Source organism: Carcharhinus amblyrhynchos, chromosome 10 (assembly GCF_965287045.1).
Source record: "Carcharhinus amblyrhynchos chromosome 10, sCarAmb.v2.hapA, whole genome shotgun sequence".
Taxonomy (NCBI): Eukaryota; Metazoa; Chordata; class Chondrichthyes; order Carcharhiniformes; family Carcharhinidae; genus Carcharhinus; species Carcharhinus amblyrhynchos.
The window spans coordinates 14,502,892-14,574,980 of NC_137333.1; positions in this window are offsets into that span (position 1 = coordinate 14,502,892).

Genomic DNA, 72,089 nt, shown 5'->3' on the forward strand with positions numbered 1-72,089 from the left:
CTTGCAGACCAAGCCTTCCATTGCATTACAGGTGGAACCCAATGTAACTGTGCTGCATTTGTCCTTGATTTGTTTTGATTTGATTTATTATTATCACATGTATTAGAATACAATAAAAAGTATTGTTTCTTGCGCGCTGTACAGACAAAGCATACTGCTCATAGAGAAGGAAACAAGAGAGTGCAAAACGTAATGTTACAGCCATAGTTAGGTTGTAGAGAAAGATCAACTTAATGCAAGGTAAGTCCATTCAAAAGCCTGACAAGCAGCAGGGAAGACTTGAGTCAGTTGGTATGTGACCTCAGAATTTGTATTTTTTTCCCAACGGAAGAAGGTGGAAGAGAGAATATCCGGGACGCGTGGGGTCCTTAATTATGTTGGCTGCTTTGCCGAAGCAATAAGAAATGTAGACAGAGTCAATGGATGGAAAGCTGGTTTGCGTGATGGATTGGGCTACATTCATGACCTTTTGTAGTTTCTTGCGGTCTTGAGCAGAGCAGGAGCCATACCAAGCTATGATACAACCAGAACGAATGCTCTCTATGGTGTATCTGTAAAAGTTGGTGAGAGTCGTTGTGGACATGCCACCAACAGAAATCCACTATCTTGGTGAAGTCAGGCACCTGTCATTCATGCTTCCCTCTATTTTGACAGAACATAATATAATAATCTCTTCCAACTTTCAGGGTTTTTGTCAGTCCCTGAATGCAGCGATGGGACATGTTCGATAATGTCACTGGGGCATGTTTGGTAGTGTTACTTGCTCCTGCCTGAAAGGATTGGTCATATGGAAGGTTAATGCCTCAGCAGCCAACCACAGGCAGTGCTGCCCCTGCCTTAGTGACAGGCCCCAGGTCATGTTGAAGGAAACGGTCCAGCCTGTGGCCACCTCACTGTTGTACCTGAGTTACTTCTGGCACTGCTGTTGTCTGTAGTGGAGTCATGAGAAGTGCTCTCTCAAAACTATTGGTGAGTAGGTCTTTCAGTGATGATGCCTCCTCTTCCTTCTACTTTGTAGATTTTCCCAACCCTGCAGCATCAACTCCATTCTTTAGTGAGTTACAAGCCCGGGGGCACTATGAGAGCAGCCCCTTTATCCACTGTAGTCTTGACCCGTACAACCGATAAATCCCTGAGGGTGGGGATGCTGGTGTTGGATGAGGGTGGACAAGATGAGGGGTCACACAGCACCAGGTTATTGTCCAACAAGTTTATTTGAAATCACAAGCTTCAGAGCGCAGTTCTTCATCAGGTGAAGTCCCTGAATGAATGCACTAACTTGCTAATGGACCTCCAAAAATAAGTTTAAGTTTAAAGTTTAAGTTTATTTATTCATGTTACAAGTAGGTTCACATTAACACTATAATGATGTTATTGTGAAACTACTCTAGCTACAACACTTCACTGATGATTGCCAAAGCAAAATTAAACTAAAAACACCTTACCTGCAAGACAGAGGGCTGGTTCTTTAAGTATCACTGGTGTGGAGTAACCTGTGCTGATCATGTGTTCAGCTGGAATAGGTTTCTAACTTTGGGAGCATAACAGTAGTACCAGCATTGCAAGGCCCAACTTTACTGTTAATATTTTATAATTGAGGTTTGAGATGTCTAAAAGTTAATAATACAGTAGTTCTTTAAAATGCACATCCCAGGCCCTATCTCACTTGTCCAGGAACAATGGTCGTTTTATGGGAGATTGGTCTGAATGTTTTGCTGGTGGGTTATTATGAAGAGAGGAAGGTATTGAATGATTGAAGATTGTAAGGCAGGAGGTTTTGTACGATGGGGATTGAATTGCTTCATGACAGGGATGGACATTAATATAAACAGGCTTAGATTAGGGATGCGATGGATGGGGGAAGTATTCTTTAGTTGAGAGAATTTATCCACCAGAAAATTTCTCAGCTATAGTGTTTTGGTGATTTACTATCTGATGCCCAATTGATTGGTGACATACGACCTCGCTCGGGCGAGGCTCATAAAATCCCGCCCGACGCCAACGGAGAATTCCAGTCTGCATGCCGGTAAAATTCCGGAGGGGACTCACATTTCAGACAGAGAAGGTGCGCAAATGTGCTGCATGTTTGAAGTTTCTTTCACGGCTGCAGTGCAGTACAAGTAGGTCTGAGTGGGGAGGATGCTCATTTAACAGCTAAATACCAGTTACTGGTGTACAATGGGGCAATCTGCCTATTTCCTTGCACTATAGAAGACATGGAACAAGACAGGGGTGTGGGGGAGCGGGGGTTTGCGGGTGTTGATGGGGGTGGGTAAATTGGGACCTGAGGGAAGCTGCTGATGTGGGTATGCCGGCGTTGGACTGGCGTAAACACAGTAAAAAGTCTGACAACACCAGGTTTTACTCCAACCGATTTACTTGATAATAGACTCACAAGCTTGCGAGGTTTCCCTCTTCGTCAGGTGAATGGAGAGTTCTGGCCTCAGACAGAGCATATAAAGCAGAGCAGAGCTTTATATGCTCTGTCTGAGGCCAGAACTCTCCATTCACCTGACGAAGAGGGAAACCTCGAAAGCTTGTGAGTCTATTATCAAATAAATCGGTTGGACTAAAACCTGGTGTTGTCAGACTTTTTACTGTGGAAGCTGCTGAGGCAGAGGCAAAGCTTCCTACAGTTGAAATGATCCCTTTGTTCAAATCCAGCCTACAGTAACGTGAGGGAACATAAATCACACCCTTGACAGGGGTGATTGTGTCACTTTGGACCAGTCCTAAGTAACCGTGACAGCTTCAATTCATACTTATTGTGCAAATTCAGCAACTTCCAAATGTCAGCAGTAAGGCTTTCAGCGAGATGCCGTTTTCACAAAGTCAATAGAAGGAGTGGTGAAAATCATCCAGCAATCTACGGTAATTTGTGATTCATGGAGTAGCTCTTTCTGGCCATAAGTTGCTGCATGATGTGCACATTAATAACAGCGAGCACTATCAAACCCACCAGCATTTTGGCAGCAAATTCTGGCCCATTAATGTCTTGTCTGGTCACCATCTTTGTAATTATGCATCAGAGATCCAACTGGGTAACCTCTCTTCCAGTGTATCATTTAAGTCTTCATCAATCATTTCTTCCCAGTAAAGCATTTACAAACTACAGGTGACACTTCATAAGGCATTAAGAGATAGGTTGTTAATGATTATATTTGTCTTATTTTTCAAATCCCCTTTTTTTTTTAGATAATAAGATACTGCCACCAGCTAATTTATTAATCTCTTCTCTGCTTTATTTTTTGGTTAACTACTTGCTCAGTTGTGTTATTTATTCAGTTGTATTATTTGTCAATTGTGGCCTAATCACTGGATTGATTTTCTTTCATTAATCTTGTTTCATTTGTCTAATTGTCCTATCTTCCTTTCGGAAGATGTTTGCTGATCATGCTAACTAAGATCTTCATTCAACATTTCTAATTTCCTCCCCTGCCAACCTCATCCAACATGATTCAGAGCATCATTCCATGGAGTCTATCACAATAACCTTCGGTAATATTTATTACAGCAATCAAATCTCGTGGTGATCATATTAGTGTACTAGTGAAACTTCTGAGATCTCTTCACTGTTTAAAAGTACTGGGCCATGATCTTGTGGAATTCACTATCCCGAAGTGCAGTGGATGCTGGGACAGTGAGTAAATTTAAGGAGGACATAGACAGATTTTTAATTGGTAACGGGTTGAAGGATTATGGGGAGAAGGCAGGAAAATGGGGCTTAGGATCATATCGGACATGATCGAATGACAGAGCAGGCTTGATGGGCTGAATGGCCTACTTCTGCTCCTAAATCTTATGAACTGATAAGCTTATGAACTTATGATTTGATATAGAATGGCATATAACAGATTGGGTTATTGGTTAGACTTAACTTTTCACCTTTAAATGTTTATGTTTGTTGTATGACAAGTTGCTGAAAGTATGAGCTGATGACAATACTGTAGGGGAAACACAAACTATGCAAGCAACTGTCGATGTAGGATTATTACGTGCAATTCTGATAGCTACACTACCAGGAGGATGTGGAAGCTTTGGAGAGAGTGCCAACGAAGGTTCACCAGGATGTTGCCTGGTCTTGTAGGCTTTGGCTATGATGAGAGGTTGAATAAACTAGAATTGTTTTCACTGGAAAGATGGAGTCTGAGGGGAGACCTGATAGAGATCTACAAAATTATGAAAGGCATAGACAGTGCGAATAGTCAGAGGTTTGATCTCAGAGTGGAAATGTTAATTAGAAGCGGGCAAGTTGAGGGGGGATATGCAAGCGAAGTTTTGCACGCAGAGTGGTGGGTGCCTGGAACGTGCTGCCAAAGGAGGTGGTGGAAGCAGGCATATTTAAGAGGCATCTGGATGGGTACATGAATAGGGAGGGAATAGAGAGATATGGATCGAGTAAGGGCAGAAAGTTTTTTTTAGTTTAGTTAGGACACCATGATTGGCACAGGTTTAGAGGGTCAAAGGGCCTGTCCCTGTGCTTTACTTGGTTCTTTGTATACCTAAACCAACTAGACTAAGTAATTGTGAAGGAAAAATAAGGGAATGTAAATTCAAAAGGGTGAGTTCAATACCAAATCAGGTATACCCATGAGAAATTGAGAGACAAAAATTAGATTAAGAGACAGAATGGAAAAAACAGGAGGATGAGGTTAAAAGAAAACCAAAAGAATGTTAAATTTGACATTTCTAAATCTCCAAAAAACTCTTGGAATGAGATCCATAATTGTAATATGTTAATTTTCGGTGCTGGAGAGATGCCTTTACCAATCAGAGTCTACCCACCAACCAATCAGCACTCTTCTCATGCAGTATAAATCGTTATTCCCTTTACTGTTAGTTTATCAAGCGTAGCTGCCCTGATGATGGCCAGAAAAAGAGTTTCATTAATATGTCTCTTTTTCTCCCTAAGTTCCATATTACTAAATCACTATTTATTTCATCCCTAAATTGACACTTCTGAAATAAGCAAGCTTGCACTTTCTGTGGCAGGTTTAACTTAAACCTACCATGCAAATACGGCACTCCGTCCAAAAGAAATGTTGTTTTGGTGCATTGGCCACATTAAATTCTCCCTCAGTGAACACGAACAGGCACAAGCGTGTGGCAACAAGGGAATTTTCATAGTAGCTTCATTGCCATATGAATGTAAGCCTAGTTGTGACACTAATAAATAAACTGTAAACACAAAACTTAAACCTTAAAACTCCATGCCATTCAGTTCATTAGAACATAGAACATAGAACACTACAGCACAAACAGGCCCTTCGGCCCACGAGTTGCGCCGATCACATCAACACCTACCAACCTACAGACCTACCTATAACCCTCAATCTCATTAAACCCCATATACTCATCCAGAAGTCTTTTAAAAGACCCCAGCGAGTTCGCCTCCACCACCACTGACGGCAGCCGATTCCATTCACTCACCACCCTCTGAGTGAAAAACTTACCCCTAACATCACTTCTGAACTTCCCTCCTTGCACCTTAAATCTGTGTCCTCTCGTAGCAACCATTTCAACCCGGGGAAATAGCCTCTGAGAGTCCACCCTATCTATTCCTCTCAACATTTTGTAAACTTCTATCAGGTCGCCTCTCAACCTTCGTCTCTCCAGGGAAAAGAGTCCCAGCTCCCTCAACCTAACTTCATAAGGCATGCCTCCCAGTCCAGGCAACATCCTTGTAAATCTCCTCTGTACCCTCTCAATAGCTTCTACATCTTTCCTATAGTGAGGCGACCAGAACTGCGCACAATACTCTAAATGAGGCCTGACAAGGGTCTTATAAAGTTGCAGCATTACCTCCCGACTCCTAAACTCAATCCCTCGATTAATGAAGGCCAGTACACCATACGCCTTCTTGACCACCTCCTCCACCTGCGAGGCCGATTTAAGAGTCCTGTGGACCCGGACCCCTAGATCCTTCTGCTCTTCAACACTACTCAGACTTCTTTGCTGCAGTAGAGCTGACAGCAAGGTGCTGTTTGTGTGAAACTATTTGTGGAGCCCTACATCATGATAGCCACTTCTGAACATTTGAGTTTAACCTCTATCCACTCCTTGCCTGAAGTTGTTGCACCAGTTGCACATAACATGGAGCATCATTAGCCTCAAGTTATCTTGACAGCAAATTTTGGCTTCTTCCTCGATGATATTATTGGACAGTTGTGGTGTTCTGCATTACTGATGCTAAAGTGATCACTCTTCATTCAAGTTGATGCTTGTCAAAGGTCAAGGCCTTTATTTGATGCACCACTTTTTTGCAATATTATGGAGGATTGGAATCAAGGGACTGTGTGTTCTCTGAATGTTGTGAATATTCTAGCACAGGATTACTAATAATTCCAATCGATATACAGAAATTTATGTATTTTTATTCATTCGTGGGACATGGGCAACACTGGCTGGCCTGCATTTATTGCCCATCCCCAGTTGAGAGTCAACCACATTGCTGTGGCACTGGAGTCAAATATAGACTAGACCAGGTAAGGACAGCAGATTTCCTTTCCTAAAGGAGATTAGTGAACAAGATGGGTTTTTCCAACATAAAGACCTGGACAACATTCAAGCTTGTGCTGATAAGTGGTAAATAACATTCACACTACAAAGCTGACGGGCAATGACATCTCCAGCAGGTGTCCAGATCACCAACAACCTGTCCTGGTTCCCCTATGCCGACACTATAGTTAAGAAAGCCGACCAATGCCTCAACTTTCTCAGAAGACTAAGGAAATTTGACATGTCAGCTACCACTCTCGCCTACTTTTACAGATGCACCATAGAAAACATAGTTCCTGGTTGTATCACAGCTTGGAATAGCTCCTGCTTTTCCCAAGACCACAAGGAAATACAAAAGATCATGAATGCAGCCCAATCCATTACACAAACCAGCCTCCCATCCATTGACTCTGTCTACACTTCCCACTGCTTCGGCAAGGCAGCCAACGTAATTAAGGACCCCACACCCCTTTACATTCTCTCTTTCATCTTCTTCCATTGGGAAAAAGATAAAAAAGTTTGAGATCACGTACCAATTACCTCAAGAATAGCTTCTTCCCTGTTACCATCAGGTTTTTGAATGGACCCACCCTGCATTAAGTTGATTTTAATCTACACCCTAGCTATAATGTAACATGCTGCACTCTCTCATTTCCTTCTCTATGAATGGTATGCTTTGTCTATATAATGCACAAGAAACAATACTTTTCACTGTATGTTAATACATGTGACAATAATAAATCAAATCAAATTTAATCATCTCCCCTCAAAATCAATGGCACTACCGTTACTGAATCTCCTATCATTAACATTGTGCGGGTTACAATTAACCAGAAGCTGAACTGGACTCTCCATATAAATACTATGACTACAAGAGCAGGTCAGAAACTGGTAATTTTATAACAAGCAACTCACCTTAACTCCCAAAACCTGTCCATCGTCTACAATGCACTAATCAGGGGTCTGAGGAAATGCTCTCCACTTGCCTGGATGAGTGTAACTCCAACAACATTTAAGAATCTCAACTTATCCAAGATGGTACCCCATTCAACTTAAACATTCACTCCTTCCACCACCACCACACAGTGGCAGCAATGTGTACCATCTACAAAATACACAGCATCAACTCACCAAGGCTCCCACAACAGTGCCTTCCAAACATGCAACCTCTGTAACCTGGAAGGACAACACCTGCAGATGCATGGGAACATCACCACCACCTGCAGGTTCCCTCTACACCATCCACAAACAATATTGCCAAGCATCCCCTGTCGATCAGTCAAAATCTTGGAAATCCCTTTCCAACTGCACTGTGCATGTAACTACAATGCATGCACTGCAATGTTTCAAGAAGGCAACTCATGGCCAACTTGTCAAGGGGCGGCACAGTGAAACGATGGTTAGCACTGCTGCCTCACAGCGCCAGGGACCCTGATTCAATTCCTGCCTCGGGTCACTGTCTGTGCGGAGTCTGCATATTCTACTCTTGTCTGCGTGGGTTTCCTTTGGGTGGTCCGGTTTCCTCACACAGTCCAAAGGTGTGCATGTTAGGTGGATTGGCCATGATAAATTGCCCCCTGGTTACAGGGGGATTAACAGAGTAAAGACATGGGGTTACAGGGATCGGGCCTGGGTGGGATTGTGAAACCAAAAGAGAAAATGCTGGAAAATCTCAGCAGGCCTGGCAGCATCTGTCAAGAGAGAAAAGAGCTGATGTTTCAACTCCAGATGTCTTTTTGTCAAAGCTGAAAGGCACAGAAGGTGGGAGATATTTATACTGTGGGGTGAGGGAGTGAAAGATGAGTCATAGCCACAAAAACAAGGGTTAAGCATTTTCTCTTTTGGTTTCAGGTTCCAGCATCTGTAGTAATTTTCTTTTATACTGGGTGGGATTGTTATTGGTGTAGGCTTGATGGGCTGAATGGCCTCCTTCTGCACTACGATTCTATGAATTATAACTAATAAATGCCAATGATGCACACATGCTGTAAAAGAAGAAGTACAAAAAAAATTGAATATTGGCAATTTCATTCCTGACTTAGATCTAATTTGAGGTCATTTATCCAAAAGAAGTATTGGAGTGGCTGTGCACAACATTGTAACACAATGTTGTCGTAATGAAACCCTAAAGCACAGACTTAATGGGGACTTAATTGGACCATTTAAAATGTAATTTTAAAGAAATAGGCTTCTCAAGGTCTATGGTGTCTCCATACATGTCCTTACTCAATGAGACTATCAGCATTAATTAAAAAGGATTCCAACCTCTTTACATGTGGTTTGGCTGCGACCACAGCACTACGGGTTTCAAGTGAATGTTTAGTTCACTGGAAACTTCCACCACACTCACCTAAAGGCAATTCCTGATGGTCCAGGAAAGGAAGTTTCTGATGATTTAAGGCTATTCTCTATACTCACAACTGATGACACTTGTTCAGGGCATAAGGTGATTCATGATCCCTTCATTTAGAGAAGTCATGACTGAGCATAGATTAGCCACGTTGCAAACACCCATCAAAATGGCTCACAATTGTTCCCCTTAGTTGAAGGGTCAATCACAAGGGGATACAAGTTCAAGGCGAGGAGCAAGAGGTTTAGGGGGATGTAAGGAAAAAGGTTTTTACCCAAAGGGCGGTGACATTATCTGCCTGGGAGGGTGGTAGAGATAAGTTGCCTCACAATCTCTAAAAAGTACCTGGGTGAGCACTTAGCATGATCTAAAATTCAAGGTTATGGGCCAAGTGCAGGTAGATGGGATTAGTTGGGAGTTCAGGGGTTTCTCGCGTGTTGGTGCAGACTCGATGGGCCGTAGGGTCTCTTATGCACTGTATGGCTCAATGATTTCCTGGCAATGGGAGGTGGTCTGCTGTTGGCCAGTAGTGGGACCTTCTTATCCTACCACCACTAATGGGATCTCCCATTGAGTCCACTCCTCACTGTCGGGAAACACATGGTGAGGATACACCATCAGCAGAACCAGAAAACCCTGCCGGCATGTACAGCCGGATGCTATCGCCTGTTAACTCTGTTCCCCTCCACCGATGCTGCCAGACCTGTTGAATTCACCCAACGTTCTCTGTTGATATTTCAGGTTTCTAGTGTACTCAGTATTTTGCATTTATTTAAAATTGCTATTTGGTTGCTATGCGCCTGAGGAAACTAATTAGAGACTGTATCCTGAATGCTGAGGTCAGTCGCAATCTGATTCACAAAAGGGCCTGGGGTTTGCAGAAGCAGTTGGTAAACCATTAGCACCAGAAGAAAAAGCAAAACTGCTAGAAATACTTGGAGAGAGAGAAAAAAAAACTCAGTTAAAGTTTCAGGTCTGACACCCTTTGTCCGAATTTAGATGTGTCATAAGTTTTGAGCAGGCTGGTTAGAAGAACAAAAAGGGGAGATTTGCGACAGAGTAAAGGGCAGGAAAGATTAATTACAAAAAGCTTTCATGGTGTGAAATGGACAATGGGGCAAGTAAAGAAATAAAGTCTGTGTCTCGAAGAGGTGTGAATGATCAGATCCTGAATAGCAACCACGCAAAGTAAAGAAAGTAAGAGAGGAACATATAAAGGGAAAAAGTAAGTCCAACCAGCAAAGAAGGACAACATAAAATAGGAACACTAGATTCAGGAAGTTGTTTTAGTTATCAACTGGTCTGTAGTGCTTTTCTGATGAAGACTGAGGGCGGGACTTTCCAACCGCACTCACCCCTAGACCAGAAAATCCCACCTGAGATCGACGAACCTTTGAACAGTCTGTGTCCTGTCCACTGCGATTCCCATGTGGGCAGGACGGGAAACTTCTGTCCTGAGTCTACTTAGGTGTATTGCGCACTGCACAATCACTTGGAGACCAAGAGAAGCAGCCCACCCCAACCTCTATATCAGCAGATAGAGGAAGCACAGCTTGTCCTTGGATTCTCCATCATGGAGAATCCTGTGATTTTTTTTGCTTCCACAGGCTCCAAGACGGACTGCAAGAGTTAGAAAATTATTTTCCAATGTCTTGAACATGATGATGCTGGACTTTCTTTCTTTGCCACCATGTGCAGCACACAATCTGCCAGAATTTGCAGTGCCTAAGCTATGCATCATTTCCCTGTTCACACTACACTCGTATGCTTTGCTCATGCTCCCAGCGCTCTTCCCTCTGGCTCACTGTGTATTTTTCTGGCTGGTAAATGCCTCTGAATTTGTGCTTATGATAGACTGAGTGAGTGATCGTATGTGTTTTGAATTTCATGTAGGAAAGGTTTACCTGAGGCTTGTTCCTTATCAAACTCTCAATGAGGAAAAGGGGAAGAGTGATTACGGTGAATTCTTGATGAATAGAGTTCGTACATGACTTTCTGTGGGAGTTACAGTTTACAATGTCAAGGCATGGTTTATTGATAATTGATGCAAAGTATTACAGGGTGAGCAAAGATGCCTATGTTCATCATGAAACTTTCCCTCATACTTCAGAATACTGGTCTGAACCATTTGTAATCCTCGAAACACAGATTTGCGCACATTTGGATGGCAAGTAAGGATGAGCTGAGGTTTAGCTGCAGTGTAATTAATTAGGATCACAAATGAAGAGTAGCCAAAACGCCAGAGGATCTGTCAGTCCTCAGTGGAGACATAAACAGCCTTTAGGGGTGAAAGAAGGAATGGAAAGATTTTTGATGCAGACAAAACTTATGCAAACATATCAGTCAGAATTTTACTGCCTCACCTGCCGAATGAATCGGAGCGGGCGACAGGCAGACAATGGGAAGGTCCGTTGACCTTGGGCGGGGGTTTACAGTTTTGGAACGAGCGAGGCCGTAAAGTCCTGCTCATAGGGTCAGAATGTCTGGCCTATATGTGACTCCAGAGTCACAGCAATGTGGTTGACTCTCAGCTGCTCTTGAGCAAGTTAGGATGGGCTATGAATACTGGCCAGTCAGCGACGCCCATGTCTCATGAATGAATAAAGAATCTTGGGGGTTAACATTGACCAGTCATATAAATACTGTGGCTACAAGATCAGATCAGAGGCTGGAAATCCTGAGGTGAGTAACTGACCTCCTGACTTTCCAAAGCCTGTCCACCATTTACAATGCACGTGTATGATGGAATATTCTCACCATAGCCGGGTGAGATTAGTGCCAACAACACTCAAAGTTCTTGACACTATCCAGGAACAGCCCATTGGATTGGCACTCTGCCCATCAACTTAAACATCCACTCCCTCCACCACTCATGCACAATAGTACAACAGTGTGTACCATCTACGAGATGCGCTGCAGCAACTCACAATGGCTTCAACTCCCTCCAGATCTACAACCACTACCACCCAAAAGGACAACAGTTACAGAAACCTGGAAATTCCATCACTTGCAAGTTCCCCTTCAAGTCAACATCCTGACTTGGAACTATATTGCCATTTCTTCACTGTTGTTGGGTCAAAATCCTGGGACCCCCTTACAATAGCAGCACTGTACCCGTACCACATTGGATGCAGTTTTTCAAGAAGGTGATACATCACCACCTTCCAAGAGGCTACTAGGGATGAGCAATAAATGCTGGCCTAGCCAATGGTACCCACACCCCACAAAGAATTAAAAATAAACCAAAAACCCCTGTAACATTGACTGATTATTGATGGAAAAAGGTAATGACTGAGCCTTGCTTAATATGTGGGCATTTATGATTAGCTGGATTATTCTCTACACACTTACAGTTAATATTCTTAATTTAAAGTTTATTTATTGGTACCACAAGTAAGCTTACAGTAATACTGCAATGAAGTTACAGTGAATATCCCCTAGCTGCCACATTCCGCCGCCTGTCTGGGTACACAGGGAGAATTTAGCATTGTCAATGCACCTAACCAGCATTTCTTTCAGACTATGGCAGGAAACTGAAGCATCCAGAGGAAACCCATGCAGGAGAATTTGCAGGCTCCCCACAGACATTGATCAAAGTCGGGAATTGAGCCCAGGCTCCTGGTGCTGTGAGGCAGCATGCTAACCATTGTGCCACCGTGCCACCCTTATGGTGGTGTGGGATCTCAAAAGCAAAATATTGCAAGAGATCATTGAATAGGTTTTCAGTAGAGTGATGCCCAGACTTTGAAGCTTATGACACTGCACACACCTCATCAGATTGGTAACAGGGCGATAGTAAAGTGGCTCAATGGTCTATCCTGCCAGCTAGGGCCACAGAAGCAGCTTGATGGTCTCAGGTTCATAAGCCAATTTACACAGTTGACAGAATCCATTGAGGATTGGCAGCGGATGTGGGGGTGGGGAGGGGTTTAGCATGTCGTAAAGGGGTAATAAATTGGAAGACAGGCTTAGAAAACCTTGAGCAGGTTGTAAATCAGGAAGGGGTTAGGAAATGAGGAGGGAGCAAGAGGATAGGAAATTGGGATTGGGGATCATGTGTAGTGGCTGGCAACAATCCATACATTTTACAAGGAATCTGATGGAGTAATCCTGCTCTTAAAGACTCTTGAATGATGTCAGCAAGATCATGAAAACTTAGTTTACAGCCTGCGTTTGGTTTGACTGAAATCTCTGACCACTGAATGCACCACATATTCTGTGGTTAGTCATAAGAACATAAGATCATAAGAAATAGGAGCAGGAGTAGGCCATCTAACCCTTCGAGCCTGCCCCGCCATTCAATAAGATCATGGCTGATCTGTCGTGGCTCAGTTCCACATTCCCGCCCTCTCCCCAGAACCCTGAATCCCCTCGCTTATCAAAAACCCATCAACCCGCGTCTTAAAAATATTTAGCGAGGCAGCCTCCACCGCTTCAACGGGCAGAGAATTCCAGAGATTCACCACCCTTTGAGTGAAGAAGTTCCTCCTCAACTCCGTTCTAAACCGTCCCCCTTTTATCTTGAGGCTGTGCCCCCTAGTCCTAGTGTCCTTTCTGAGCGGGAACAGTCTCTCCACCTCTATCCTATCCATCCCATTCATCATCTTATACGTCTCAATGAGATCTCCCCTCATTCTTCTAAACTCTAACTAGTACAAGCCTAGTTTATTCAGCCTCTCCTCACAGCTCAACCCCCTCAACTCCGGTATCAGCCTAGTAAACCTCCTCTGCATTCCCTCCAAGGCCAAAATATCCTTGCGTAAGTGCGGCGACCAAAACCGCACACAGTACTCCAGCTGCGGCCTCACCAATGCCCTATACAGCCGCAGCAAGACCTCCCTACTTTTATATTCAACCCCCCTCGCTATGAAGGCCAGCATCCCATTCGCCTTCCTGACCACCTGCTGCACCTGCAGGCTGGGTTTTTCGATTCATGCACAAGGACCCCAAGGTCACTCTGCACCGTCGCCTGCTGCAGTTTTTCGCCACATAAGTAATAGTCCTTTCTACTATTATTCCTACCAAAGTGGACCACCTCGCACTTGCCAACATTGAATTCCATTTGCCAGTTCCTGGCCCATTCACCCAGCCTATCTCGATCCTTCTGCAGACTCTCCACACCCTCCTCGCAATTTGCCGTTCCACCAATCTTGGTGTCATCAGCAAATTTCGACACCATACACTTGGTTCCCTCCTCCAGATCATCTATATAAATGGTAAATAGCTGAGGCCCCAGCACCGACCCCTGGGGCACTCCACTAGTCACCAACCGCCAATCCGAATAGCACCCATTAACCCCCACTCTCTGCCTCCTATTTGACAACCAATCCTCTATCCACACTAACACCCTACCCCCAACTCCATGCCCCCTTACCTTCTGCAATAACCTCTTGTGAGGTACCTTGTCAAACGCCTTCTGAAAATCAAGAAAGACCACATCCACCAGCTCTCCTCTATTCACCGCCCGATACACATCCTCATAGAATTCCAATAAATTTGTCAGACACGACTTCCCCTTAACGAAACCGTGCTGCATCTGCTCTATCAAGCAATTCCCCTCAAGATGCCTCGCTATTTTCTCTTTGATGACGGATTCTAACATTTTACCTACAACAGACGTTAAACTAACTGGCCTATAATTCCCCGCCTTTTGCCTGCCACCCTTCTTAAACAACGGCGTAACATTAGCCGTTTTCCAATCTTCCGGCACTTCCCTGGAATCCAGCGACGTCTGGAAAATAACCACCAAGGCATCCACTATCACCTCCCAGAAACACATTTTGGGTAAACAACCCAAACAGGCATGCAGACCCTTTCTTGCACATGGAGAGAGTCCTCACACCTTTTTCAATGTGTCAATACAAGAACTTTTATCCATATGGCAGGTAGCACATAATGGGGTGAATACTGTGATGTTAGTGTACCCCTAAGAATTTTTTTTTTAAATCAAGCTTTCCACAGCTATCACAGCTGGCACCGGCTATCTCAAGAAGTCCTTTTATTGTTGCTTCAATGGCTTAAATGGGGTTTTGTTTGCTTTAACTCTGGGGCCTTGGGTACTTTCCGGAATTTTTTATGACCTTGCATTGTGAGAGAGAAGATTGATTGCCAACTCAAAGCCAAGTGGTTCCTCACCAGAAAAATCTAAAATTTCATTTTCAGCTTTAGTTTAGAAAGGGGTGGAAATGAAGCTAAAAAGCAATATTTCTCTCTTCTCTCCCTGGTATAGAGTCTGCTGGCTAGGTGGAAGCAGGCCTCCTGGCCTTCCTGGAGTGAAAAATATACCACTGGTGATTAGTTTACCGAGAGTCTCTTTCTCCCTGGTGTTTTGGGAAGCTGTTCTAACTTCAAGTTCTGGACTGCGAGAGGAAACCATAGCACTGGAGGAAACCCACACGGAGACGGGGAGAACGTGCAGACTCCACACAGATGGTGACCCGAGGCCGGAATTGAATACAGGTACCTGGCGCTGTGAGGCAGCAGTGATAGCCACTGTGCCACGTGCTGCCCAAATGCAATGCAACAGGATCCTTCTTTAAACAATGCATTCAACTCCCTTATTTGTAGCCTCAAATTACCTCAAGTTTGTTAAGGCACTTTCTACAGCACCTCCTGATCTCTGTCACCTAGAAGGACAAACTAGGGCAGTAGATGTATTGCGCACTTTGGGAACTGTTTTGTACTTGTAACCTGGAGAGTCACCAACAAACTTCTGTGTCTAGGTGATTCTTTTCTCATCTCTGGCCACTTAGGTTACCCTTGGATCTGGTATTATGGTTTATTGTGCTGGGCTGATTTTTTTTATCTTTGAATTCACATTAGAATAGTAATCAGAGGCTGTTACCAACACACTGATCTTTGGACTTTGGCATCACTATGCTAAAACCTGTTGAAACACATCATTCCAGAACAATGTGAAAATGTGCTCATTTTCATGGAAGGAAGGTGACAAATGTCTCTTTCAGAGTCAAAAATAAATCATTCAGTGGATAAAATTTATCACATGATGAATCTATTAGTGCTTCAATAAATCATTCTATCAAATTTATAACCTATGAAATGTGTTAAAGTGTTTGTAGAAGCAGATCCTTAAAGAAGATGGGAAAATACTTAAGAAAACTACATTTGCCATTTGGTATGTAAATGACATATTTATTATTTCTTAACAAGAGAATCCAGAAAGAAACAATAAAAGCAGCATGAGAACGAATTGGAGTTTAGTTAATGTAACAGTTATCGTCTGCATCTCATAAAATCACTGAATTACAACAGCCATTCAGACATTCCCTGAAAATTGTTGCTCCAAAAACGGATGTAATTTTGAATGAGTTTCCTTAATTTAATTAACAGAAGAATCCTGGACAACGATATCTACTCCAAACACTTGTGTGTCTCCCATTGACTCAATTACTCCTTTATATTTGGCTGAGGCTTTGCCTTGAACACAAATATGTTGACTTATAGTTCATCTTCATTATACGGCAACATCTCACGTCTATCTTAATCTCCACATACACTGTTTGTACCTGTAAAGACTTGGTTATCTGTAAAGACTCACATTCCAAACATTCTTCACACTCTAATCTGTAATTATTTTGCAATTATGTCTGTCTATAAATGCTGTGTTTGTGAACTAACCTCCATTCACCTAATGAAGGAGTAGTGCGCCAAAAGGTCATGATTCCAAATAAACCTGTTGGACTTTATTATGAAATCTCGCAACACCATGTTGTGAAGAAGGTAGAGGACAGAAAAGTTGCTAGTTTAACTTTTCTCAATAAAGTATTAAGGTTCTTGATGCTGACACTCAAATCTATTTATTCATAAGACAAATACATGTTTTGCGGGGTGGTGTGAAGTCGAGGAACTCCTGAAAATGCAGAATGAGCTACAAATCTTTTAAAAAGTTGCCGGAAAAGAATCTTGTGTGCTCCCAAGTTTACACTGTGCATGTCAGGTGGAACAGTGAGGTGGTTTATTAACATGCTGCACCATGTTCTGGGATGATTCAGATTAGCAGCCTCAGCACTCCATACCGATTGTTGTTCATTTTAATTGGGTTGTGAGGGAGGAGCGGGGCAGTGGCATTGGCAGCACCATCTATGGCTTTTTGAGTAACATATCCATATTCACCTTACTGAGGCTGACTTATTATTACCACTAAGCCAATACTGCAACTATAATTATGCAGCATGTCAAACATATGGTGAAATAAGCTGATGTGGGAGTTCAACTGCAGCATGTTTGGAATATAGATAATGTGCAAATTTATATCATGGGATTGAGGTTAGCTCATGCATCCTCAAGTAGATGTGAAATCTTTGCTGGAGTTCAGAATCCGTTCTTGTGATCTTACATCTCATGGAATAATGAAATGACGCAGTTCTAAGCGTATCCGTAGCTTGTGATTTGACCCCATCAATTTGATACCATCCACCAGTTCCCTGTTGCTGTTTCCAGAAACGTGCTTACACCATTGTGCCAGAGCTAAATGAGTTATGAAAACATATTAAATGAGCTTTGCACCATTAATATTGCTTATATTGTTGAATTATTTGTCCATGAACAATAAAGGAAAGGCTTACAATCCTGGCTTGGGCAGCCAGCTGGGTTCACCATCAAAATTCCTTGTCAAAATGAACTCTACATTTAGGCCAGTCAGTATTTGGTCTAAAAAGGGTGTACTCACTCAAGCAACTTGATTTGGTAAGTAACAGAGTCCAAAATTTGTTGACTTGAGGGGAACTGTATAAAACCAAGAGTTTAATGGCCCAACTATACAGATTTACTCTCGACAATACCCTGACTCCAGCTGAAGTCTACCAGCTCCAGGATGTGTGCCCTCACTGCCAATTGGCCGAGGTTTGCACAGTCCATTGGTTCTTCCCTGGTCACGTGGCCCATGAAGGATCCCCCATTAAAGGGGTCATGCTACCACAAACACATCCCCCTCCCCCCTCCCAAATTTCTTGGACTACCTATGATGAAACAAAAAAAAATCGGTTTGCATAGAGGCAGACAAACAAGAATATTACAGGAGGGATATCAGAGAAAGACAGCCCATAATGTCAGCTGGTCTGGAGACTTCCTGAGCCCTGTGGAATGCTGCAACACTCTCAGGGGTTCTTCAACAGCTGACACATGATGCACTGATGGAGCAGACATGTTAACTACCTCTACAGCTAGGCCCCTGTCAGCCCCTTCCTCTGCCTAAGCCACCAAATCCAGAGGCTGCCTTGACTCCACTATGGTCATTGGAATCTTGGGTTCGGAGGCTGGTACATACAAACTTGAGGCACACCTGCTTGCCTCGTGGAGCTGGCTCTACTCTTTTGCATAAGTGATGATGACGTTTCTTTACTAAACAGCCCTGTGCCTCCACCACATATGAGAATGGCTCTGCCTTCTTCCCGGCAGCCAGGCGGGTCCACCACCAAAATTCCTTGCCAAAATGAAGTTGTCAAGCTTATATGACCTGTCCCCTTTCTGAGAGTCATGGCAGTCTTTCTGAAAGGATGGCCTAATCTCCACCCTCCCTGACACATTTGGGAATACTAATTGCAAACAGGAATGCAGGCACCAATCCATTAATTATGCAGGCGTGACTCCAGTCGTGGTGTGAGGTGTAATTTTGTTGGACTGAGAAAAAAAAAACTGGCCAATTGCAATGGCAATGGCCTGTGGACCTACTTCTTCATGGAAGCCTTGAATGGTTGCATGGCTCATTCCACTGCCAATCCATTTAAAGCAGGATGGTAGGGTATTGTTCTACCATGACAAATGTCATTAGATTTGATGAAATTCATCAGCTGAGAATACAGTTCCATTGTCCGAAACCAACACTTCAGAAAGACCATGGATCTGCCTCAGTTTGGTAGGTGTAGCTGTGGTGGATCTCATGAGCTGAACGTCCAGCCCCTTGGAATGGGAATCTACTAGGATTAGGAACACATGCTCCAGAAAAGGCCCAGCATATCTACTTGGAGTTGCAACCATGGACATCTTGCTATCATGAATAAACAGCTACCCTGAAGAAACAGCATGCCACATGCATAATCATGAAGGTATTAGCTCTCTCAGAATTTGAAAGCTATCAATCATTCACTGAAAACATTTAGAACTGTGACTCAACATTATTTAAGTCAAAAATGTGTCACCAAATAACAGGGTAATGACAGTCATTGGATAAGGTAAGGAAATTGTGGGTTCCTTCTACTGACCAGGATCCAGTGTTGAAGTGCGGCCGAGTTAGATGTGATATAACAGTATGCCTACATGGCGTTTGTTGACATTCCAGCTGTGTGGGGCTTTGGTGAAATGTTTCTTTAATTGTTCTCATTGCTTGGGCACTGCTTGAAACCATGGCTGGTGTTGAGGTTGCAGGGGGGTGGGGTTGGCTGGTGTTGTGGGGGCGGGGGGGGTGTTAGTGATGGCTGCACGGTAAGACAATAGCCCCAGTTTGCTGGTACACTGAGAAGCTAGGCATTATCAGCCTGAAACATACCTTAACGCTATTGTGGTAGACTCTTACTGACCCTGGTTCAAGACCACGTCAGTAAGAAGCCTGACAACACCAGGTTTAAGTCCAACCTGGCAGCATGATTCGTGGCACGGTTCGCAGAATTGATGCCTGTGCAATTTTCAGCATCTCATTTCATTTTGCAGATTGATTGATAAAATGAAGGAAAATTAAATTTTGCGTATCGATTCATGTCTAATGGCTGTAATAAAATCTGGCAGATCAAATAAAGTTAATGTGATTCACTGCCCAGAAATTGCTAAATTGGTCTTCTTAGTTCATCAGCAGGATGCACTCAGTAAACTGTTAAATCTCTTTGGACTGATAAATGCAGCTACACTGTCTGAAATAAAACTTTTCACTTGGAGGTGAGGTGGGGGGTGGGGGGGTGACTTGCAGGAAAAATTATCAAGTCATTATTATTAAAGATTGTGTTTTGGTGTTGATTTCAAACTTCCTGGGATTTCATATCTCCCTTTTCAGGTTATTTTGATTTAAGGTGACAGCATTGATCATAGGCCACTTGGTTATAATGCATAATTAAGAAGTTAGTCTTGAAATAGGACTAGTTTGTAGGAAGGAACATTTCAGCATGAAAGGAGTAGGATGTTTAACTGAATGAGCTTGTGTACAGTGAATGGCATTTTTTAAAAAATTGATATCATTATAAGATGGAATACTGAATACCTCATCACTACCATGATTATGTCCCACCATCCATTTAGAATCATAGATGTCCAATAGTAGAAAAGGAAGCCATTTAGACCTTCGAACCTGCACCGACAACAATCCCACCCAGACCCTATCCTTTCATCCCATGTATTCATCCTGCTAATCCCCTTGACATAAAGCGGCAATTTAGCATGGCCAATCCACCTAACCTACACATCTTTGGACTGTGGGAGAGAACCGGAGCAAAGACACAGGGAGAACATGCAAACTCACACAGACAGTCACCTGAGGCCGGAATTGAACCCGGCCCTAGTGCTGTGAGACAACAGTGCTAACCACCGTGCCACCGTATCATGGTATATAAGCTATACTTTCCAATTGTGTCGGCATTCCTTTTGTGTGAAAGCTCTGTGCGGTCTGTAGGGGACCAGATCAAAAACTCCAAGGTATAGTATGAAGTTAGCCCGGACGCCAACTCTTTTTGATTTTGGCATTATTTAGAATTTAGAAGAATGAGAGAAGGATCTTATAGAAACATGTAAAATTATGAAGGGAGTAGATAGGACGAAAGCAGGAGTTTGTTTCCACAGGCAGGTGAGATCTCAATTGCTTTCGGACCTTTCTTGAGAGTTCCTCTCTATCTGAGACATTTTCCACGTTTTCTGTACATAGACATTTGTCTCTTCTTGAGAATGCTGCTTTAAGCACATCGCCACTTTAAATGCATTATCACTTTAAACGCGTTACCACTTTAAGAATGTCTGTTCTTTTTTGAATTTTTAAAACTTCCACTTTTACTGAAGGAAGGCTCTTTTAGTGATCTCTGGATCTTCTGGCCACTTAAAAAAAATCTTATCTTTTTGATGAGCTGGCTTTTTGTCAATTCGGGCCAGAGAATTTCTTCTTCAAAATTCAAAGTTTCACTGCTTGAAGACCATCAGTTCAACGATTGCTGCCATGGACCCCAACAGGCTCTGACCAAACCCTGCACATCCAGAGCTTGTCAGTTGCAGCTCCTTGATTCAACAGCACTTTGGAAATCTCACAGTGGCTCACATGGAATTCCTTTTAGTTTAAAGTACCTCTTTCTGTATGCTCATTTTTTAAAAAAAAACTTTGCAGCAATTCCTTTCTTTAAAAAACTTAATTTCTTGATTTTAAGTTTAAAGCCACAGCAGGATTATTTTCTCTTGAACTTTTTGTTGAAGATTTATCCGATATCTCAGTTTCACCTTTGCACATACCTGACAAAACCTTGTGATGTGTTCAGTGCTTTTCTAAGTGACAACTTCTCCACTTCGGTCAGTCGCCAACCAGGGTCTCCCATGAGACAATGAAATGATTGGCTTCTTCAGTACTCCAAAGCATTTCCTATGAACTCTTGGGAGTCTACCACCATGGACAAATTCCGAGATAGTACTTCAATATGCAGGTGGCACGAATGCATGCTTACTCAGAAACTGAGCTCCAGGTAATCGTTGAGTCCTCCTCCAAATCATACGAGAAAATGAACCTTTCATCTAGAAAGTCAAGGTCCTCATCCAACTATCTCCTGCAGTAAAACACCTCACCCTGTCGATGAACATTAACATTTAGATCCTGAAGAACGTGGACCTTTTCCTTATTTTGGGGATGCGATCAACTTCTGCAGCGAATGCAACATTTTATTTTGATCATCATGGAGGTCACAATTCGCTGGCATTAAACTAATCCTTATTTTCTCTAGCAGTACATTGAACGAATCAAATAATCTTGGTTCAGCTTTATTCCTACACAATTAAGGCCAATGCGTCAGTAAAGAATCCCTAAGAGCGTTCTTCAAAAATAATGGACTTGATGGAAAGATTAGCTAAGGCTCAAGGCTCAATTACTGCTTTGCAACTTTAAAGAAACATTCAGGTGGTAACAGGAACAAATTGAACAAATATCCATCTCAGCCTTCTTCGTGCGAGGGACAAAAATGCATCTGACAGATCTAATTTACCAGTGTTTGGACAGAATCTGAATTTAGAGCATGGAGAAAGAAGATGCAAGGCAGTAAATAGATTACACCATTAACACAATAGGCACTCTCCTCTTAAGTCATAACATATCAATTCCTGGCTTGGATCACTGTCTGCGAGAAGCCTGCATGTTCTTCACATATCTAAGTGGGTTTCCGCCAGGTGATCTGGTTTCCTCCTACAATCTGAAAGACGTGCTGGTTAGATGCATTGGTCATGCTAAATTCTCCCTCATTATATCCAAACAGGCGCAGGAATGGAGCAACTAGGGGATTTTCACAGTAACTTCATTGCAGTATTGATGTAAGCCTACTTTTGACACTAATAAATAAACTTTGAACTTTTTATTGAAATACTCAGACTTTATATATAACCGGAAGATTGGGACAGAGAAATGCTAGGGATGCCTGGCAGTCAGTCAGGATCTACGGAGACAGTGTGGGTCAGCATTTCACTGAAACTGTTGATGTTCTTGTTCTACAAGGACACAAATTTAACTTAACTCACAAGCTAGTTGAGTTAAGGTCCCTTCACCAAAATCCATTTATTCACAAGTCTGACAGCTGCATATCAAGTGGTTTCAGTTAGCAATCTATACTAGGAGTCCCAGAGGAATGACACTTCTGGTTAAATCCAAAGCAAGAGGCTCCTTGATTTGCCCATCAATTTGGATCTTAATCAGGGAGTTCATATTCTAACTGGCCAACTACGATTGCCTCATTAAAGTCGGTACATGTGGACACTCATAGGACCAGCTCAAATGCTGATTTTACACCCAGTCATTATTACTTATTGACTTCATTGGGGAATAAAACTGAGTGGGATTAAAACCACCCAATCCTGTTGGTTTCCTGACTGGTGGGATGTGTTACAATTTTCCTGTTTTTGGAGTGTTAAATCAGTGTGTCATCTGATCCTGTAGATTTACTCACCATTGACACTGAGGACATCAACAAATTAGGTGCAAGAGGTATGCTGCCACAAAGCAAAATGTTTCCTCAGAATTCTTTCTTTGGAGGAATCAGAAAAATGTAAATATCAGCTTTATAAAAGCGGCAAAGGTATATTTTCCAACTAAATGAATTGACACCTACCTAAATGTTGTTGTTTGTCCATCGTCGTCAATGAGGACCTTGACACCATTAGTCATTTTGAGGCTGGATGCGATGTGTCTGAAGATGACTGATTAGGCCAATTCCTGCACGGAATGTCCTGGCACATTTTAGACAGACTTGTGTAGGCACTATATTGTTGCGCTGGTGGCTCTGGACTTGCGTAGCTCATGGTTAAGTTGTGCTTCAGCTATGCACCTTACTTTGTAAGCTTGACAGTCCTTGTGGATGAGGCAGCGCCAGGTAGGGCGGTTTTGTGCCAGCGTTTCCCAGGTGGTCATGTCTATGTCAAGAGGCTTCATGGAGGCCTGGAGTATGTCTTTGTAATGTTTCTTCTGCCCTCCAGGCAAGCATCTTTCAGCAGAGAGTTCCCCCAAAAGGAGCTACTTGGGTATGCGCTCATCGGCATACGATGACATTACCTGCCCACCAGGTCTGCGCTCTCATCTGTGTGGACTGATGGTAGACTTGCTCTAGAGAGAACTTCAGTGTCTGATACTTCATCTTGCCATCTGATGCGCAATATTCTGCGAAGACAATTCATGTGGAAATAATTGAGCTGTCTTGCATGTCTTCGATACACAGTTCATGTTTCACAGGCATATAGGAAGGTAGTGAGTACCATGGCGCAGTAGACCTTCAGTTTTGTTGTTGGGCTGATTACTCGACATTCCAATACAGTGGAGCGCAGTCTACCGAAAGCAGAACTTGCCTTTGCTATTCTGCAGTTAACTTCTGTATCAATAGTCACTGCTTGGGAGAGGGTGCTGCCAAGATAAGTGAACTGCCTGTAGTTTCTGCCCTTTGATTGTGATTATGGGTTCTGTGTATGGTGCATGAGAGGCAGACTGATGCATGACTTTGGTCTTTTTAATGTTGATGGTGAGTCCAAAGTTGTCACAAGCCGTGGAAAATTTGTCCGTACTGACCTGCATCTCTGGCTCTGACCCAGTATACAGGGCGCAGTCATCGGCAAAGAGGAGGTCTCTCAGAACAGGCTCCTTCACTTTGGTAATAGCTTGAAGTCTCCTCAGGGGACCGACCTAAATATCAAAGAGAGGAATGCGGTATGAGCTCACTAAAACTTTTTAATGGAACTTGCTGCTCAGACAATCTGCCTCATTGCAAAATCATGCAAATTTTACATGTGGGGTTACAACTCTTGTTGAACCTATTCCTGGAGATTTGATCACATGGTGTAAAAACCACATGATTTTGATGACATGCCTTTTGATCACATGATATTTGATCCACAGCACTTGCCTGCTGTTTGCAAGAGCTATTGCAATTAATTTATGAAGGTGAGACTCATGGTTATTTTGTGTCACAGCTCTCTGGGAATCTCAAAGAAGTGCTTGTAACTGACTGCACGGGATGATTCGGATATTGGGAGGGTTACGCTTTAAATGATCATCCAGACTTGAAACATTGGCTCCATTCTCTTTCCACAGATGCTGTTAGACCTGCTGAGATTTTCCATGATTTTTTGTCTATTTTCAAGCTCAGGAGGGAGTAGGGGTTTAGATTCATAACTTAGTGGGGCAGGAAAACTTCTAGTTGCTTCTTAAATTGTGAGGAGCCATAATGCAAGATATCCTAACAGCTGGAAATCAATGTTGTGAATGCACTTTATACTGTATCAGTATGCACGATAATCCCTCGGAGGAATGCCTTCCATTGTCCTGATTGTTACTCATCATACATTCTATCAATGGGAACAATTTCTTCCCTTTTACACTATCCATATCGCTCATGATTTTGAAGATGTATAACAAGTCTGCTCTAAACCTTGTCTTCTCCATGAAGAACAGACCCAACTTCACCAATATATCTACATAACTGAAGTCTATCATCCTTGGAAACTTTTCCCTGTGCCCTTTCTAAGCCACGCACATCCTTGCTACTGAGGTCAAACTGATGTTTTATGAAGGTTCTTAAGTTATTTGCTTTTGTACTCTGTGCTCCTATTTATACAACTCAGGATTCATTATAATTAATTAACTATTTTCTCAACCTGCCCTGCCACCTTCAATGATTAAAGCAAAGATATGCCCAGGGCCCTTTCCTTCTGAATTTCCAAGAGAATTGTACCCCTTATTATAACACACCTCTCCTCATTCTTATGACCAAAATGTATCACTTCTCACTGCTCTCCAATAAATGTAATCTGCCACATATTTTTCCATTCCACCAGTCTGTCTATGCCCTTTTGAAGTCTATCGCTATCCTTCGCACAGTTCACAACAAAGTCCTGCACCATCCTTGAATTTTGAAAGTGTCTACATTACCATTATAAATCAACAAAAGTATTGCTCCCTCTACCTACCATCCACCAGTTAGAAGTAAGTAAAGTTAACTGTAATTCATGTTTTAATAGGTGTGAATTTAATAATTAAACTGTTGCATAATGAAATGCGAGCTGCGCCAAAGAATAATGATTCAAAATACCACGTTTTGAAATAAAATGCCCCCTGGCAACCAACATTTTTCAGTGAAAAGCATACTTTTACTGGCAGTTGGGTTCCCAAATGATTAATACAAACAAAGAGCAAAGAACAAGAACATTACAGCACAAGAACAAGACTTTCAGCTCTCCAAACCTGTGCCAATCATATTTACCTATCTAACCAATTGCCTTTATCCCTCTATTCCCCATTTGTTCATATGCTTGTCAAGATAAGTTTTAAATGTGTTTAATGTAGCTGCCTCAACCACCTCACTTGGCAGTGCATTCCAGGCCCCCAACACCTTCTGTGTAAAAAAAAAACTTCCCCCCCCCCCCCACTCATCTCCACTGAACATTTCCTCCCTTATCTTGAACTTTTACCCCCTTGCAATTGTAATTTCTGCCCTGGGAAAAAACTTCCAACTGTTCACCCTATCTGTACCTCTCATAATTTTATGAACTTCTATCAGGTTCCCCCTCAGCCTCTGTCTTTCCAGGGAGAACAATCCCAGTTTGTCAATCTTTCCTCATAGCTAATACCCTCCATACCTGGCAACATTCTGGTAAAACTTTTCTGCACTCTCTCCAAAGTCTCCAATTCCTTTTGGTAGAGCAGTGATGAGAATTGGACACAGGGCCAAACCAACAGTTTATACAACTGTAACATAATTTACCAACTTTTACACTTGATGCCCCATCCAATGAAGGCAAGCCTGCTATATGCTCTCTTCACCACCTTTTCCACCTGTGTGCTACATTTAAGGATCTACAGACCTGTACTGGACTTGTAAAGGAACACAATGATAGGTTTAGAAATTATATGGTTAACACATTTTCTTAGAACTCCTCCTCCTTAAAAATTGGCACTACACCACTGCTTCTATTGACTAAAGGCAATTTGGAATTAAAATATTCCGGGAGAGATTTTCCAGCCCCACCGCAACATCTTTTCCAGCGGCAGAGGTGGCTCGCCATTGGTTGGTGGCGGGATCTTCCAGTCCTGCTAATGTCCATGCCATTTTGCATGTCCCACAGCTGTCACCTTCAGTGGGACTGGAAGATCCCACCACTGGGAAGGGCTGGAAAATTTCACCTTGCACATTTGAAGTAAAAATATCTAAAGGGTATTTCAGGCTTTACTTTCACCCACAGCTCATGGACAAAGTAAATCCTACTTAAACTAAAAATCAGGCATCCAAATAATCTCCTTTTATTGTTTGCCAGATACAGTGAGGAACTGGATAGATTGTATTGGATCATAGAATCAAAGAACCATAGAGCACAGAAGGACCCCTTCGGCCCCTCAAGTCCTCACCAACACATTAGAACTTCCACCTAATCCCATTTGCCAGCATTTGGCCCATAGGCCTGAATTTTATGATGTTTCAAGTGTTCATCCAGGTAGTTTTTAAAGGATGTGAGGCAACTAGCCTCTACTACCCTCTCAGGCAATCCATTCCAGACTGTCACCTCTGGATATCTTCACTTCCCTTCTAAACCTCCTGTCCCACATCTTGAACCTATGTCCCCTTGTGGCTGATCCCTCAACTAAGGGGAACAACTGTTCCTTATCCATTCTGTCCACGTCTTTCATAATCTTGTACACCTTGATCAGGTCACCCATCAGTCTTGTGTTACTGTAAGTCACCTGTACTAGAACTCAAAACTCAGTAAGACAAACACTTCCAGAGTACAAAGAACAACACAGCACGGGAAACAGGCCCTTCGGCCCAACGAGCCCGCGCCGCCGTCCCATTGTCTCAGTGACCTATTCATGATCAGGGAGGTCCAATATAGGGACAATTTGTTACCCAATCAATCAGCCTAAAAGTGCATCTTTGGGATGTGGGAGGAAACCGGAGCACCCGGAGGAAACCCACGCAACCACGGGGAGAACGCGCAAACTCCCACAGACACAGGCCCAAATCCATGTGTCCGCACAGCAACAGAGATAGTCTCTGAGCTGTCTTGTTGCCCTCGAGACGGTCCAGTTTAAGCACACTAACGACATGAAGCAATAGGCAACTCCCGAAGCAACATCCAAGAGCAGCCCACTACAACCTGCCGCATGCATGCCCCTTGCTGGTCAACAAGGTGCTCAGGGTGCTCTGGTTTCCTCCTGCTCTGTCTGAGGCCAGAACTCTCCATTCGCCTGATGAAGGGGCAAACCCTGAAAACTTGCGAGTTTACTATCAAATAAATCGATTGGACTTAAACCTGGTGTTGTCAGACTTCTTACTGTCTTCCTCCTGCAGTCCAAAGATGTGCGGGTTAGGTTGATTGTTCATGGTAAATTGCCCCTTAGCGTTAGGGAGATTAGTAGGGTAAATACATGGGGTTACAGGGATAGGGCCTGGGTGGGATTGTTGTTGGTGCAGGCTCAATGGGCTGAATGGCCTCCTTCTGCACTGTAGCGATTTTACACTTGCATTTCCTCGATCTTATGTGTCAGTTTTCAGAAAATCCTGGGCTATTTCATGTTCCTGTTTCAGAAAATATCAGAATTGTGAGGAGTTGCCGTACTCTGAGCGTGTACAGTGTGCACCAATTCACAGGATATGGCAGCAACATAAAAAGAGGCAAGCGCTTGGATCCACCTCTAACAGAATTCATTTGCTTACATTGCTGTGTTATTTGAAGAAAATCCAAAGCTTGTTTTAAGTCCGGTTTACACTTCACCCATTCTTGTTTGCAACATTGATGAAGGGATATGTCAAGGTGCAAAGTGGTCTGGCCAATCTGGCTTTTGACTAATGACAGGGGGTTAAGACTTTTACTGATTATTGCCCACATTATTGTGGTTAGCACTGCTGCCTTACAGCGCCTGGGTTCGATTCCAGCCTCGGGTCAATTTCTGTGCAGAGTTGGCACACTCTCCCCGTGTCGGCGTGGGCCTCGTCCGCGTACTCTGCTCTCCTCCCACAGTCCAAAAGATGTGTGGGCTAGGTTGATTGGCCATGCTAAATTGCCCCCTAGCGTCAAGGGGATTAGCTAGAGTAAATGCATAGGGTTACAGGGAAAGGGCCGGGGTGGGTTTGTGGTCAGTGCAGACTCGATGGGCCGAATGGCCTCCTTCTGTACTGTAGGGATTCTACGATTTTGCCTCCAGACTCTTTATGGAAGAACATTTCATGGCGAACAACACTTCAAATTTTCAGATGATAAGGTTTCTCCTTACTTTTCCTTTCCATCTTTTACTCATGATCCAAAACTCAAACAGAACCAGAGAACCGTGGAAAAGTTGTGGTGCAGGAAGAGGCCATTCGGCCCATTTGGTACTTATTGAAACTGGGAAAGACTTGTTTCTTTTAATCTTGCAATCCCCCTGTCAGGAAAAATACATTTTTGATGGGGACCCAAACTGATGGAATCGCCTACATCCACCTTCTTGGAACCTGCGCAGTGTCAGAAAAAGTAAGGAGTATTGGCTCACTGAATTCTTTGGAGGCAATTAATTGTTCTTGCCTCCGCGAGCAATTGCTCACAGGAAACCAGTAGGATGTCGTCTCAAGCACAAACTCTACTTTCCTTTCATCTTCCAGTACGCTCACAGCAGTGCCCAGGGAATTAATCTTCCATTTGTGGAGGCCACAGGACAATACTTGAGTACTGTCCATCTTTACTACACAGATTAAGACTAACGGGCTGAGAGCATAGGCTGGATTTTTCAAGCCCATAATCATCAGGATTGGAGGCAGGAGGGGTCTAAAGATTATGAAGCTGGCCAGCATGTGGGCTTTCCAGGTTGGTTCCAGATGCAGCCATTTTGGCCAACACAAGTCTGGAACCCCAGTAGGCTATCCCATCCCATGAGGGAGTGACTCTTATCCACGGCTTTAAAATCCAAAAACAATCTTAGTTCCTATTTCCTGCACCCAATGTGAAACTTCTGCCGCATGAATCACCCCTGCTGCTTTGAAGTTGTGTTACATGACGGTATATAAATGTTAAATCCCAACAACAGACTCGCGTCCTGCCCAGTATAAGTCTAAGTTGCAAAACATCAGACAATCTCTACTCTCAATTGTGTTTATCATCAAAAGCATGGGCCATGATCCTCCCTAGTTTTTTAGTGAAGCGGGCTGAGAGAATTGCATGTCGGCCGATTTGCAGAGTTCCTGTGAATGTTCGTGCCACACTTGCGTCTCCCAGGTCCGGATTTCGCGTGATGTTTGTGCAACGCCAGAAATTGGCTGGGAAGCGAGGCTAGCATTTAAACAATATTTTACATAGCATCTCCCACCCTGCCATACTGATTCACTCCAGTTGTGTTTAGAGTAACTCTCCACTTTTGGGGAGCGAGCAGCCTAACCCCACTGGAGTGAAGGGGGAAAGATAAGGGCTACCCAAAGGGTTGGGCATCAGGGGGTGTGGTGGCCTGTGGGCATGGGCACACTGGCAGTGCCAGCTTGTGTCCCCTGGCACTGCCCAAAGGTACAAAGTACTCATGCCTAGGCGGCACCTTGGCACTACCCTCCAGGCATGGGGTAGTGACAATGGGCAGGACATATTGGAGGGACCTGCTGGGGGCGGGGCCTCAGCGATGAACAGTGAGGGTGGGGGAGGGGCAGCACACTTGCAATCAATGGGGGCTGGTGGGAGGGGGGGGCAGCAAACTGGGCAGGCTGGGGAGATGGTCAGCCGGGAGGGGTCTGTCGGGAGGGGGGTCTGCCAGGGTGGGGGAAGGGTGGTGGTTGGCAGGATTGTCACTGCTTGGGGGAGGGCTGGAGATCAGGGCATGCAGGATGGTGGGATCCTGGGCTGGTCAGCGATTGAGCTGGAGACAATACACATCTCTTTAACCTATGCTTAATGCTATCCCCACTCACATTGTCTGCACCTTTAAGACTTGATTAGCTGTAAAGACTCACATTCTAATCAGTATTCTGTAAATTGTGTGTGCCTTTATAGGCCCTGTTTGTGATCAGAACTCCCCACTCACCTGATGAAGGAGCAGCGCTCCGAAAGCTAGTGGTGTTTACTACCAAATAAACCTGTTGGACTTTAACCTGGTGTGTTGTGAGACTTCTTATTGTGCTTACCCCAGTTCAACACCGGCATCTCCACATCAGTGATTGAGCTGGCCAGCAAACAAGCGACTGACACTTTGGGGCCACTGCGCAAGTGTAAGAGGCCAGCTGTTTTCAGCCTTTCCAGAGTGAATAGACCCTGAAGTGTAATGATATTCACGCTGTTGCCCTCTGCATTCACAAACTGTGGGAGAGTCTCCCACTGAAAAGAACAATGTGAATTATACCAGTTTTCCTGCAAATTCAGCACTTAGAATTTTTTTGGAAAAATTCTGGCCACAGCATTTAACAGGCATTAACTTTGTAAATGCAGTCCATACTGTATTCCTCACAATTTTAATGTAAAACAATGAATAATTTTTGCAAAACTTGGCATTCCTCAGAGAACACAATTCATGTCTATTATGATTTGAATTGTAACAAATCAAAGTGTCTGCAAGCCATAATTAATCATTTCCAAGCCATCATTTATTTGGTGTCCAGACGTCAACTCAAGAAACTGTGATGATATCTCCTTTAACATTCAGTGGTCCCATTAAAAACAAAATCATGCTAATTGAACTCACACCATTTCTGGGACAGTCATTTCAAAAAGTAATCAACTTTGTGCAAAATCCTAAGGGTAAGCCATAATTAAAATCTATCTGTTGCTGTACAATTTTTGATGTATCTAAATGTTTCCACTGGAAGATCTTTCAGATATTGATTCATCCTTTAACCAAATGATCTTCTATCGTCCCTTGTAAGTTCAAAAGATACTCTGGGATGAAAGTTTGTTTTCGAGTCTAGAATTGGTATTGCTCAGTTGATATGTGCCCACATCTTGAATCCCAAGGCCTGTCCAAAATTGGGCCTCCAACCTCATTTCAATAGGTCAGAAAAGCTGACAGTTCTTGTCGCTCAAGGATTTGAATGTTGGGCAAGTATTAGTTATACATCCTAGCTAATTTTAATTCCCGTTGACTTAATAGACTGTGTATTCTAATATAGGGATCTGGCAAAAAAGAGTTAATGTGGGACTGGGCATTGTGCAGCCCATGGTTCGATGTAAAGGAACACATGACCTGAGTCTAGAGAGTAGTCTTATACTGAACTGAGATGTGTGGAGCCAACTCAGATCTTATACTACATATACACATATAGAATCATCAAATAGAGTCATAGAACCCCAACACTGCAAAACCAGGTCATTCAGCCCATTGACCTTGCAATGATTTTCCGAAAGCGCATCCCCCCCCTGCCTTATCCTCATAACACAGCACATTTCACAGCTAATCCACCTAACCAGCACATCTTTGAATGTGAAGGGACAATTTACCAAGGCAGATGCATCTAACCTGCACATCTTTGGATTGTAGCTAATAAATATTTATTGTTGATTTACGTAAGACTCAAAACTTCTTCATGAGATGTACTATCAGCACACATTTTACAACAATTAGTAGTTGTTCCATTGAAATACATTTATTATTAAAATATGATAAAATACATGAGTTCTATAAACAAAACACTACCTCGAGCAATGTAAAGCAAATTGCTATTTCTTTTTAAAAATGAACTATAATTTTAAAAATGGAACAATAGATGTCTGAGTTTTACCTGCATGAGATGTGCTGTTTCCACTTCTCTGATTCAGCTGTTGGTGAACTGTATTTAGATTTCCAAGTAAAAGACCAATGCTTAATCACAAATGTAGTTTTAGTATTAATCAAGTAAAGTTGAATATTAAATTTCATTTCCACATGGCAATTCTCTGTATGCATTGACTTTGAAGTAACATTGATCTGCTGAAAATAACTAGGTCTTAAATTTATACAGAAATTTAATGTGAAAAGCATCTTAAAGGGTTTTGCCAAGAAGTAAAAAGAATTTGTGCTGAGCCAGATATCAGGCCATTGGAGAGAAGCTAGGAAAAATTACAAGAGATTAATTTGAAATGATAAGTTCTGGGTGGCACAGTGGCACAGCAGTTAGCATTGCTGTCTCATAGCACCAGGAACCTGGGTTCAATTCTGGTCTTGGGACATTGTCTGTGTGAGTTTGCAAGTTTTCCCCATGTTTGCATGCGTTTCCTCCGAGTGCTCCGGTTTCCTCCCACAGTCCAAAGATGTACAGGTTAGGTTGATTATCTATGCTAAATTGACCCTAGTGTCAGGGTTAGCAGGGTAAGTATGTGGGGTTGTGGGAGTAGGGTCAGGGTGTGATTGTGGTTATTGCAGATATGATGGGCCAAATGGCCTTCTTCTGCACTACAGGGATTCTATAATTCTCAGGAGATTTCAGAAGACGAGTAAGATGTTGAAAGGCAGAAGGATCCAGTGGGGAGATTCCAGAGAAAACAGTTGAGGTGGGTGAAGGGAAGGAATGCATGGGAGGCCAGAGTTGGATCACCAAAGAATACATTGACATTGTGGTCTGGAATCTGGACTAGTAAGGCAAAGGCCTGGGCTGACGATCTAGAGACGAGTTAAAAAAAAATCCACTATGGGGATTAGGTTTTGGAATTCAATTAAATAAATGAATCTGCAATTATGCAAACCCAGAGAAGGCATTCAAATAGCTGAAGAGAAGATATCTCTGTTGATAAGACAACAATTTCCGGGGCGAATGGCGAAAGATGTTCCTTCAACCTTCACAGGCCAAAATCTAGTGCATATAGCAATGAGTCAGCTACCATCACATTTGAATTCTGAAAGAAATATCAACCTTACGGTTATTGGGCATTTAACTTGTGACTTTGATCACAATGCCACACAAAAGAAGGTGCTACAATAAAAAATAGTTAAATAGTGGGCTGATTTTGATGAAAAAGAATGGGTTTACAGTATAAGTCCAGAAAGTAATCAGCCAATTCAGGGAATTTAATGATGCAGCTTAAATTGCTAATTTTAAGAGCTTGTTGGTTGATTTATACTCCTTGGCACCCCTTCGCTGTCTACTTGGCAGATACAGTGCCTGGCCAATGTGCCTTGCTTTGAGAACTTGTTGGATTTCATCATTAAATTGCCCATTAAACTTCCCACTAAAAGTTAAGCATGGCAATTAAGAACATAAGTACCCTTTTCGCTATGTGATAATTGTTAATGCAATGCCACTAAAACCCACTACCAATCAAAACCTCTGTCCAGAAAGGAAACAATTTAAACTGGTCACATTCATTCCTGCATGTAGTTAATTGTTGTTAGATATTTTACAAGAACACAACATTTGTTTTTTGTTTAACCTTTTTCCTAACTGCCTCCTATTTTTTTCTTGATCCAATCTTGCTTTCCTTCTCTATTTGTCTTTCTGTCCCTGATTTTACACTAATTCTTCCTCTTTCACTGTTGTTGCTGTTTCTTTCCTTTCTTTTCTTTCTCGATTGTTTAATCTAGTGGGTGTTAAGACCAGGGGAAAATGGATGAACTGGATCCTTTCCATTCAACCTCTTCTGTTACTGGTTTAAATTTCTTGTCCATAAGGATATGCTTTTTCGAATTCAAAACATATTTCACAATTTGAACTGTGAGCAAGAAGAAGCCACACACACACACACACACACACACACACACACACACATGAGGAGACTTGGAGTTCAGTAAAAATAACTTTACATAATATACAGTTAAATGTCCCTTGATTGTCCTTAAGGCTTAGATTTTAAAATTACACCCAATTTGGATTCAATGGTTCTTGGTAGTGAGCAGATTTCATAGAATTACAGAATTTGAAGGAGGCCATTCAGCCTATTTGCCTTACCCTCCATGTATTTACCTTGCTAATCCCTCTAATCTGCACATTTTGGGTTACTGAAGATCAATTTAGCATAGCCAATCTATTTAACCTGCATATCATTAGACTGTGGGAGGAAACCGGAGCAACCAGAACAAACACATGCAGACAAGGGGAAAGCATACACCTAAGGCTAGAATTGAGCACAGGTCCCTTTTTTTTACTGGAATTATTTGTCTTGACAAAGTTGTAAATTTAAAAAAATCTTTTTTTTCATTTTCTGTGCTTTACATAGATGTTAACCATCCTTTTAAACATTTATCAAATAATTAACCCACCCAAAGAATGTCTGCTGCTTCTACTCCTGCAGCTGGACCATAGAATAAGGTAAATAAATAAGGATAAAACTCACCTAATCTCAGATTGCAATTCAGCACTTCAATTCCAACAGCTTTCAGAACTCGAAATGGAAGTTCAAATTTGGCGCTCTTTCAGCACGCATGTGCTTCTATGTCGTCTCGACACACATGTGCAGGGCATAAACCAGCGTTCGGGCTGGAAGTTTACAGGGCGATATTTTATTTATATTTCTGTGTGCCTTGCTATTAGAAGATGTTTTTATCTGAAGCAAGTGCGTTTGAGGTTACAGACACACTGCACGTAATTGAAACAATGGCGGGAATTCTGTTGGCTGTTCTTATTGACAGGGGTTCTCTGGTCCTGGCAGTGGCATACACCTTCCTGTGGGATTCCCAGCAGCATAGGGTGGTTTTAATGGGAATTCTCATTGACACTGGCAGGACCAGAGGATCCTGCCACCAGTAAACGACGCACCACCTCCTGCCACTGAGTAAAGCATTAAGGAGAGGCCAGAGAATCTTACTCAAAGTCTAGTGGTGGGTATTATGCTGAAGACAGTCAAAAGTAGCCTGGGAGCCACATTAAAATTCTGAAGCTCTTCATACTTAACCTTGATAATTGCTGTATTCATTTCTATCTATTTAATTTATTAGAGCTTAAATATTCTTTCTTAATGAGCACAAAAGAACTAGGCAGGGACCATTATCGTCATCCCTCCTAGAAGGAGATGTTCCTTACCTGAGCAACATATAAATCATCAGGAGGTAGAAGATAACTAAAGGTATAGAGCTGGGTCATTGTCTGAGTGGAGTTTGCATGTTCACCCCATGTCTGCATGGGTTTATTCTTGTTGTTCTAGTTCCCTCCCACAGTCCAAAAATGTGCGTATTAGGTCGATTGGCTGTGGCAAATTGACCCTCGTAACGGGATTAACAGTGTAAATACGTGGGGTTACGGGAAAGGACCTGGGTAGGATTGTGGTCGGTGCAGACTCGATGGGCCAAATGGGCTCCTTCTGCACTGTATGATTCTATGACTTAAATTTAATTGGAGACTGTATGGACAATCTTGAAGCCAGTAATATCAAAAACCCTATTAACATCAGTTGCTATTTTGTTTTCAATTACAAAGTCCCAGCCTTGGATGAATGATAACATTCCCACCTCTGCATCAGAGGGTTCTGTATCTAAACCTCACGATGTACAGATGCTGGCGTTGGACTGGGGTAAACACAATAAAAAAGTCTCACAACACCAGGTTTAGCTTGTGGGATTACTATCAAATAAACTGGTTGGACTTAAACCTGGTGTTGTGAGACTTCTTACTGTCTAAACCCCACTCCAGGGACTTGGGCATGTAATAAACACTCATACTTTGGTGCAGTGCCAGAGATGGAATCTTTTGGATGGGTTTAAGTTTAATTTTATTTATTAGTATCTCAAGTAGTCTTAAATTAACACTGCAGTGAAGTTACTGTGAAACTCCCCTAGTTGCCACACACCGGTGCCTGTTCAGGTACACTGAGAGAGAATTTAGACATGACCAATCCATCTAACCAGCACGTTTTTAACACTGTGGGAAGGAATCAGAGCACCCGGAGGAAATCCCGCAGACATGGGGAAAATGTGCAGACAGTGACCCAAACGGGGAATCAAATTCAAATCCTGGCGCTCTGAGGTAATAGTGCAAACACTGTGCCACCGTGAGATATTAAATGGAGGTTTCACCTGCCCTCACATGACATGAAACATCCCATGAGTCTGTTTGAAGAAGAATATGGGAGGATTCCCGGCATTCTAGCCTTTAATTACGCTGCACCTAGAAAGCCTATCTTGGCATTCATCTCATTGCCATTTTGGAAGAGATTGGCTATTCCATTTTCCTGCACTACAGCAGTGGCTACATTTAAAAGAGTGCTGCTTTCGCACAGTGTTATATTTTTTCATATTACTCAATGTTTGCACTTCTTTCTGCACTATTGTTCAGCCCTGAGTATGAGTGATTTCATAATCTGTTGTAGTGCCAGCTCCCTACAGGAGACAGTATACTTAGCTGGATTTAGTTAAAAGGAAGGCTCAGAATTATCAGCCTCCTGTCTGATATCTCTTAGAGGAGGGTTTAGACATCTTCATCAGAGAAGCCAGCTGCGTTTCTTCTGTCTGTTGTGCTGGCACGATGCCTAGTCATCACCGTTGGCATCTAAATGGGCATGGTGGTGGTGCCAATATCTACTAAGGCTATCACACAGAGATGTTGTTAAATCATTTTGAGAGAATAGCTTGTCAGCTCGTTGCTTTGCTTTTGGATGATGTTTTGCTCATCTTTTTAAGAGCACTGTTGTTATAACACTGAAATTTTGGGGTGGGGAGATGGTGCTTGGAGTGGAGGTGAAGAGGTTATTGGAAAGAGCTCAACTACATACAGGGGTGAATTTTCCTGTGCCCACCCTCCACAAGAATTGTAGCGGGTGAAGGGTGGGCCTTGGGAAGGTCCATTGACCTCGGGATGGTTTTTCTGGTTTTGGGGAGAGCGTGGCTGAAGAATCCCGCCCACAGTCTCTACATTCAAATCACAGAAAGACTATTTAAATGATTGGAGGATAATAATGGAAAGTGTGATATCTGATGTCACACAATCAATGTTGCCCCTTTTAAATGTATTTTTTTGAAGCGACACTGTAAACTCTGATGGTGGAGTAATAGATGGACCGTACAGTTACACAGTGTTAGCACCGCTGCCTCACAGCACCAGGGACATGAGTTCAATTCCAGCCTCAGGTGACTGTGCGGAGTCTGCATGTTTTCCTTCAGATGCTCTAAAGATGTGCACGTTAGGTTGCTTGGCCATGCTAAATTGCCACTTAGTGTCCCAAGATGTGTAGATTAGATGGGATTAGCCACGGTAAACGTGTAGGATGATAGGGAGGGGAGAGAGCCTATGTAAGATACTCTGTCAGAGGGTCGGTGTAGAGTTAATGCGCTGAATGATCTCTTCTGCACTGTAGGGATTCTATGGATTCTGTTGTGTCATCTGGCATCACACGTCCCAGAAGCATTTGCTCCACTGCCACTGGAGAAGCAGCATAAATTAAAAGAATCTATTAAATCCAGTTATTTTGTAGTCCCTCTTTACCTGGGTATTAGGAATGTAAGTCCCTGTTTGTGCTTGTCTTTGCATTTAACCATCAGTTAGTCATATACATATTAATTAGATAAAGGATTTGGGCAGGATCTTCTGGCCATGCCCGTCCTGAAACCGGAAAATCCAGCCCTACGTCAATGGACCCTTGCATGTCCTGCACCCTTCCCCCTGCCTGCCCGCTACAACTCCCGAGGCAGGTGGAATGGAAAAATTCCCACCTTTATGTTTGGTTAAAATCTGCCTAAAATTGTACATAGCAGCTGATTTTGCTTCACTCCATAGAGGGGTGATTCCCAGCACTCCTAAGACACAGCAAGAGGAGACACATGTTCTTGGACATTATGGGGCTGCAACACTTAATTTTTCAATGATTGAAGTGAAGAAATGTCTGCACAACCTTGGTTTCCTGAGATGTTCTCCATGCCAGTTCTGCTTGCTACTGAGACTGTAGTATCCTGTATAAAAAGTAAAAGTGATTTAATATACCCAGGTAAACTACTGTGCACCAGGAGTGAAGACTTCCAATTTTCTGGATGAAGATTCTCTCCAGTTTCATAACATTATTGATATCTTAGTTTTAATGTGGAGATTTCCTCTGTGATCTTCATGATTGTAAAAATGGTCCCAAAAGGACTGGTTTATAATAATGATCATGTTAAATTTCCCCACTATCTTTACAAAGCTGCGAACGTAAAAGGAATTGTGTTCCATTAACTGTGTTCTAGAAAGAGCAGACAAACACAGGCCAATGAAAGTTTCAAGTTGTAGCATAGCATTCATCTAAATTATTTTATGGATTCTCACTGTGTGTCAGTTGGGGTTCAGTTAGTGGCTGAGTTGAGAGGGGGTGATTCAAGTTCCACTTGTAGACCTGGAGCACAAAACACAAGGCTGACATTGCTGTGTAGTACTGAGGGAGTACAGAATTGTTGGAGATGTCATCTTTAAATCCAGATGAGGATTTTATAGTTCCATCAGCGATGGGCATTATGACGGTGAGACAGGAAAACACGGAGATGTCAAAAGTCAATTTCCTGCCATTTGTGATTTTCCGCTCCTTAGTCATGGCGGCTCATGTGCCATGTTGGGGACCACATTTACATTCATCTGAATAGTATGAATACTCATTAAAAGCTCAGCTCAGCAGCATCACGCTACCTACTCCAGATCAAAAGGCCACACGGGTAGCCATTTAGACCACCATGTTTCACAACCACACATAAATAATGTTCACCTGGCGAGCATCTTGCGGTGTGTGTGCACATCATCCAGCTATCTTCCACTGTGCCCAACATATGCCTGCTACAACTCCATACCAAGATTGTGTAAGCAGGACCAGCAGGAACTCAAGGGGAGAGGGTCAGACCCAAGGCTTACCTTGCAAGACCAGCAGGAGCTGACGCTCGCTTGTACTCTTCCCGGAGGGTCTCCCACATCACCATGCCATGCTGTCCTCTACAAACCCTGTGCTCCATAGAGGGAATCTCATGCCAGATTGAGGCATGGAGGAACTGCATGTCTCCTCCAATGATGAGGGCTTCAAAAGGGTTAAGTGTGGTGAGAATGAAGAAGAGGTCATAGAATGGGCCAAATGAGGAAATGGTGCACATGAGTTGCCTAGAGCAACCAGATCCCATGAGGATGATGATGACTAACTCATACAAGTGTCTTTCACCAATTCCTTCCATGCTGGGTCCACCTTAACACCCTCATTGAGATCCTCATCATCTCAACACATCAATCTCACAATGTTTTCTGTGTTAGAATGTGTGGCACCATCTGGAGCTTGTATCCTTTCTGTTGTGGGATAATAACTGCAACAGCGCCTTTTGTGAGCAACATTCCACTGCCTACAGCAGTCTTTAAGAGGCAGGGAGTGGCACTGCCATCCTTAGTGTTCTTGTGGCAGTGTACCTGTTGTTGGGCGAGACACTCAAGGGGGACAATCATTGCCCAGTTGTTCTCACCTTGATGTCAGAGATTGATTATGAATCATGTTGTGGTATCTCAGTAACACGTGTTCAGACCTCGGGATCATACTCAGTGCCCAGTGTTAGATCCATTTTCAGGGCACAGCCATCTGTAACTCTCAGTCATGAGTGTGAGCCTGCACTTCAGCTCACCTTTCAGTGAATTGTGATAGCCTCAGGAGCAGCATAGTCTGGTATCTGCCCTGACCATCCCTCCATTTGGAGTCACCCAACATCTAGCGCAGTCTAGCCTTAGAATTCGTCTGTCCAAAAGTGCTGAGACTCTATCTTCAGGACTCAAGTCTTTGACGATAAAGAGCACACATCACACACATTGGAGCTTTGCTCAGATTCCTTTGAGGCCTCCCACATGTTCATTCCAGAGGTCTGACAAATGCAGATGAAACTACTCGTACCAATGTCGATGTAAGTAATATGAAACCATGTTGATTTACCATCTAGAACTGAGAGAGGGTTAATACCACAAGAGGTGAGCCAGGCCTTTGGGTTCAGGTGGGGGGCACCTGTGGTAATTGACTGACAGCAGAGCATATCATCAGATCGAAGAGGCAAACACTATATGAGAAGTGGAATGAATCAAATTCTACTTACCTATTTACAGATTGTATTCACCCAGGCTGCTTTTGTGCTCTGAGAGATTCTTAGCTTTTATTACCTTACTGCCGTGTCTTGGGGTATCCCCATCCTCCATAGAGAAGGTGTCAGCATCCTGCTGACTGCTATGCACTGTTATCTGTAATGCCTCTGCGGACATCCTCTGAGGGGCTGAGAGCTGGAGAGTTTTAGCCTGAGATGTGTCTCCCGCTGTGGGACAGGCTCTTGGCCTGTGCAGCTGCTGTTGGTGAGATGATATACAGAGGGGATTGGGAGTGGATGGACACTCTTGGACTCTCCTGGGTGGATGGCCCCATCTTTTCCAGCAGATAGTCCTGCTCCCAAGGGTGGCTCCTCCTTTTTTAAATTTGAGTTTATTTATTACTGTCCTAAGTAGGCTTACATTAATAGCCCAATGAAGTTACTGTGAAAATCCCCCCAGTCACCAGACCCCTGTGCCTGTTTGGGTACACTGAGGGAGAATTTCACGTGGCCAATGCACCTAACTAGTACGTCTTTCAGACTGTGGGAGGAAACCAGAGCACCCAGAGGAAACTCACACTGATATAGGGAGAACATGCAGACTCTGCACAAATAGTGGTGCAAGCTGGGAGTCAAACCTGGATCCATGGTGTTGTGAGACAGCAGCGCTAACCATTGTGCTACAGTGCCACCCCATTCCCCTTGACTCCTTGAGGAGAAGGGGCACCTGGAGTGAGGTCAAGGTGTTCTGTTCCACTGTTGCCCAGTCATTATATATTAAAATAATCAGTCACTGAGTCTGATTCAGCCTCTACACATATCCTGCAACAAACATCTGTTAAAATTTCTTGTAGACAAGGGAACCAATTTGTCCTGCATCTGAGGGATTGTAGCCTTTTCCCTGAGCACATCCGACAGCATTACTCAAACGAGGAATGACACTCACTGTTCATGACACTCTTTATTTGTGTCAAGATTCTTTGGGAGCAGATCTTGTTAAGAAGATCTGCTCATCAAATCCTCTTCCTGCCTGGTGCATTAATCTCTATACCATTAAAAAGTCTACTTTCCTCAGACCCCAGTGAGGCATCCACAAAGGATAACACTCTCACTTACAGTTGTACAGAAGAATTACATGATTGTTGGATCTATTTAAAGAGGTCGTATTATCAAGTATGTCCCTGGACCGCCACATCTGTACGCTGTTCTCTCCAATTCAATGTACTTTCTACTGTGATATTGAGATACTTGTAGTTAGTAATTATGAGTTCTATGGCCTTAAAGTCTTTACCATTCTCGCTATATAGCAGCGCACAATTTACACTTCCCTGAGAAATATTCATATCATCGCAATCATTTAGCTTAAAAGAATCTTCCCATCTAATGTAGCTGAATGTTACAGCTCATTTAATCCATTATCATTCTTTCTATGATTGGTGTGTCACCGAGGCACTTTATCATATCGGTTCTTGCACTGAAAGCCTTTTTGTGGGAATTGCTCATGGGGGCACCATTGCAAACTGCCTTCTCTCTCTCTCTCTCTCGAGAAGCTGATCCAAGTCCCAAGCTAACCAGGCATACTAATATTGTCACTCGCTCTATTGCTCTGCAGATACACTGTCAGTGGGGTCAGGGCAGTAAACTAGAGGGGAATACACTGTGGATGTTCACTGCATTATTATGCATGAACAGGCGTTGGAATTGGAAGCATCCAGAGGGTCACCTTGTCTCCTGTAATGACCGATAAAATGATAGTATCTAAAGGTTGGCATTTATTTAAACCAAGGATGTTTCTGAACAACACATATTTGGTGCAGTTATTGGTGTTGGTGCCAACTAAGAAGTTGCAGATGGCAACTTGATGGCAAAGATTTACGACACCATAGATGATGGCATATGTGTACAGGGCATGGAGTGACTTTGACAGGATTGTTAATGAATAGGCACATGAAGTAGGAATCTTTAAGACGCTTGATGAATGGTTACACATCTGAAAATAACGCCTATTCAGCAACCTCCTCATTTAATTCCTGCACCCTGTTGTTGGTTTCCTTCTCAGACCTGACAGGGTGGATGTGGAAAGGATGTTTCCCCTCACAGGGGAATCTAAGTCTAGGGGGTCACTATTTAAAAACAAGGGTTCAGCCATTTAAGGCAGGGATGAAAAGATTTCTTTTCTCCTCAAAAGGCAATGGAAGCAGAGTCTTGGAATATTTTTAGGGCAGAGCTGGATAGGTCCAAGGTAAGCAAGGGGTGAATGGTTATCAGAACTAGGTGGGAATGTGGAGTCAAGGCTACAATCAAATCAGCCATGATCTTATTGAATGGTGGAGCAGGCTTGAGGGGCCGAGTGGCCTGCTCCTGCGCCTAGTTCACATGTTCACATGAACCTTCCTCTTCCAAAGTTTTCATGATGGTGCCCTAATGCAGGGCAAAGTTATGCAGCATGTAATAGACAGCTGGTACTCATGAAACCTAAACCATGATGTATTGCAGTTCACTGCTTTGTAATCCAGAGACTTGGAGTAGTGCACCTAGTACATGCCAAATGGTGGAATTTGAATCCATGGTCTGATCTCACATGTGACTCCAGGCCCACAGCTATATGATTGACTCTTAATGCTCCCTGAAATAGGGTAGCAAGACATTCAATTGTAGAAGGAATTAAACTGCATGGACCACCTGGTGGTTGACTGAGGCATCAGAAACTCAATACTGCAAAGTCTTCCTAATTAGCATCTGGGGATTTATGCCAAAATTGGAAGTGATTTCCCACAGACTGGTCTCCTCAGGTAGCATCTTCCAAACCCATGGTCGCTACAATCTAGAAGGATAAGGGCAGCAGATAAATGGGGACACTGCCACCTGGATGTTCCCCTCCAAGCCATACTTCATCCTGGCTTGGAAATATATCGCTGCATCTTCATTGTCCTTGGGTCAAAATTCTGGAACTCCCTCCCTAGCAGTGACATGAGTGTACCCATACCACAGGGACTGCAGTGGTTCAAGAGGGCAAATCATCTTCACCTTCGCAAGTACAATTAGGGATGGGCAATAAATGCTAGCTCAGCTAATTTACCCATGTCCCATAAATGAATAGGACCTTAAGACATAGGAGCAGAATTAGGCCATTCAGCCCATCGAGTCTGCTCCCCCATTCAATCATGGCTGATATTTTTCTCATCCCCATTGTCCTGCCTTTTCACCATAACCCCTAATCCCCTTATTAATCAAGAACCTATTTATCTCTGTCTTAAAGACACTCAATGACCTGGGCTCCACAGCCTTCTGCGACAAAGAATTCCACAGATTCACTACTCTGTGGCTGAAGAAATTCCTCCTCATCTCTCTTTTAAAGGATCATCCCTTTAGTCTGAGGTTGTGCCTTCTGGTTCTATTTTTTCCTACTTGTGGAAACATCCTCTCCACATTCACTCTATCCAGGCCTCTCAGTGTCCTGTAAGTTTCAAAAAGATCCCCCTCATTCTTCTAAACTTCAACGAGTACAGATCCAAAGTCCTCAACTGTTCCTCATATGACAAACTTTTCTTTCCAGAGATCATTCTTGTGAACCTCCTCTGGCACCTTACCAAGGCCAGCACATCCTTCCTTAGATACAGCACTCAGAACTGCTCGCAATATTCCAAATGGGGTCTGATCAGAGCTTTATACAGCCTCAGAACTACACCCCTGCTCTTATATTCCAGCCCTCTCGACATGAATGTTAACATAGCATTTGCCTCCCTAACTGCTGACTCTGCATGTTAACCTTAAGAGAATCTTGAAAAATGACTCCCAATTCCCTTTGTGCTTCTGATTTCCTGAGCATTTCCCCATTAGAAAATAGTCTATGTCTTCATTCCTCCTTCCAAAATGCATAAATTTACACTTTTCCACATTGTATTGCATTTCCATCTGCCACTTCTTTGCCCACTCTCATAGTCTGTCCCACTCTTTCTGCAGCACCCCTGCTTCTTCAATACTTCCTGTCCCTCTGCATATCTCTGTATCATCTCCAAATTTAGCAACAGTGCATTCCATTTCTTTTTCCAAATTGCTAATGTATATTGCAAAATGTTGTGGTCCCAGCATCAACCTCTAAGGCACACCACTAGTCACCAGCTGCCATCCTGAAAAAGACCCCTTTATCCCCACTCTCTGCCTTCTGCTAGTCAGCTAATCCTCTGTCCATGATAGGATCCTTGCCCTTACACAATCTCCTCTGCAGCACCTTGTCAAAGGTCTTATGGAAATCTAAATAAATTATGTCCATTGGTTCTCCTTTATCTAACTTTCTTGTTAACTCCTCAAAGTACTCTAACAAATTTGTCAGACATGACCTCCTCTTGACGAAGCCATGCTGACTCAGTCTTATTTTATCATGCGCTTCCAAGTTCACCACGATCTCATCTTTAATAATGGCCTCTAAAATCTTACCAATGATCGAAGTCAGGCTAACTTACCTATAATTTCCCGTCTGCTGCCTCTCTCCCTTCTTAAACAGCGGTATTACATTAGCTACTTTCCAGTCCTTGCCTCCAGTGATTCCTGAATCATCACCACCAATGCCTCCACAATTTCCTCAGATATCTCTTTTAGAACCCTGGGATGTAGTCTATCCAGTCCAGGTGATTTATCCACCTTCTGTCCTTTCATTTCCCCAGAACCTTCTCCTTAGTGTTGGACACTACACTCACCTGTGTCCCTTGACTCTCCTGGAGCTCTGGTATCCCACGGATGTCTTCCACTGTGAAGACTGATGCAAAGTAACTAGTTAGTTCCTCCACCATTTCTTTGTTTCCTATTACTACTTCTCCAGTCTCACTTTCCAGCGGTCCCATGTCTCTTTTTTTATATATTTGAAAAAGAATCTTCCTATCTTATTTTATATTACTAGCTAGCTTACATTCATATTTCTTCTTCTACCCCCTTATTGCTTTTTTAGTTGTCCTCCACTCACTTTGAAAGGCTTCCCAATCCTATGGCTTCCCACTAATCCTCTCCATTTTGTATTCTTTTTATTTTGCTTTTATGCTGTGCTTCACTTTCCTCATCAGCCATGGATGCCTCATCCTCCCCTCAGCATGTTTCCTCCTCTTTGGGGTGAATTTCTGTTATGCCTCCCGAAGAACCCTCAGAAACTCCTGCCATTGCTGTTCCACTGTCTTCCCTGCTGGGCTCCCTGTCCGAACAACTCTGGCCAGCTCCTCCGTCATGTCTGTGTAGTTGTCTTTATTTAATTATAATACCGTTACATCTGATTCCAGCTTCTCTCTCTCAAGCTGCAGGGTAAATTCTATCACATTGTGGACACTGCTCCCTAAGGGTTCCTTCAGTTCCCTAATCAAGTCTGTCTCAATAAAAGGAAATATCTCAATGAAATGACAACTGAACCCTAATCCTGAATATTCATTTTATTTTAGATTAATCAACACCCCTAATGACATTCAATAGTGTTATCTGCATCAAGTCCCCCACCATTAACAATATCCCGGTTGTCAACATTGATCAGAAAGTAAATTGGATCAGCCACATAAATGCCATGGTAACAGAACGGTGCAGGTGTGGGTATTCTGTGACTCATTGCGTGACTTATCGTGGCAACATGATGGCACAGTGGTTAGCAATGCTGCCTTACAGTGCCAGGGACCCAGGTTCAATTCCAGCCTTGGGTGACTTTTCAGAGACTGTACTTCCTTCCTGTGCCTGTGAGGTTTCCCTCTGGATGTCCAGTTTCCTCCCACAGTCCAAAGACATGCAGGTTAGGTGGATTGGCCATTCTACATTGTACCTTGGGGCCACGGATTTAGCTGAGTAAATACATGAGGTTATGGGGACAGGACCTGGGAGGGACTCTTGTTAGTGCAGGTCTGATGGGCCAAATGGCCTCTTTCTGTACTATAGGGATCCCATGACTGCCATGAAACCTCTCCATCATCTACAAGACACAGTCAGGAATGTGATGGATTTGCCTGGATCAGTGCAGCAGTTAGCTTGACACCATCCAGGCTGAATTAGTGCCTAAGCATTTATTTGGCCACTACCTGTGTGCCATGGCTGCGCTGTGAACAATCTTTCACTGCAGCAACTCACTGCATCTCCTTCAGCAAAATCTCCTGGACCCACAAGCTCCACCAGCCAGAAGGGCAAGGGCAGAAGGAGCATTTTCTGCTTTTATTTCAGTCTCTAAGCTGCACATGTTTAATATGCAGCACGCTGACTCAACTGTCTCACTGTTCTGCAGCTTAAGAGTTGATTACTCTGGGAAAAAAAAATTCAATAGCTACCCGAAGGCTTGCAAAAATTACTTACATACGGCATTGTTTGAACTAAACACCTGCTGCATTTTAATTATTAGTCTTGCTTCAGTTAAGTTTCCCATTTTGTGAGTTAGACCGTTCCTCGTTGAGCTGCCCTGGTGACTGGTGAGGCTATTTCAGGAACTACCTCCCTTTGTCTCACTAACATCTGCAGCAACCTTTTTTAAACATTTGTGCTCAGGATGTGGATGAAACTTAACATTTATTAGCTCGTTCCCAGTTGTGCTAGTTGCCTTGTTTCACAGTAATTCAGGATCGTTGGATACCTGCAAAAGGGGCATTAAAAATCAATCACAGTGGCATGGTGGCACAGTGTTTCACACTTCTGTCTCACAGCCCCGGGGACCTGAGTTCAATTCTGGCTTTGGATGGCTATCTGTATGGCGCTTGCATGCTGTCCCCACTTCTGTGTGGGTTTCCTCTGAGTGCTCTGGTTTCCTCCCACACTCCAGAGATAAGAACATAAGAACATAAGAAATAGGAGCGGGAGTAGGCCTCCTAGCCCTTCGAGCCTGCCCTGCCATTCAATAAGATCATGGCTGATCTGTCGTGGCTCAGTTCCACGTTCCCGCCCCCTCCCCATAACCCTTAATCCCCTCGCTTATCAAAAACCCATCAACCCCCGTCTTAAAAATATTTAACGAGGCAGCCTCCACCACCTCAACGGGCAGAGAATTCCAGAGATTCACCACCCTTTGAGTGAAGAAGTTCCTCCTCAACTCTGTTCTAAACTGCACCCCCCCCCCCCCCTTTATCTTGAGGCTGTGCCCCCTAGTCCTACTGTCCTTTCTGAGCGGGAAGAGTCTCTCCACCTATTCTATGCGTGTGTTAAGTTGATTGACCATGCTAAATTGCTCCTAAGTGTCAAGGTAAATTGGCAAGATAAATACATGGGGTTATAGGGAATGAACCTGGATGGGATTGTTGTTGGTGTAGGTTCGATGGACTGAATGGCCTTGTTCTGAACAGTGGGGATTCTAAGATTCCATGATTTAGGCCTGACCAAATAAAGGTAGAAAGGGACAGAGAGCTCTCAGTGAATACTTTAATGATCCCAACCATCTCTGAGACCAGCACACATGATGGGTGGAATTTAGTGATGTCCCTTGTGATGGGTTTGGTATGAGGGGCATTTAATCTGGTGGGAAGGTGGCAAATGAGGGTCCCACCACTTTCCCATGTCCACTCCAAGTAGGTTGATGGTTGGAAGGCCTGTAGATGGGGCTGTTGCTGACTGACCAGTTGCCAGATGAGGCCTCCAGTAAACTCTGCCCAACAAGTTACAGGCTTCATCCGAGGATGGGATGCATTGTCCCAATAGGTCTAATGCAAATATGGCTCTACAGGCAAACAGAGAGGTATAGAGTCATTGAGCCCTGTCTATGATGGTCTGGAGTATGTTAGACTGCACTTGCATTTATGGGGAATGATTGAAAGCGTTTATGTGGGCATTATAACCATGGAAGAGTTGTGAGGGTAGGCATAATACAAAATATAAGAAGAGCTGGGGAAGGTTTAGTTGCATCTTCTGGGCCTATGTTATCACATGCATTCATCACCTTGATGTATCTTTGATATACAATGATTCATTGGTGTTGTGTGTGAAATGTAAAGATCAAAGTCACGAGTGATACAGGAGCTGTGAGTGAACCTATGCATCAGCATGTGTATTAGAACTGTGTAGGATGACAATCTCTGTAAGATCTCAGCATTCTTCCTAGAATTGTATCACGAGTTGTCTCAACAAAGGCCTGTCTATATATTGCTACCACTACGTGCACTTAGTAATTAGGCAAATTAAAACAAGAATATAGTCCAACAGGTAGCAGCTTTGGTGCAACAATTGCGTTATTGTGACAAACCACTAGCTTTAAATGTTCAATCTTCCAGCTTCAGTCTACCAAGGAAAGGACAAAATTACATTTATCAGCACTTCTCATGACCTGGGAATGTCCCAAAATGCTTTACTGTAAATCAAATATTGTCATAATGGTGTGAGTATAGCTTCATGATTTTTTGTGGTTGCTAGTGCAGTATTGTAACCAGCATAACCTTGAAGGATTCTTTGCTCCAGTAGGGAGTGCTCTCTCATTCCTTTATCTCCATGTAAGGCCCAGGAATCGATACCAGCAGAGGGCACTGTTGGCCCTTAGTCTTTTTATCTAATGATGCTTTCAAGCTTCTCTCCGACGCCTTTCCTCCATTGTGGCATTTGGGCTTAATCAACTGAAGTTGCAGACATTATTCATACGTTAATCTTGCCTAATTGCAGACTGTCATCCCTGAGTTCAAACACTATCCTCACCAGTGCTCACTGTCCCACAAGCTTCAACAAGAATTACAAACAGTCTGCCACATGTCCCGAGAAAGTCTCTGTGCAATATTTCTCGCAACACTGATTTTATTTTAATACATGGAAGATAGAGTTCTAAAAGCTCAGCATTTTAAGAATATTGACGCTCTGCAGGATATCTCTACAAATTGTGTTGGCAATATGACATTAGCTCAGCCACCAGGAAGCGCTTGAGATCAGTATTGCTCTCTTAGATTCTCTGTCCCTCAGTAGAGAGATGCTCCAGCTCCTGTTTAGACCATAAGATGAAGGAGCAGAATTAGGCCATTTAGCCTATCAAGTCTGTTCTACCATTCAATTATGGCTGATAGATTTCTCAATAGTTTCACAGTCATGATTGCTACTAGCTTTCAATTTCAGGTGTATTAATTGAATTTAAATTCCACCAGCTGCCATAGTGATATTTGAGGTAATGCTCCCAAAGCCTGTGTATTTACTAGTCCACTAATATTACCACTATGCTACCATCTCCCTCGCATCCTGGGCTAAGGACTCAGTATATCAAGACTTGGATCCAAGCCTGCCCCAACCCACATTGATGTAGTGCCTTTGAGTGCAGCCCGAGCAAAACTGGATGTTGTGCAAACAGTCTGACAACACACAGGCAGTGGAGAGGTTGAGAAAAGTGATGAGGGGTTGAACTGTGTGCCTGCAGATGATGGATCAAGGATAGCTCCTGAGGGGACTGGAGGTAACCGTGCGGAGGCAAAAAGAATCTAATTGCTGAAAATACTTTAGTTACAATTGAATAAATAAGAGTGGAATCAAGAAGGGATGTGGTTGACTGACACCAAGCTTCTTAACGTTTTCCAATATCATGCTCTGTGCATTTAATGGCTCCAATTCTATTCAGAATATTACACAATGTTTTACGGCATGTGTTTTTGAAAAAAGATACAAGTGGTTACTGGGCAGCTTTCCAGTCATCACTTTACATTCCTCTGCATTCCATTATTTTTCCAACACAACATTTGAAAGCTTTTTTCCAATAGCTGTGGGTTTTATTTGCTGTTATTTTCATATTATGCGATAAATTCAGGGAATCAAAACTCTTGAATAATTTGAACTCATTGATGTTAATTCTCGGAGGTCGGTGTCCCTTCGCCAAACCTGATTCATTTATAATGATTTGCAATATTCAGGCAGGTACTACAGAGTATTCACCCCAAGCATCAGTGGCCTGCAAACTCCATGTTATAATGTCTTTAGAAATCCTTGACTGGACATCCTTATTGGGGCATTTTTATCGGGGAACATTTTCTTCTCCCTCAACCAAATAAACAAAATCAAATTAACTTAGGGATAACTCAAAAGGGGCAACTCCCTAAAAGGAGGGGAATCACGCAAAACAGAAAACAAACCACGGCGACACAGTAGCACAGTGGTTAGCGCTGCTGCTTCATAGCTCCAGGGACCTGGGTTCAATTCCCGGCTCGGGTCACTGCCTGTGTGGAGTTTGCACATTCTCCTCGTGTCTGTGTGGGTTTCCTCCAGGTGCTCCGGTTTCCTCCCACAGTCCAAAGGTGTGCGGGTTAGGTTGATTGGCTACGCTAAAATTGCCCCTTAGTGTACTAGGATGCTTAGGTTAGAGGGATTAGCGGATAAAATATGTGTGCCTGCCTCAAGATAAGGGGGGGGGGGGAGTGCAGTTTAGAACAGAGTTGAGGAGGAACTTCTTCACTCAAAGGGTGGTGAATCTCTGGAATTCTCTGCCTGTTGAAGTGGTGGAGGCTACCTCGCTAAATATATTTAAGACACTGGTAGATAGGTTTTTGGTAGGCAAGGGGATTAAGGGTTATGGGGAGAAAGCGGGAAAGTGGAACTGAGCCACTTCAGATCAGCCATGATCTTATTGAATGGCGGGGCAGGCTCGAAGGGCTCGTTGGCCTACTCCTGCTCCTATTTCTTATGTTCTTATATGCAGGGATATGGGGGTAGGGCCTGGGTGGGATTGTGGTTGGCGCTGACTCCAACTTTGATGGGCCGAAGGGCCTCTTTCTGCACTGTAGCATTCTATGATTACAAAGCAGAAAGGAAATTTAAAACACCAAGTTAAAATGTGATGAGAGAGGTCAATAATTCATCCCTGTGCCCAGTGGGCACAGAAGGCATCAACGGTGCTCTAGGACACCGCATGCTCCCTTTCCAGGGACATTCGACTGTGAATATAGCTGCGGTAGAGGAACAGACAGTCAGGCTGGATGACCCCCTTGATCGCCCACTGCCTGGACCTGTAGAGGGCACACACCTCAATTAGGGAGCTCATATTCCAGCAAGTCCAACTCATGGACCTTGCTGACGTCACTATGCTCTTAAATCTTAAGTCAGCCTTTGCTTTATCAACAACAATATAGTTTACTGTGGGCTGAAGGTTGTGATCCTATCAACAAGTAAGTCCTGTTATTCTCTCTCTACGCTATTTCTTGTTAGACTCAACAAGTATTTGTCTCCCATGAGAGAATTGATTCTTATGTGAAGGGCCATTGTAACACTGAAGGGAAAGTATCTCACTATTATATAGCTGTTTATTTGATCTCTTGTGGTCCAATATGAAGAGGATGAAATATCATAATAGCCAAGAGACCATCAGAGAACTAGTAATAAAGGAATTTTATAGCTTTGCGGTAGGGCTGTGTTTCATTTCCATTCTTGTTTATTAATGTTTACTGTTTAGTTTTGTGCAACCCAGTGTCACAGTGGTGAACATCATTGTCTCCCAGACCCAGTGACCTGGGTTCAATTCTGTCTGCGTGGACTTTGTACATTCTCCCTGTGTTTGCGTGTGCTTCCTCCGGGTGCTCCGATTCATTCCCACACTCCAAAGATGTGCAGGTTAGGTTGATTGGCCATGTTAAATTGCCCCTTAGTATCAGGGGGATTAGTTGGGTAAATAAGTGGGGTTTAGAGGATAAGGCCTTGTTGGGATTGTTGCCAGTACAGGCTTGATAGGCTGAATGGCCTCCTCCTGCACTGTAGGGATTCTATGATTCTGTTCTATGAATAAAGGTGAATACAACCAATGTTATGGAACAAGAAGTAATGACAAAAAAATGCAAAGACATGTTTGGAAACCAGTGAGTATAATTTAAAGAAGATTGAGCTCAGAATCCTCTTCCTTCAGGTTACCATGCCCTAAGAGAACATTGGCAACTGTGGACTCCCACTGGATCAATCCATCTTTATGCTTGGCAAAGTGAGGTAGTGGCTCGCTATTGCCTTTCATAATATAGCCAATCAGGAAACTCTCCTACACTTACCACCGGACAACAATGTTAAAATGGCGGCGTGGGCTTGTTGGGCCAAAGGGCCAGTTTCCTGTGCTGTGTAGTTCTTTGTTCTTTGTAACAGGGGTGTTAGAAACACTTACAACTAGGCCTTTTTATGAGTAAACACTACATGGCCATCAAGCCTTGAAGTGGAACTCCAGCGCAGAGTTTCTGGCCCAGAGGTAGGGATCCTGCAACTGCACCACAAGATCTCCCGGTGTCAGAACCATGAAGTATAAAACAAGTCAATTTTAACTGCAATAAACAACAAAATCTATTGAGATAAAGTGGACAACAATTTAAATAAAATGGCAACTTGAGCTCTCATTCTGCAAGGGGGAAATATTTAAATACAAGACTGGGAGGGGTACAAAGTAGGCCAGTGCAATGGATATTGGGGATTCAATTGTAAGGAGAATAGGCAGGTGTTTCTGAGGCTGCATACAAGACTCCAGCATTGTATGTTGCCTCCTTTGTGCTAGGGTCAAGGATGCCTCGAAGCGGGTACAGGACATTCTAGAGGGGAAGGGTGAACAGCCAGTCGTAGTACATGTCGATACAAATGACATAGATAAAAATTTGGATGAGGCTATAAAAGCAGAATACAGGAAGCTAAGAAGAAAGTTAAGAAATCAGACCTCAAAGGTAGTGATCTCAGGCTTACTACTGGTGTCACGTGGTAGTCAGAATAGAAATGAGAGGATATATTGGATAAATACATGGCTGAAGTGGTGGTGTCAGGAGTCTTGGGGTATTGGGACTGGCTCTGGGGGAGGTGGGACTGTTCAAATTGGACGGTTACACCTGGGAAGGACTGATGTCCTAGGGGGACTGTTTGCTAGAGTTTGCTATTAGCTTGAATTAGTTTAAACTAATATACCAGGGGGATGGGAACCTATGTAAGGAGCCAGAGAAGAAGAGAGCAAGGACAAAAACAAAAGGTAGAAAATGTAACAAGAAAAGTGAAAGGCAGAGAAACCAAGGACAAATTTCAAACAGGGCTATGGAGAAAAATGTTGGGAGCAAGGAAAACAATGTTAAAAAGACAAGCTTAAAGGTTCTATGCCTTAATGTGCGGAGCATTTGCAATAAAGTGGATGAAATAATTGCACAGATAGCTATAAATGGGCATGATATAGTTGAGATTACAGAGACATAGCTGCAGGGTGACCAGGGATGGGAATTGAATGTCCCAGAGTTTCAATATTTAGGAAGGACAGGCACAAAGAAAAAGGTGGTGGAATGGCATTGCTTGTTAAAGAGGATATTACCACAATAGTGAGAAAGGATATTAGCTCTGATAAGGTGGAGTTTGTTTGAGTTGAGAAATACCAAGGGGCAAAAAACAGTGTGTATCATATATAGATCCCCCAAACTGCAGTGATGATGTTGGGGAATAGCATTAAACATGAAATTAGAAACATATATAATAAGGGAATATCAGTGATCATGGGTGATTTTAATCTGCACATAGATTGGGCAAATCAAATTAGTCACAATGCCTTAGAGGAGGAATTCCTGGAGTGTATATGGGATGGTTTTCTTAACGGGGAAATGTATAATCGAGGACAAAGAAACAGCTGAGCAACTGAACACATACCTTAGTTCTGTCTTCACAATGCCAGAAATGTTGAAGAATCAAGATTTAGTGAAAGGGAAAAACTGAGGGAGATCAATATTAGTAGAGAAATGGCACTGGGAAAATTGATGGGATTGAAGGCGAATAAATCCCTAAGGCCTGATAATCTACATCCCAGAGTACTTAAGGAAGTTACTCTAGAAATAGTGGGTGCATTGATGGTCATCTTCCAGGATTCTATTGACTCTGGAACAGTCCATCCAGATTGGAGGGTAGTGAATGCCACTTCAATATTCAAAAAGGGAGGTAGAGAGAATACAGGGAATTTTAGACCAGTAAGCTTAATATCGGTAGTAGGAAAAATTTTTGAATCCATTATCAAGGGCTTCATAGCAGAGCATTTAGAAACCAGTGGCAGGATCAGACAGAGTCAGCATGGGTTTATAAAGGAAAAATCATGCTTGAAACCTGTCGGAATTCTTTGAAGATGTAACTAGTAGAGTTGACAAGGAGGAACCAGTGATGTGGTATATTTAGACTTTCAGAAAGCTTTTAACAAAGTCCTGCACAAGAGATTATCCAACAAGGTTAAAGTACATGGAATTGGGGGAAGTGTACTGAGATAGATAGAAAATTGGTTGGCAGAGAGGAAACAAAGAGTAGGAATTAATGGGTATTTTTCACATTGGCAGGCAGTAAATAATGGGGTGCCACAGGGATCGGTGCTGGGACGCCAGCTATTCACAATATATATTAATGATTTAGATGAGGGAACAAAATGTAACATTTCAAAGTTTGCAGATGATACCAAATTGTGTGGAAGGGTGAACTGTGACAAGAATGCAGGGATCCTTCAGAATGAGTTGGACAGGTTGGGTGAGTGGGCAAATCAATGGTAGATGCAGAATAATTTGGATAAATGTGAGGTTATTCATTGTGGAAGCAAAAGCAAAAAGGCAGATTACCACCAGAATGGCTGTACATTGGGAGAGGGGAGTGTGCAGTGGGACCCGGGTGTCCTTGTGCACCAGTCAGCAAAGGTAAGCATGCAGCGCAGCAGGCAGTAAAGAAGGCAAATGTCACGTTAGCCGTCATTGCAAGAGACTTTGAGTACTGGAGAAAGGATGTGTTGTTACAATTGTACAGGGCGTTGGTGAGGCCAGACCTAGGTATTGTGTGCAGTTTTGGTCTCCTTTTCTGAGGAAGGGTGTTCTTGCTCTCGAGGGAGTACAGCAAAAGTTTACCAGGCTGATTCCGGGGATGGTAGGACTGATGTATGATGAGAGATTGACTAGGTTAGGATTGTTTTTGCTAGATTTGAGACAAATGAAGGGGGATCTTATAGCAACTTATAAAATTCCAACAGGACTTGACAGAATAGATGCAGAGAGGATATTCCCAATGGTGGGGGAGTTCAGAACCAAGGGTCACAGTCTGAGGATTCAGGGTAGACCATTTAAGACAGAGGTGAGGAGACATTTCTTCACCTGAAGAGTGTTATTCTGTGGAATTCATTACCACAGGAAGTAGTTGATGCCAAAACATTGAATCTATTCAAGAGGTGGCTGGATGTAGCACTTAAGGTGAATGGGATCAAAGATTAAGGAGAAAAAGCAGGATTAGGCTATTGAGTTGGATGATCAGCTACGATTGTAATGAATGGTGGAGCAGGCTCAAAGGGCCAAATGACCTCCTCCTGCTCCTATCCTCTATGTATCTTTGCGACGGAAGCTCTCCAATTCAAGTAAATTCAAATAAGAAATACAGGCTGGGTATTGAATTTGCCCTTCCATGAATGAATGGGGAAATTGGAGCAAGGGGGAGCTTTTCCTGTCCCGCCTGCCACAGGAATCATGGCAGGCTGTGGTTGGGTGGGGTTTGTGCAAACCATGCAAAGGTCCATTGAACTTGCGTGAGATTTTCCAGTTTGGGGGCGGCTGGAAAATCCTGCCCCAAATTTATAACGCGGCAGACAAATGATAACCTATCTGACTAATGAGAATCTGATTAGATCAGATTTAAATCCAGCCAAATAAAAGCAATGATAATTAAAATAGTGAGATGTGTAAAATGGACAGTCAGTCTAATTAGCTCAGTTTCCCATAGGGTCAATCAGGTTCAACGGGGACGATGCTGATGACATTGGACTAGTAATCCAGAGACACAGGTTCAAATCCCTCCCCCGTGGCAGAAATTTGACTTCAATGCAATCTGACAGTTGCCCCTTGATATTGAATAAAAATATCTTAGCAATTCTAGGACAATAAAAAAAAAACAAAGTTAGGATATATATGGGCAAGCTACAGAGGTATTACTCATAGAAAGCAAAATAAAAAAAAAATCAGAATTTATGAAATGCTTTAAACAAAAAAAACCCACCATGTGACAGCTTAGTTGCACTTTTCACAGATAAGCTGGATACTGCATTATAAAGTCACCAGGGATGGATTTGCACCAGTTATTATTCAGAGAATCCATGGACAGGAGTCAGGGATTGAACTCTTGGAATCTGTTTTTCTTTCAAATCAATGATGGCTGATCTCTACCTCAAATCCACTTACCCACCTTTAAACAGTATATTCCTTGATATCAGATTCTCACAACAATCTGTCGGTCTTCAACTTGAAAATATCACTTGATGACTTTATGAAGGGCTCTTTCTAAATATGGACAAGCCCCGTAACTTTCCTATGATGACTTTAGTCCTGATCTAAGCACACCTCCATTTGAAACCTCTAATACTAGATGATGAGATGCTATTTTTGTGTGGCTAACACCAGAGCAGCACGTCTTGGGCAGTAACTTCTGTATTTTCACATTTAGCCACACACCTTTTGCCTGAAGTCGCTTGACCCACTTTTGAAAGCTGCTAACCTTACTCTTACTTTTCCTGTAACTTCTGGCCCAACAAGTAGATGTACTGAATGCACTGGAGGTGTTTTATGTGGATGCAGATAGTGCATACGAGACTTCTGCCAAAGGTTTGGACATACAATTATGAAATTAGTAGTGAAACAATTGGCGATAAGAAGAAAGAACAAAGAAGAGTCCAGCATAGGTACAGGCCCTTTGGCCCACCAAGTCTGCACTGACACATGCAGCCTTTCTGTACTAAAGACCTTTTGCCTCTACTCAGTCCATATCTCTCTATTCCCTGCTTATTCAAGTATCTGTCATGATGCCTCTTAAACATTGCCAATGTATCTGCTTCCTCTTGCAGTGCATTCCAGGCACTTCCCACTCTCTGTGTAAAACGTGTGTCTCTCACATCTCCTTTAAATATTCCCCCTTTTGTCCCTCAGGAATTTACATTTCTAGCTTGAGAAGAGAACACGATTAAAAAGAATACAGCGCGGGTGGGGTGTGGATTTGATGATTGATGTTGTGGTTTTCCAAATGGTTTGTGTTGGGGAGGTTTTATTTACTGCATATTGACAAAGTGACACGGAGCAAAAATTGTGGAACAGATATTGTCATTTTCAGATGTTAATGCTTGACGATGTGGCAGAGTTACAAAAGGCAATGTGGACAATGACTGTCGAGTTAGGTGGAAATATGTTGTAGGGCAGCAAAGTGACCTTGATGTACAGATATACAGGTCACTAAAAATGTCAGTGCAAGATAATGGGTGGGATATTAGGGCCTCACTCGACCCAGAAAATCCACCCCTCGCCCACTCCAATTCCCATGGTGCATTAATCCGTAAGAAAGGTGAGTTAAATCCTTGGTTTTGAACCTGGAAACATAGAAGGCAAAAAGGCAATATTGAACAGATGCGTGTCATTAGTCAGACTGCAGTTGGAAGATTATACTTTGTCTGGACATCTGATTAAAATAAAGATAGAAAAGCAATAGTGACAGTGCGGTGTAGATTCATTAACAAGTTACCAGAGATGGGAAGTTACAATTATGAAGACAGACTTGTAAAGTTATGCTTTCTGACTAAAATTGGGAAGTTAAAGGTGTTCAAAGTAATACAGAGTTACGACAAGGTAAATGGTGATGGATTGTTTTTATTAGTTATCAAGATAGTAACAAGAGGACATAAATGTAAGGTAGTCAGAAAGCATTAAAGCAGAGGTCAGAATTACTTTTAACATAAAGGATGACTTACATGTGAAACTCTCTGCCCCAAGCTATTATGGAAGCAGACCCCAGAAATTTCCTTTCAAATTGCTTAAAATTTATGATTTGATTTGATATTGTCACCTTATATTAGTATACAGCAAAAAGTACTGTTTCTTGTGTGCTATACAGGCAAAGCACACTGTACATGGAGGGGAGAGGGTGCAGAATGTAATGTTACAATCATAGCTAGGATGTAGAGAAAGATCAATTTAACATAAGGTAGGTCCTTTCTGATGGTAGCAGAGAAGAAGCTATTCTTGAGTTGGTTGGTACGTGGCTTCAAACTTTTGTATCTTTTTTCCCAGTGGAAGAAAGTGGAAGAAAATATATCTAAGGTACGTGGGGTCCTTAATTATGCTGGCTGCTTTTCTGAGGCAGTCAGAAGTGTAGATGGAGTCAATGAATGGGAGGTTGGTTTGCGTGTCAGGGTCGTTCACAACCCTTTGTAGTATCTTGCAGCCTTGGTCAGAGAAGGAGCCATCCCAAGCTGTGATACTTCTGGAAAGGATGCTTTCTATTGTAAAAATTGGTGAGAGTCATAGCGAACATGCCAAATTTCCTTAGCCTCCTGAGAAAGTAGAATATTAAAAGATCATGAGGAGCAGGCAAGACAGTGTTCTGTTCAAACGCAGTTGTTCATTCAGAGAAAAATATCAATGGTCTTGATGGGCTAAAAGATCCGCTTCAACGTCAACAATTATGTGGCATCTTCAGCTATACAAGAAACATGAAAAATAACTGATCCCATTGAAAGCTTAAATTCAATTTTCATAGACTTGAATTTCAGATCCTATTTCAAAGCCCAAATGAAACCAGCTGGCTGTCATTAGCAAATTTAATTACATTTTTAATGTAATGTACCCTCTATCATTAATTCACCCCACCATCACTGTGTGTCAGATTAGCTGATGGAATATACTGAGTAAACACCCGACTGAATAAATTGGTTGAGAAGGATGGTGTGCACACTACAAAACAAGACGTCCTTGAATGTTGATCACAAGGAGATGGACAGTGAGTGATATCATTCAGCATGAAGGAAGGTAAAGTTAAATAGGCAAAATGTTAGTTAAAAAAACAGTAAAAGGAAAGAACTTAATGATGTGGGTGGCGTAGTGGCATAGTGGTTAGCATTACTGCTTTATAGGGCCAGGGAACTGGTACAATTTTGTCCTGGGGTCACTGTCTGTGTGGAGCTTGCGTCTTCTTCCAATCATAGGATCCCTACAGTACAGAAAGAAGCCTTTCAGCCCATCCAATCTGCACTGACCACAATTCCATCCAGGCCCTATTCCCGCAGCCCACATGCTTACCCTGCTAATCCCCTTGACATTAGGGTCAATTTAGCATAGCCAATCAACCTAGCCCGCACATCTTTGGACTGTGGTAGGAAACCGGAGCACCTGAAGGAAACCCATGCAGACATGGGGAGAATGTGCAAACTCCACACAGACACTGACCCAAGGCTAGAATTGAACCCAGGTCCCTGGTGCTGTGAGGTAGCAATGCTAACCACTGTGTCACCGTGCATGGGTTTCCTCCAGATTCCTCCCACAGTCCAAACATGTGCAGGTTAGGTTGATTGGTCATGCTAAATTGACCCTTAGCGTCAGAGGGATTATTAGGGTAAATATGTGGGGTCACAGGGATAGTGCCTGTGTGGGATTGTTGTTGGTGTAGGCTCAATGGGCTGAATAGCCTCCTGCTGCTCTGTAGGGATTCTATGACATGTTGAACCTTTCTGGGCCTTAGGATAATGCAAAGCACTCCTCAACGATTGTTTTAGTTAAATAATTACTGAAAACTGGACTGGTTACTTTATAGAAAGCAAGTTCCTGAAAACAACAGTATGATTAATTGTTTTACAAATATTAATTAAAGTGAAGAAAGAACAAAAGCAATGGGCATAATCAAAGGGGTGGATTTTTGCTGGCTGGATCTGATTAGAATTGTGATGGGAAACTAAGCAAGAAATGTCATTTTTGCTTCCCCTGTCTTATGTCCCACACATCTTTGTTCCAACCTTTTCCAGCTCCCAGCTGTCACTGACCTACCACCCTGCTCTAGCTACCCCACCCCCTCTTTTACCTGAAAGACCCCCCCACCCCCTCTTTTACATTATCTAATCCATCATGTTGCAGCCTCTCTTTAGCTCTGAAGAAGTCATATGGACTCAAAATGTTAACTCTGTTACTCTCCCCACACATGTTGCCAGATTTGCTGAGCTTTTCCCAGCATTTTCTGTTGATATTTAAGAGAAAAAGCGTCTGCCCACACCAGCAATAAATGCAAGGGCAGGAGGAGGATGTGTTAGCATGCCTACCCATGCCAGACAAACTACTCTAGATAAGAAGTCCACTCAGAGCTTGTCTTCTTTTGTAGTTTTAACAGAGGTGGGCAGGTTTCAGTAGCTGTTTCATACATAAGGATGGTATGGTGGCACAATAGTCAGCACTGCTGCCTTACAGCGCCAGGAACAAGGGTTTAATTCCAGCCTCGGGTGACTGGTTTGATTTGATTCATTATTTTGACATGTATTTGAAACAGTGAATAGCATTATTTCTTGTGTGCTATGCCGACAAAGCATACTGTTCATAGAGAAGGAAAGGAGAGAGTGCAGAATGCAGAATGTTACAGTCATAGCTAGAGTGTAGAGAAAGGTCAATTTAATGTAAGATAGATCTATTCAAAAGTCTGACAGCAGCAGTGAAGAAGCTGTTCTTGAATCGGTTGTTCGTGACCTCAGGCTTTTGTACCTTTTTCCCAATGGAAGAAAGTGAAAGCGAGAGTGTCCGGGATGTGTGGGGTCCTTAATTATGCTGGCTGCTTTTCAAAGGCAGCAGAAAGTGTAGGTAGTGTCAATGGGTGGGAGGCTGTTTTGACTGATGGACTAGAAGAAAAGCCGTACCTTTGAGTAAGGGTTAAGAAAATAAGTGCCGACAGCTCAACTCTGGCTCGTTCAGGTAAATAAAGAAACAAAGAGAAGTCTCAAAGGTGTCTAATGTTAAAGGCGTTGCAACAGTGAGCTGTTCAGTCAAGACAGGCAGGGCTGTGAAGAAGGCTGAAATGCCGGAAATATATCTGAAGTGATTTTTAGATTTGTGAGGAGCCTTTGGAACATGAGTAGAAATAATTGAAAATCATTGCTAGATCTCAGAATTTATTTAAAAGCCTTTAGAACAAAAGAAACCCTGAAGAGGAAGGTATGAAACCTGAAAGCCAAACTTTGGTTGGGGCAATTGAAAGAAAGCATTATTTAAAAGAGTTCAAAGTGTACTCTTTGAAAGTGGAATTTAAAATCAACCGTGTGGAAGCCAGAGTTCAGTGAGGCAAAGTAGCTCATGATATAAGAATCATCTGGGGGATTTTGAGAAGAAATCCTTAGACAATCACTTGGGCTCACAGTGGACTGTGTATCTGACCACAGCCAGCTTGTGTGTTTAACAAGAATGTGTTAAATTATTTCCCATTACTCTGAGACCATTATAGCCTAAGATATGTTTTGTAAGTTGTGTTAACCTTAAAATCTGTGTACGTTCGTGAAGACATGTGGGAGTAAAGGAGTATTGTATCGTCGTCAACATTTTTATGTTATGCATGTTTTTCTTGTTGTTGAAACCAACTAGCTGTCCTGTTCCTCCATGTTTTCTAAAAGAAAGGAAAAATTACAGTCTTTTGAGCCAGCGTTCCATTCTAGGATCTTCCCATCAATTATAAAACCACCCGGGATTGTAAATAAATCAATGTCCCTAAATTGCTGAAGATGTTATTCCTATGGTCATACTGGTAACACACATGATGATGCTTTGGAACTCTGCAACCTCCCATTAATGTCCAAAGATGAAATGCCTACTCATTCAACCCCATGGAAGGGGTTCACTGAGGGATTCCATTCCAACCATGGCCACATATGCCTCAGGCCTCCTTAGCAAGGCCCAAGTTGCCTGCCCTTGTGGAGGCCAATGTGCTTCCACTCACTCAGTGCCCCAGCTGATTATAAAGTGTGGGTTCTGGAGGTCTCGGCCCCTGGAACCTCCCAGGTCAGAATCAGGTTCCATCAACTTCTTCCTGTAGACTCCATTGGTGCTCACTAGAGTTACATAAGAATTGCCATGGAAAACTGGAGCTAGCCAATCCAAGAATTTATCAAAACTTACCAAAACTGACAGTCTGAAGGTTGAAGATCATGCCTTGATTCTAGATTCAACTCTGTGACTCTCAGGTTGTAACTTGCCCTTCTGTGAACCCTCACAATTCATGAATGTTCTTTAAAAGATGGAGCATGCAGAACTCATGTACAAAAATACTTTTAAAACCTGATACCTGATTAGCTTACCAGATTTATATCAGCTTGAAGTATTCAGCAAGTGATTCATTGCTGTGTCCAAATCCTTTTCTCGCTTGGATATAAATTCAGCTACTTCAAATCCTCTAATGACAGAAATGGGTCAAGTCTGTATTTTGAGCAAATTGTAAGTTGTGTTAACCTTAAAATCTGTGCACATTTGTGAAGACACATGGGAGTATAGGAGTATTGTATCATCATCAACATAAGGATAAACTCAGTGTCCTGATACTATCCTTGATATGCCTTCCGTTTGAATGAGTTAGGAATAGGGATATTAGATATTAAAGATTGTTGTGGGGATAGTGAGGAATGTTGGGTGCTAGACTGCGCTTCTAAACGTTGGACAAACCTGAAGTGGATCTAAAGTGAAATTCAGCATCTTCTGGGGTGATGAGATCGAGTTAGAGTCTTGAAGCAGAGGTCAAGGGGGAAGGAACACCCTAGAGGGGCATATATTGGGTGAGGGGCACGGTAGTGTGTTTCTGAGGTGGAAAGGGGCTCCTGAGGAAGACAACCCCTCCCCCCATCTTCCTCCTTCCTCTCCAAGGTTTGAGCAGAGCCCTTGCCGGGCATTACCCCTGCCCCTGAGCTCCTCTTTCCAGTTTCATTATAGAGGTCAGACATAAAACAGGCCTTAAGTGGCCAATAATTGACTCCTAGAGTTTTCTCCCTCCTGCCAGACTCAAAATTAAGACCTGGCAGGAAAGACACTAACGGAATTTACAGGCCTTGTCACATGCATTTGACCTGCTCAAGTGACAGCAACCTTGTACCAATTTTGTAGAACCTCAGTTCGAACAACCTTTTGTTTTAATTTATTAATTTTACAGGACAGGAGCGTTGATGGCTAGGCCAGCATTTATTGCCCATCCCTCCATTTCAGAAGGCATTTGATAGTCAACTGCATTGCTGTGGATCTGGAGTCACATGTAGGCCAAACCATGTAAAGATGACAGGTTTCCTTCTGTAAAGGGCAGGAGTAAACCCGATGAATTGTTACAACAATCAACAATGGTTTCATGGTCATCATTCAGACTTTTAATTCCAGAATGAATTCAAATTTCAAGATCTGTCATTGTGGCATTTGCACCCAGGTCCCCGGATCTTGCTCGGGGTCTCTGGATTATTAGTTCAGTGACAATACTATTGTGTCACTGCCTTCCCTAACACTGAGTTTTCAACACTTCAAAAACAACAGCCAGAAGGAAAAAACAGTAAAAATGGAAAAATATGATCTGAAATGGCCTTGTATACTTTAAAATGTAAAAGAGTTAATAATCACACAAGTTTAAAAATCACATCAGCTGCTATGAGAGAAACCAGAGGTCTTTATTAAAGTTGACCTAAATACACTCAAGGCCTTTAGTCTGAGAGAATTCGGGCGGGGGGGGTGGGGGGGGAGCGCATGTGGGGGGGGAGCGGTGGGGGGTGCATTCTCCCATTCCAACCTGCTAATTTTTTGGTGCGGTTAGAATGGGAGACGAGCATGTGCGCCAATTTGCGGGGTTCATGCATGCATTCCTGACACATCTGTGTCTCCCACCACTGGAAAGCAGGCCTGGATAAAACCACACTGGGAACGGGCAGGAAGACTAGGTAAGTGATTTTAATTTATTTGTAATGTAATTTAAATGTCATTATCGGGCCCTGGACTGAATTCTCGGACTGGAGGGAGGCCAGCAATTGGGGTGAGCTGGGGTGTGAGGTGGTCTGCCCAGGGAGGATCTGCTTCCCGACAGGTGGGTCTGCCCCCTGGGGAGGTCTGCGGATGTGGGGTGGGGGGGGGGGGGCGCAATTGTCACTGCTGGGGGTGGGGCGGCTGGAGATTGCGATTGTCTGGGATGGGGTTGGGGGGGTCAGGTCTGGCTCAGGAATACTTGGGGGGCTGTGATTGGGCCATGGGGGAGCTGGGGGCCAGCACCGTGGGGGGTCCTGAGCTGGCCATAAAAGTGCAGGCTGACAGTTCAGGGCCTCCACTGTGCATGCACAGAGGCCCTGAACTGTCAGATAGTGGCATGAAAAGGCCCCACCCCTCTGAACTTTTAATGATATTTCTGATTGTGACCTCTGCAGTGCAACAATCGCAGGAGATTTGAGTCTGAACTTCCACTGAAAAAAAATCATGAATTACACCATGTTTCCCTTCAATTCAGCATTTAGAATTTTTTTGGAAGAATCACTTCCCATATCAGATATCTAGACAAGGAAGGGGTGATTGAATCCACAAATCTGGACAGAAGCTATGGCATCAAGGACAGCTTGTAACAATAATGAATTAGGTCAGCTAACATGATTAAGCCTTCACACTGATTTGATACTATAATTACCAAGCATACAATGTAGTGATTGGTGTTTAACATTTTTATCTGATGCATGATGTAACCTTAATCAATAGTTGTGAGTGGATAGAGATAATTCCTATACCTTGATTGGTACATGTTAATTCCTTGTAATCAAAGCTGAAACTACATCTGCTTGCTTATTCCTGAATTCTGGACTCTGGCTGGCTGCAGTTGAACTTCCAGAGTCCTCGCTGCAGAGCTTGGTTAAGCAGCTGTTTGATAAACCCTGTGACTTGGTCTGGCTACTTCAAGGGAACAAAGTTGCAATAAATTAAAAGGCTGAACACAAAAAAACCCAGCATTAAATTGTATTCTGGTAAAAACTGGGTAAAAGGAATACTAGTCTGAACTGTCTTTTCCTACTGGGCATCAGATTATTACTAACATACAAATACGCTGTTCCCATTCACCATTTTAAAAATCTCCCTTTGGTCTTATTCAGCCCATTAACAAACCCTTCAAGGAGCTTAACAGGTAGTTAATTGGAGATGAGCAAATTGCTGGCTCTCCCCATCTCAGCCGTTGCTCGGAAAATCACAGCATGTCTCAAGAGGCATTGGAAGACACTCAATCTGGAAACTTCATTTCAATACATATTCACACCTGACGTCACCACCCCCAACGGCAATCTGAAAATTCCATACTTGATTTCCACGTCTTCTCTTGTGGTATGTTTACCCAGCTGATTTGTGCTTTACTGGTGAAAATCTTGAACCATCGGCCCCGAAAAGCTGTTGACAGAAATACTGACTCTTGAGGTAAGCTGGTAGATTTTACTTTGGTAGGAATATTAGGGGATAATTGGGGTTGAAATGAAGATTAGCACTTTGAATTATTTGCTAGAAAAGGCACCAGAGGTAAATTGGCCCATTCCTGTTACTCATGTTTTCATTAAATGTTCTGCATGCAAATAAATGCTGTGACCATGAGGCAGAATATCATGGCGAGAGGGGGAGGTGGCAGACAGCTCCCTACCTCCCATTCATGCTCCCCTTACCCACATACCAAGAAACAAAGTCAACGTGGAGCCAACCCGCTCTGTACCAGTCCACTCTGCAGGTAGACTATGTTGTGGGAAGATTAAATAGGGACAAGGCTGGACTTCTGACACTCACTGAGGAGCTGGTCCTGTCCTTGGCAGCTGCTAGCCAAACCAATTGGGCAGCAGCCCCAGCAGAACTGAAAGGGCATTCCTGGGCACTGCCAGGAATATGATCAAGAAGAAGAGAAGGAGGTTCAATGGTTCCCAGAGCCAGGTAAGTCTAGGGTGTCAGAAAAGGGTTAGGAAGGCGGATGAGGGATGGAGTGGGTTGGGGGGGAGAAGGATATTTAATGGGGAAGACAAGTAGAAAAAGGTGAATTTTAACTTATTGGGGGTGCATTCAGATCTGCGTAGGGCAGCCCCTCCAAAGACAGCACCCCTCTCCACTCTGAATTTCTTTTTACAAACAATCTGCCTACCCATGCCCAGCTGCTCACTCCAATTCTTTTGCCACATGGGCACCAAAATATCTGGGTCAAGTAGCTTATTGGGGTCAAAAGGCATTTTGGCTTGATCATATATTTCAACATGGCAGGTGAGCTACCAATTTCCAGATCTGTCTCTCTCCACCACCTCCCACCCCTCCCCTTACAAAGGTGAGCTCGGAGGTGGGTGAAAAGGTGGTGGGGTGTTTCCCGCCCCCCCCCCAGAAAATGCACTTAGTAAGGACACGTAAAGTGAAGCCCCTGGAGTTCTTTGCAGCAATATAATTATTCCTATTCTACATTAAAAGATGTGCACAATTAAAACAGATAGGATATATATCCGATTCAAGACTGCACATTGAAGCATTGTAGGGCTGGTTGTGGCAATTTTATTCCCTTTCAAAAAAAATTGATCTGAAGAGTTGAATTTACAAAGAACTTTTATACTTTATTTACTTTATATTTTGTGGTATGAAGGTGGTGTTATTAAGGTAATGGTGCATTGTGAAGGAATTACCATTTATCTTGAAGCAGGAGCAATTACTGATTTGAGGTTATATGGCTGACTTCACTGGATTTTATTTATCCTCAAAATATCTTAACCTGAAAATATTGGTACTGAATAGCCCATTTCATAAAAGTGCCGATAGCATTTAACAAGGTTCATAATTTACTTATTTTTCCAATACCAACTTGCATAGGAACAATTTATTTTTGTATTGCTGATAGACATTCTTATTTAGCATTAGAATTGCGCAAAATTTAAAATGACCAAGTTTATCTGTTTGCATTGATGTAACACTCTGTATGCATAAATAGAAACTGCAACAAATGGTGACTGCCATTGAAGGAGGAACAATGAAATCAGATTTGTTCAACATTCAGAAATAAAATATAGCTTTATATAATGATATCTGTGTTTGCCGTGTTTAGAATGAGACTGCATTATCTTTTGCTGTCCATTTGTTCATCTTCTTATTCAAATGGCATCTTTCATTTTGTGGCATAATGGGTTAATGCTGATGGGCATTTTTAATTAATTTGTGAGACATGGGCGTCACTGGCTGGCCAGCATTTATTGTCCATCCCTAGTTGTCTGAGGGCAGTCAAACACATGCCGTGGCTCTGGAGTCACATGTAGCCCAGACCAGGTAAGGACGGCAGGTTTCCTTCTCCGAAGAACATTAGTGAATCAGATGGGTTTTTCTGACAATTGACAATAGTTTAATGGTTATCAGTCGGTTCTTAATTCCAGATAATCTTTACTGAGTTCAAATTCTATCATCTGCCGTGGCCCAATTTGAACTCGGGTCCTCAGAACATTTGCTGAGTTTCTGGGTTAATATCTAGTAATAATAAACTAGGCCACCGCCTCCCCATGATAAGCTAATGATGTGTGACATGATGTAACAGTGACATCAGTAGTCATGTGCAAGAAATTCTGAACAGCAGATGGGAACATTGGTTAGTACTGCTGCTTCACAGTGCCAGGTTCAATTCCAGTCTTGGTGACTGACTGGAGTTTGCACATTCTCCCCTTCTCTGGACGGGTTTCTTTCAAGTGCATTGGCAAAAATGGAGCAACATTGTGTGGCCATAGTGAAAGAAACATAGTCAGTTGAATGGGCGTCAGAGAAATTCTCAGTTAATTTATTGGGATGACCATTTCAATTTGAGACGGACCAGAAACTATTGACCACTCCCTTGAATTCCATAGAAATGGTCAAAATGCCTCCACACAAACAATGTTTCAGATATTAGCTGATATTTATGCCAGTACACAGCCAGTGGGCAAATACGTCAATGCCAGAGAAAAGGCAGATTACAGCTGACACGTTATCCAGAGCTGTAATTGATCAGGCCGGATTCCTCAGTATTTGTTTCAATATTGGAAACATTCTTATCAGCCATCACCAATTCCCTACCAGCCTTTGAAAGAGAGAAAAGAAAAAGGACAAGAAGCCAAGAGAGCACAAAGATAGAGTGTAACCAGGTTCAGAAATTTTGCCAAGCAGGTTGGTCAAAATATAATCCAAATGGCCATCTTTTACAAAGATACAACGAACAACAGGAGCATTTAATGGTAGTCGATGATCCTAGTTTTCAACCATCACCAATTCTATGAGGGATGAGACTCTTCATAGATCCATGGTAGTCACTGGGAATAGTGAAGCGTAGAGCTAATACGCATCAATGGCCAGGTGTGACTTTGTCTTGTTGTGTCATACTTGTGTAAGTAATAGCCCATTGCACATACAATCTTTATTCCTTTTTGGACTTCCAGATAGCCTCGGAAAAGATGGGGAGTAGACCTTTTAAACTTTTGAAGGAAAAAATTTATTTATTAATCACAAGTAAGGCTTACAATAACACTACAATAAAGTTGCTATGAAATGACTTGAGGTCATTAGGCCCATCAAGTTTGCACCGACCACAATCCCACCCAGGCCCAATCCCCATAACCCCATGCATTTATCCTAGATAATCCCTGGCCAGTCTGGCGCCTATTTGGGTCAATGCACCGAACCAGTGTGTCTTTCAGACTGTGGGAGGAAATTGGAGCACTCGGAAGAAACCCACACAGACATGCGGAGAACGTGCAAACTCCACACAGACAGTGACCCAAACCGGGAATTGAACCTGGGTCCCTGGTTCATCTGAGACAGCAGTGCTAACCACTGTGCCTCCATGCCGCCCAGGCGTACCTCATTACGGTGGATTATTATTCAAGTTTATTCAAAGCTATTTGACTACACACCACAATGGCTGAGAATATGAGAAAGGTGTTTCAGAATATCTTCTCCACACATGGGTTTCTGGATGGAATTTTTTCGTGCAATGGGCCACAGTTTGTGAAAAAACACTCCAAAAAATTTACAGATGGCTGAGGGATCATCCATACTACCGGGTTCTCCTCTTCAGGCCAACAGGAGAGGCCGAGAGGGCAGGGAACACCATTAAAATGTTACTGACTAAGAATATTGATTGGAATTCAGTCTTGCTGAATTACAGAGCCACACCGTTTAGTAATGGCTTTGCACTGGCAGAGCTGTTCATGGCCAATAGATGAAGACAGCAGAACTTGCAACCCATGTCACATCAGATAACTGTAAAAGTGTGAGGAGTATGGAAAATGGCTGAGGGGGGCTGAATAAAGAAAGGGAGCCAGTCCATCCCTTCTTACCTGGCAGCAGAACAACTTGGGGATATCCCCTCAGGAATCAAAGCAAATTGGGAGGTTTAGTTATAATAGTACCAGCAAAATAATTTGCAAGTCCTTCTGGTTTGAACATAATGAAAATAGTACAATGCGTATCATACAAGGGATCATTACCAAATTATTATATATTTCAGTCAGGTTGGCTTGCGACACTTCCTTCCCTGTTTTGGCATTGAAAAGGTGCCCATCAATGGTTCTTGGTACACTTTTCTTTAATTGTATTTTTGAACAACTGTTGTCTGTAATTAAAAAATGTTGTGTTCTTGTTGAAGAGATCAAGCGTAACATTCCTGAATGGCATGTGCAGGAACTGTGCTCATTAACATGGTGCGTACCAGAGATGAGGTTTCGCATTGCAAAGGTTAGGATTCATGTTCCACAGGAAGTTTTACAGCTCCAGCTGTCCCAGTTCATGTTAATTGTTATGTTAACGATGCGTTTTGTAACAATGCACAGGGAAACAGCCGAGGGAGAAAGCTTGCTCCAGTGACTCTGTGGAACAATGCAGTAGGTTGGCAATATTACGTGCCCCTGAGATCATTAAATAATAAACACAGATAGTAAACTACAGGATAGTAAACTACAGGAGCTTGAATCTGCTTATTTCTTCAACAGGAAGGTTGAAAATTAATTCTTAAGTGTCTGTGGAACAATATTTATCCAGTTGCATACCAGTAGAATAAATGAAATGAACAGGTTTCTGGTGGAACAGTGGTTAGCACTGCTGCCTCACAGCACCAGGGACCTGGGTTCAATTCCAGCCTTGGGGGACTGTGTGGAGTTTGCATGTTCTCCCCCTATCCATGTGATTTTCCAGCAATTTTCTGTTTCTGTTTGAATACAGTCTGTTTAAAAGGCTGAGTTTGAGATTCCTGCCTGTGTTTCACACCTTTCTTCCTTCCCTCTGTCTGAAAAATTGGGATTTGTTGTAAATGGTGGGTGGGGCATTACATTTCAGACCCATCCACCATTGTTAAAAGTCCCTGGAGCCAGCCCAACCCTACGGCAATCCAGCCCATTAATTGCGATGAGTATTTCCAGGATGTTCTGTTTTTTGTTTCAGATTTCCAGCATCCACCGTATTTTGCTTTTCTATCTTGCTTTTCATTTTACTGATAATTCAGGTGGCTAGTGCATGATTATTTCAGTTTGGTTAGCATTGCTCCCTCACAGCGCCAGGGACCCGGGTTTGACTCCTGGCTTGGGTCACTATCTATGCAGAGTTTGCATGTTCTCCCCATGTCTGCATGGGTTTCCTCCGGTTGCTCCAGTTTCCTCCCACAGAGCAGAAGACGTGCTGGTTAGGCGTATAGGCCATGCTAAATTCTCCCTCAGTGTGCCCGAACAGGCACCAGAGTGTGGCGACTAGGGGATTTTCACAGTAACTTCAATGCAGTGTTAATGTAAGCCTACCTGTGACACTAATAAATAAACAGTAAAACTGAATAATTCTCAGCAGTTTTACGAGGGGACATTAGATTCATTTCCTAATGAGCTTGGCTCAACTTTAGTGTTGGACCAAACCTCAATGTCAAAGCACTACCAAAATCTCTGAGCAATATTTTCTCTAAAATTATTCATTTTATCTTTACAAGCGTGCAGCTGCACAAATTGCATAAATCCACTCCTGAAATGGTGTCTTGCTGTAGTTTATCTGATCTTTTCTGAATTGATAGGCCTTGCCAGGCTTATCTTCATTTATAATGCCATTTCTTGTAGGACAAAATAATTTGTCATGTGCCATCATCTAATCTGGATTTTGATTGTATAAAACTTCCTCACTGACCCTAAAAAAACCTAATAATGGTGTCACGAAGGATTGCAAGGACTAGCTACAGTCATCGTGTGCTCTTACTGTGTTATCGGCACTGATCAATCATCTGCATGACCTGTATTTGATGACAAGTTACGTCCATTCAAATTTAAAAGGAAACATCATTTTGAAAGCTTAGAGAAGTCTTATTTGAGTGAAAAGAAAGATTATTTTTTATCATTGACCACCTCTTCAATCAATAAATTATCACACATTTGATAGTACGATTTGACTCAGGATGTTATATGAACTGAGTTGAATTGGCAGAAAACTGGCTTCTGCAATCCTGGGGATCTCTGAAGGTGGCCAAGATGGATCATCCGCTTGGCACCTCTGGTTGAAGCTTGTAGCAAATGCTTCACTCTTATCTTTTGCACTGTTGCGTTCCTCCATCATGTGGATGGGGTATTTGTGGAGCCTCCTCTTCCAGTGAGTTGTTTAATTGCCCATCACCAGATGTGGCAGGACTGAAGAGCTTAGATCTGATCCGTTTGTTGTGGAATCGATTATCCCTGTCTATTACTTACTAATTTTGTTATTTGGCATGTGAGCAGTCCTGTGTTGTAGCTTCATCAGGTTGACACCACATTTTTCGGTATGCCTGGTGCTGCTTCTGGCATGACCTCCTACACTCTTCATTGAACAAGGGTTGATCCTGGGCACTGGCAGCACGGTGGCACAGTGGTTAGCATTGCTGCCTCATAATTACAGGAACCTGGGTTCGATTCCTGGCTTGGGTCGCTGTCTGTGCCGAGTTTGCAAGTTCTCTTTGTGCCTACATGGGTTTCCTCCAGGTTCTCCAGTTTTCATTCCGCAGTCCAAAGATATGCTGGTTAGGTGCATT